We start from the raw sequence: 72,089 nt of genomic DNA on the forward strand, positions 1-72,089 counted from the left end.
ATCTGCGATCGCAATTTGGGCAGTGTGCTATGTAGCACACAAAAAGCCACACGCAAAATAAGGAATCGCAAAATGTGAGATTACTTATTTTGCGATTGCATTTAAGGAATTGCAAATTGCGATTCCTTAAATGCAATGTAGGAAGCACCCAAGTTGTGCGAATTGTGGCTTACGGAATCGCAAAATACCACCCACTGCAGGTTGGTGGTAAATTGCGATTTCTTTGAAAAATTCACTTTTTGGCATTTTTCAAAGTGCCATGTGGGTCACATAGATGCCCTTAAGGCATGTATGTGTGCCATATGTGCATACATGTTAATTTCAGGGGTGTAACAGGGTGTCCAATTGACACCCTTGCAACCCGGAAATTGCATTCTCAATTTGTGATTCTCTATAGAGAATCGCAAATTGAGAATTTCTTTTGATTAATTCCTATGGGCCTTCTAGCCCATAGAAATGAATGAGAAGGTATTCCTTATTTGCGAATCTCAATTTGCGATTCGCAAATAAGGAATAATTGGGATTCGCAAAAAAAATTGCTAATCCTACCTACATTTCATTTTGCGATTCTCTAATTGCGATCCCCCCAATTTGAGAATCGCAAAACAAACATTACCTACATATGGCCCTTAGATACTTAACTCTGTTCGACCGTATACCTGAGTTTACTACCTCCCACCCTGCCCCTACCCCGCCCCTCCTCACCGCCAGCAGCACTCCCTCGAAGAGCCGCCACTTATCGGGCTATAAAACATATTTAAAAAATTGGACAATAATAAACAGATCATCATAAAATTCGCTTATAAAGGAAGCGTTTTGATCGTCATTGACATGGGGTTTTAAGAGACAAAATTCAGAGAGAATATTTGGCACACACTTCAGTTCACGAACCTGAATCTAATCCCACTAAAGAATTTCAAAAAGTACTAGAAAGAACACTTGGAAGAGATGAGAGCTTACTTTGCGTCAATTAAAAACTCCAGGGGCCTCATTTATGAGAAATGACACATCGCTGCGTGAAAACAGCGATGCGTCACTTCTCAGTGCGCACTCCTTGCGACATTCCTGATGTGTCATATTTAATGTATGACGCATCATGTCGCAAGGAGTTACAGATACGTCAGTATTTTTGACGTATCTGTAAGCGCAAAAGTGACGCATTGCTGGAGTGTGTCACAAAAGTGACGCAACTCCAGCAATGCGTCCTTTCACATGGTGCAAGCCCCATGTGAAAGGGCCTGCGTCAGTCTTACGCCTGCTGTGAGGCAGGCGCAAGATTTTGACGCAACGGCGTCCTAAAAGTGAAGCAGTGAAATCTTATAGATTTCACTGCGTCACTTCTACGACCCTTCCTTGCATCAATACGCCCCCCTTGCATACATTATACCTGGTGCAGGTATAATGTGGCGCAGGGGTTTACACTTTGTAAATATGGCGCAACAAGGCGCATTTTTTACGCCACTGGTGCGTCACAAAAAGTGACGCACCGGCGGCGTAAAAGTGACGCACAGACTCATAAATGAGGCCCCAGGACATTTTGGACACAAGACATCCAAGACTTCAAGTCTAATGTATTTTGCCAAATATTCAGAGAATATTCAGAGACTTCAAGGCCCCAATGATGTACTGTGCTCCTTACACAAACGATTGTAGGAAACTAGACACTTAACTAAAGCCACGCAGAAAAAGACTACAATTCCCAGAATGCATGGCGGAAGTTGAAACTCCTGGACTGCAACAGGGCGTCCATCAGAACATGTAATCACCACGTCATTATCTATATATCTGTGCAGTTTTATAATAAGTGCAGAGCGCGCCACAAACACGGAAGCAGTGTGCCCGGGGGCCTCTGGGAGCTGCAGCGCGGGCATCCCTGGTGGCATCCCCTCTCAAACCCATCAGCCTGTCTCCATCACTCAGCAGATCAGAGGCCTATAAAATGCTTTCCAGGGCCCAGACAGTCATTATTAATTCCATCTCCTAAATGAACCGGCGCTTGGCTCGACGCCCGGCTCCGGGAGCTGACCGCGGCCTGTTGTTTCATTGTAATTATGTTTATATGGAAAGTTAATTTTTGTTTTCATAAACTGATTTGAGACTTCTGGAAGCTATTTGAGGTAATTGCCAGTGCCCACAGAGGCCTTCAAGACGTCTGCTTGCTTTTGTTTACAGCAGAGCCCCCCCCTAACCTTGCCTTACCTTCTTTCTTTAAAATTTCCCAGACACTAGTGCTTGTCATTTGGCACACAAACACCCCCGCCCTTTTTACTGTAATATTTCTATTTGGTGTATGGATTACGGAGTTTAACAGGTAAGTAAACATATAGATAAATAAAACAAATTTTGTTGCGTGCACTGCATCGCATTTGCTGATGAAGTGCGCGCAACAAAATTCGTTTTATTTATTTATATGTTTACTTATCAGTTAAACTCCGTAATCCAAACCTACCCCTGCACCGTAAAATACACCTGTACCCCAAAACCCAAACCTAGCCCTGAACCCTTAAAATACCCCTGTACCCCAAAACCGAAACCTACCCCTGAACCCTAAAAATACCCCTGTACCCCAAAACCCAAACCTAGCCCTGAACCCTAAAAATACCCCTGTACCCCAAAACCCAAACCTAGCACTGAACCCTAAAAATACTTCTGTACCCCAAAACCCAAACCTACCCCTGAACCCTAAAATACCCCTATATCCCAAAATCCAAACCTAGCCCTGAATCCTAAAAATACCCCAGTACCCAATACCCAAACCTAGCCCTGAACCCTAAAATTACCCTTGTACCCCAAACCCAAACATAGCCCTGAACCCTAAAAATACCCCTGTACCCCAAAACCCAAACCTAGCCCTGAACCCTAAAAATACCCCTGTACCCCAAAACCCAAACCTAGCCCTGAACCCTATACATACCCCTATACCCCAAAACCCAAACCTACCCCTGAACCCTAAAAATACTCCTGTACCCAATTCCCAAACCTAGCCCTGAACCCTAAAAATACCCCATAACCCCAAAACCCAAACCTAGCCCTGAACCCTAAAAATACCCCTGTACCCCAAAACCCATACCTATCCCTAAACCCTAAAAAATACTCCTGAACCCCAAAACCCAAACCTAGCCCTGAACCCTTAAAATACCCAAACACCCCAAAACATATACCTCAGTACCCCAAAACATATACCCCTATACCCATACTTACCTTATCCAAACATTAAAAAAAACATGCTTTTACCATTCATACATTTACAACGAATTTCGTTGTAAATGTATGCATGGTAAAACCATATAAAATGTAATGCCATGCGTTATAATGGCATTCCGGAGTCATGGTACTTTCGTAATGAAAGTATGCGGAGTCGTGGTATGCGGAAAGAAAGTTGCGGAATAATGGGTGTTTACCACGGGAAACAATCATTCAAGACTCACACAAATCTAATTATTAAACGGTCGCCGATGGCCCTCAAGCGGGGGCACACGCGAATGAGCGTGTCACATTACACACATTCTATTTCATACCCGGACAACGTCGGGACGGGCTGCTAGTATATATATATATATATATATATATATATATATATAGCTGCTGGTTGGAAAGTTTCAGGCTGGTTCATAAATCTGGGACCGCGAAAGATGAGGTCCCAAAGCAGATTTTCGCCTTGCGATTTACCATAGTGATATTAGACATAACTACACCCCGAACCGCTGAACGGAATTACACCAAATTTGCCAGAAAGGTAGATCTTGGTGCAGTAAGACCTCTTATTGTAATTTGGTGTAAATCCATTCAGTAGTTTTTGAGCTATTAAAGAAAAAAGATTTATGTATATCTAGGGACACAAATACTCTGCGGATCTGACAGATCTCATGGTGAAATCTGATTGGCTGCCAACGCTTCAACCAGGAAGTGTTGGCAGCTATCTTGGGACTCGGAATAGGGCCTGAGTCCAAAAAAATGCTAAAAAATACAAATAAAACAGAAGGGGGCAGGGTAGGGATATTGTGACCCCCTAGGCCTAGTGGTGGGGCCACACAGGGAGACGGCTTGGGTTCAAACATTTTTTTTTCTTTCAATTTTATTGCAAATTCTCAGAGGATCCCCAAATCCATGAAAAATAAATGAAGTACAGTCTCCCATGCTAGACTTTTTTATGTCCCCCGGGTTGGTCAGGTCCTGGTGGGGATTTCTAAATATAATTGTTGGGGGGGTCTGCGTGCCCTCCTTTGTCTGATTTTGGCACAGTGGACAACATCTCCCTTGTTCCAGCCTTTAGGACCCATCCCAGGGCCGCAATTTGAAAAGGGATAGGGGCAGCACGACCCCTTCCTGGAGACAATAATTGCCTTGGGGACCACTCATCCCCCAGGGCTGACTTCTACTATGTCCTGGGGTGCCCACCCCAGGGACATAGAGGTTTCCCAGCCCCCATTGTTGCGGGCAGGGAAACCTGTGTTTGCTCTCACTTGGAGGTAGCATCTTCAAAGCTTCTGTCAAGCGAGAGCAAACCAAAAGTCTATTCCCATTTGGTGGAAAGTTGAAAAATGTTCTCGCCAGATGGGACTGAACTTCAGATATGTTTCCCTGCCTACACTGATGTGGGCAGGAAAACAGATCGCAATATTGGCCAAACACGCAGGGATCAGCAATTTAGCTGCTCCTTCTGGGCGGGAGCAATCTCAGCTCCCACTGGATGTAGGGAGCCAGTTGGGGCTGCAAGGGCCATGGGGATCCCCCCACTTTCTCCAAAGAGAATATGATGGGTGCCCTGGGTGGGTACCAGGCTATCCACTTTTTCTTGGTCAGATCCTGAACTTTCCCATAAAAAAGCTACTTTTTGCCGAGTTTGTGCATGGAAAGATTTGGGGTGGCCCATCAAGTGGAGGCCGAGAAAAAGAGGGGGTCCTAAAGCCATTTTCCCTATTAATATTTCCTTAAGATCTTTACACACAACAACCCAAACGGCTGAATGGATTTACACAAAATGTGGCAGAAAGCTAGCTCTTGGTCCAGAAAGAGTGCTTTTTTTGTGATGTGGTGTAAATCTGTTCAGTGCTTTTTGAGAAAATAAAGTTCAAACAATCTGTATATTTCATGCCTCGCATGAACCGCAGGCTGCCAGATCTCTTGGAGGGATGTGATTGGCTGCCACCATATCAAAAATGATAAGGTGGCAGCCATCTTAGGTGTTGGGACTCAGTCCAGAGTCCTAACAAAAGACATTAAAAAAAGACATAAAGGCACAGTGTATGGATACCCTGACCCATTAGGACAGTTGGGGTGCCAGCCTGGGGCCAAAACTATTTTTTTTTATTTTGTAATGAATTTGCAGAGGATCTACGATTCTGCAGTAAACTTTTAGAAAAAAAGGTGCTATCTTTTTTAAAGCATTTGCCAGGCTAGACCTTTTGCTCTATTGCCAAGAATGCAGCATCCTCTAGTGGATTGTTCTATGGATGCTCTTTATGTGACCTGAAGATGTATAAAATATATATTAGGACCACTTGTGATTGTTTTTATGATCGCATTTTAGGGTTAAACAATGGTAAAAGAATGATATCTGCCTATTGAAAAGACAGAGTCGCAGACATGTTTTTTAATAAAACTTTATTAAATATGTTTTTAAGTAATACATGAATAAACATTGATTTGTTTGTATTAGTAAAATATACATTTGATGAAAATGGATTTTGGAGAAATATCTGCTTTATGTATAGGCCATTTATTAGTTGGTTGCCTGGGTGGCTTTTCTTACCTGGCGTCGTGTGGCGGCCTGTTGTGGGGGTGGGGGGGTTAGGTGCATAGCAAGTTGGGTTTGGCTGCAGGGCGTGGCCCTGTGGACAAACCCCTGCAGCGCAGTATTGAATTACATGTGCGACGGAGGTGGCTGCCCACTAGGGATTGGATCAGGGCCTGCAGCCAATCCACCATCCTGCACAGCTGAAGGTGGTGCATGGCAGGGGCTTGGCTTTTAAATATGCTAATAAAATATTACATTACATTGAAAAATCCTACAAATTCATTTGTATAAAAAAAGGTTTAAGTGGCTTTACAGTTATTCCTTGTAGTAATATAAAAATATTTGGCTGGACATGGCCAAGCCACATGTGCAACCTTCCTCGGTGAATCTTCAGCTGTGCGCATGTGAGATTGCCCTCAATGCTGCCTCTAGTCTGCACCAAACCCCTCCCCCATAGCTGGTCAACTCGTCCAAGGGAATGCAACCACCCACTGCAGAAACACACACCCTACTAATATTTATTTTTGGTCCCGCAGTGCTCCCATGGGAGTGCTATGGGACCACATGGGGCTGTGCTGGGTCCTGGGTTCTTCGTGCTGCATGAACATTTTCTTTTTATTTTGAGCCCTTTGGGTCCTCTAGGAACCTCCCACAAGCGCATCTATTGCAAAAATAACAAAGTGATGGAAGGAACGCTTTAATTAATCTCCGCCACTGGCAATCGCTCGGGGCAGCATTCCAAGCCAATATTTTTCCCCACTGTGCCATTCTAGACAGAGACCCGCCTTATGCAAATCAGTATGGTCCTGCTCCAATAGGAACAGACAAGCCCAAACTGCCAGAATAGATCCCCTCCAGATGGTTACTCAAGCAACTCCAGAGTGATTTCGACCAACTTATTGCTATCAGTGAAGTATAGCTTGAGTGCTATAACACAGTGAGTTCAAGAGCAACAACGTGATGTCCCCACCTGTGCCTGTAACATCAGCCGTCCCACAAGGATCTTCCCTATCCCCAACATTGTTTAACCTAGTCATGGAGCCACTCACCACCTTGTTACAAGCATCTAATGTACACTTTCACATGTACGCCGACGACACCCAACTCTATCTCAAATTACAAACCCCCTGAAGACATCAAACTTCTGAATTCAATGCTCAGAAACACCCAATCATGGCTGGCCGATAATCACCTCAAACTCAATGCTCTGAAAACTGAGTTCCTTCTGATCTCACCTCCTGCGAAAATCTCCACCACTCAAACTTGGCTTAAGCACCTAACTGCACTCAATGTCCAACCCACCATTGTGGACTCCGCAAAATCCTTAGGCATAACACTTGACGCCAATCTCAACATGCAGCAGCATATCAGCAAGGCAACTAAGGGAGCTAATTTCCAAATCAATACTTTGAGGAAACTTAAACCCTTCCTCCCAGCTAAGGACTTCCAAAATGCAGTACAAGCCCTAGTCATCCCTCACATAGACTACGGAAGCGTCGCTCTCTGCGGACTCCCCCTATCAACAACCGCACCCCTAAGAGCCTCTTTGAATGCTGCAGCGAGACTTATCACTGGATCAAAAAAACACTTGCATATTTCCCCTGACCTAAAATCCCTGAACTGGCTGCCTTTTGAAGCCAGAATACAGCTGAAAATTGCCTGCATGACACACATGGCTGTACACCACAACTCACCCAGCTACCTCACTCAAAAAGCTGACAATATCAGGGGGCTCAAGAACCACTAGAACCACAAAAAATTTCCTTCTGAAACCTCAAAGATTCCGGAAGGAAAAAACGTATAAACGCTCCTTTTCAGGAATGGCACCCAGGATCTGGAATGCACTCCCTCCCGAAACCAGGCTTATCTCCTCCACTGCATTTTTTAAGAAAGAAGTAAAAGCTATCCTCATGGCTAAATTCATTTGAACTCTTACTTTGGATCTATCGAAGACTCTGCACCTATTTTGTACTATTTGTTTATCTGATTGTCTATTTGTACTATTTGTTTTATCTGATTGACTATGCTCCTTCATGTACCTACCCTATTTTGCTACTCACTTATTACCTACAACTATTTTGTACTCAAAAGTCTGTTTAATCACTCTCTTGTTTACCTTACCCCTTGTTTTTGTAAAGCGCTCAGATATCTGCAAAGATCTTGTTCGCGCTATATAAAACTTTCAAAATAAATAAATAAATAAATTAAATAAATACCTGTTGCACTCAAGGCATCTACTGTAAAAACAACAAGGTAATGGAACGAATGCTTGAATTAATCACAGCCACTGGCAGTTGATCTGGGTCGCATTCTAGACTATAATTTTTCACCCACTGTGCCCTTCTAGACAGAGACCCACCATATGCAAATCCTTCTTGGTCTTGCTCCAATAGGAGCAGGGTCGAGACAGATTTGCATAAGGCTGGGTTCAAACTGAGGTGGCATGCTGTGCAAAGTAATAATGGACTAGGATGTGACCCACACGTAGCTAAGCATGGGTGTGATTAATTTTAGTATTTAACACAATACTTGTGTTTTAAACTTCGATGTGACACTGTCAGTACGGCAGGTATGCACAGACGTGGGTCCTGTGTTCACTGTACCACTGGAACCAAGCTACACCAAACAGAAGAGCCCAAACAGGGTAAAATCAGGGTTTGCTTTTGTTCCAATTCATGGTGGACCTGACCTGGCAATTCGGGCTGGACTTGAAGCAGGGACTGACTTCCATACTAAGGTGGCAAAGTGTGCAAAATAATGACTGACTGAGATGTGGACCTGGTAATTACATGTGGCTGCCATTAATTCAAGCATTCCACCCATAACTTTTTTGTTTTCTCCCACATGCCCTGCCCCCTTGCTCATTTTTTTTAAAACTTTTTTTTTTAACTCATGACGCAGAGAAAACCCTGAGTCTTGAAAATGGTGGGCACGATACTACTGTTGATGTTGCGGACTGTCAATCAGATTGTTCGATCCCACCCAGTTATTAATAATTTTGAACCTTAATTGAACCTTCATTTCTCTAAAATGGATGAACGGATTTATATGAAAGCACAAAGGGCACATTTATGAGTAAAGATCTAGCTTTGGTTTAAATAATTATATTTTTTTGGGACGGCATTTTTTCTTTCTTTGATAACTGTGGCTCAATTTGACAAATGTGCATGAAACTTCCTAAAAAGAATGTTCATTCGCCTCAGATCCTTCACAGAAAGTTTCAATTCATTCTGTTAAGAAGGGGTGACAAAATCAAGAAGTATGATAACCTACGTTTATTCCCTTAAGAAACATTGCTCTAAGATACAGAAAAACTTTGATCTAATGGAATTACATAAAGAAGTTTTAACTTTACTCTGAAAGCCTGCTTTTTGTGATTTTATGTAAATTAGGGTGGGAGTAACTCTCAGAATTCAGTGTAGAGTTGTCATGCCAAATGACCCAAACATTCTGCGAGATCATACATAATTACGCAAGAAGAGTAACTCTGCGTTTGGTGCTATTTCTTAACGCAAAAAAAGCGCTGTTGCGTCCAAAATGGGCACATGAATGCATTTTGCACAAACAAATATTGGTAAATGCAATAAAACACACGAATAACAAGTGCTGACGGCCACTTGTGCTTAATAAATGTGCTCTTGGGTAGGATTTTCACCCAACTGACGCCTGGCATTTAGTGATACTTTCTTTTCCCAAAATGCCCCTCTCGCATCCAAAATGGGTGCGAGAAAGCATTTTGCGCTAAGCAATAATTCTAAATGTTCTTTTGGGGTAGAATTTCCCCCCTAACTTACGTCCGTCATTTAGCGCTATTTTTTTAGAGCTAACAGCAGCAAAATACACTTAGCGAGCTTGAGCGGACCCTCACGGCCACTAAATCTGCTCTTGCGGTACCGTTGTTTTACCTCCAAATTTCACCTAATTATGTGAACAAGCCTAACCGTGTTATTATCGGTAATTGCACATGGAAGAATAATGCAGAATTACTGGAATTACTCTGATCACTCCAATGTAATTAACATTACTCCTGGGCCTAATGTAAATCCATTCAGACATTTTCTAAAAATCAGTGTTTAAAAAGGGGATGTATGACATTACAACGCATACTTTTACATCGCATGCTTTTACAACGCATAGTGTTGAGGAGTGCTGGATAATGAATAGTTTAATTTACTATTCCAACTCCAGTGCCCGTGGATAATAGAGAAGATGTTGGATAGTAAATTAAATCTATTCCCTATCCTAGAGCGCCCCCCTGCCCAATGCGTTGTAATGGTCTGCGTTGTAAAAGTTGCGATGTAAAAGCACTGTGTGGTAAAAGTTGCGTTGTAAAGGATGTTTCCCTTAAAAAAGGGCTTGCAGAGGGCATGATGGGGTTAACTCTGCTAGAAAGTTGGAGATATCTGGACCGTTGTTGTCTAGGTGGGCTTTGATTGGCCCATACACAGTGGACAGCTGGATCCTGATTGGCTGGCTTTAGAATGTATTGTGATAGCCACCACTGAACTCTCGGACTTGGTCCCAGAGTCCTGAATAAACAAGAAAGACGACATAAGAGGGACTAAGTGGGTACCTTTCTGATCCCCAGGGCCATGTGGGGAGTCATGTTATAGATACTGCGGTACCAATTCCTGGTAGCGTTGTACCTAACGTGGCAGCCCTCAGTGGTACTATGGTACCGGTGTTACAGTACCTATGTACTGATGACATTTTTTTTAAAACAATGCAAAGCCTCTATTCATAGGCCACACTTTGCGCCCATCTGTCATTGTGCAGGCCGCACCCTGGGTGGAAAGGAAGGTAGCTTCCTGCATTGCTCAAGTTGCTGAGCCACCCCATCACTGTGCACAACTGAAGGCTGTGTGCAGCAGGGGGGATTGGATACTCCGGGGTCATTGAGTACCTGCGGAGTGCTGAGCGCAGCCCCTATGCTGCATGGCCTATGCCCAGCAGGCGGTTGGCCACCCAATAGGGTTTGGGTGCAGGTCCTAGCCAGAGTCCTATTCCTGTACCCAAACTTGTGCTAAGCATGGCCTTTGACTGTGGGCAGTTGCCTACCCTTTCATGGTTGGGTACCTGCGGGGAGTTGGGGGCCTTTGTCCATCCTCACAATATGGATGGACTTTTGCCATGCACAGCAGGGGTGTGGGCGCCTTTTGTCCAATTCCCTGCTGCACACTGCTGACGGCTGTGTGCAGCAGGGTTGGACACCTGTGAAGGTCCTGTTGCTGGGCCTGACGGTAGGTTGGACATGGGCAGAGGGTTGGCTGAAGGACAGGCCCTACAGCTAGCACCGTGCTGCACACGGCTGAAGGCCACGGAGGTGGGCCACAGGTAAGGCATATGCTCAACTTTGAATATCATTTTTTTAAATACAAAAGTGACTGGAAAAAAACAAAGACTAAGATGATGTTATGGTTCCTTTTAGTAATGTGATGCAAGCCTATGTTTAAAAGAAAACAGAAATTCACTGTACAAAAAAGAAGTGATATGCTAGCATTTTAGGCAAGTAATGAAATGGGGTATGAACTAATAATTTAAAAATGAAAAACTACCGAAATTCAGCAGTTATAGTTTAGTGAACTATTACTCGTGTCCCCTTCATGCCCTACTTATGACCTCACATATTATATCACTGATGACCTGTTAAAGTACAGTGCTTAATTTGTGCCAGTGCTTTCCGGTGCTCGGCACCGGCACTTATTTGTAAACACCTGCACCTATTAATGAAAATCCACCACATAGTGGCGTTGTGTGAGTAATTTGTAAGCAAGGTTCATTAGTGGGACATTTAACTGTTTAATTTAGCTTTAAAAAATGATAAAACTCAGCTTAAACCTGAAGTTTAAAGTGACATGTGCATGCACCAACAGAAGCGGGCACGAGCTACAATATGGGCCCTGGAACTTAATATTTTGCAAATTAAGTACTGTCATTGATGACATCACTGATGTCACCTCAAATTAACTCTATGGTGTCGCTGGCTGGTGTTAGAATGTTGTACCCATAGAGCAAGTGGACGAGGTTATTGGGATGGTAATCAAATTGCTGCAAAAGCTAAGACTTTCAATTTTATTTACCTCTCTGTTAAAGACGCTGCTGGTCTGTAAAGATGAAATATCTGCCAGGTGATGCTATAAACCGATTTTCAAATCTTAGACCGGTCTAGCTCAGAGGTCGAACTACATAACATAAATAATGTGTATTTGTAAAGCACACGTTCGGAGGCATCTTGGCGCTGAATAACAGATGTTTATTGTTACCCAACTCAGTGGTACTCATTTTATCACCCTCAAATGGATGAAAGGCTGAGTGGACCCACCGGGATTTGTACCTGTGACCATGAGGTCGAACACAGGCCTCTGCAGTGGATGCACGAGTCCACTGAGCCACCAGACCAGGTCAAAAGAGGGGCGTGGCTTATGCAAAGCACACTTGATAAGCAAGGGTACATTTATCTAAATTATTTGAGCTTCACTGGAGAATTGGCATGAAGAGCCCTCTGGAACCGCTCAGACCTTGAATTAGAATGTTTGTCGGCACTTAAGAGGCACTTAAGTTGGCACTTCTCTGGCATGAAGCCTGTCTTCTTATCTCTCACGTGCTTCAACCAGCGCGCATATGAGACCTTAAGGCATTCACTGCAGCACACTTGTTTTTTCCATGTTCTTTTAAGAGGAAATGACTGACATGGACCCAGTACGCTCATCTTTTGTTACCAGCCAGCCTTGTCTTGTAACAGGAGGTCCTTCCACAGCTAGATAGTGGGCAAGGAGGATTCGTTGATGATTGAATATTGATGATTATTTGAAAAATCGATGATCCTGTAGCTCGTTACAGCGATGCTAGCCCAGGGATTGACTCCTCTGCGTCCTTTCAGCAGAGAGAGTGTGTGATTTAATCCCCGGATGCGTGGAAAGTGCAGACTGTGCGTCAGCTCCTCTTGGAGGGCGTCAGCGTGCGTCAGTGTGCGCATCGTGCGTCAGCAGCGGATGTCTCCACGCTGTCCCTTCTGTGCTCATTAATAACCTTCAGTGATCGGGGGTTCGTCTCCATTAGTGAAGTCTGAAGCTCGGGATGCCCTAATCGAATAAACACATGGCAGGGAATGCCAGGGACGAAGTGTGTCCCTACTTCTGTTCTTAGTCTGGGTCACATGCTCAGGGGGTTCTAGGGCCTAATTTGTAAAATAATAGGTGCCAGCGCCCTGAAGCAGGAGGCCCAAGGAGCTTGCATCACCCATTGCCCCTGTCATTGCTGCCAACGATGGGAACAAAACAACTACTAACCCTCTCTCTCGCTTGCAAGTGCGACAGTCCAGATTATCCCAGGTCCCCAAAGATAAAGCAATGGCTGGGGAGGCAGGTATTAGTATTTTTTTAAAATATATATTGTATTGATAAACAATCACTGTTCTGCTCATCTTTAAATTAGATGAGCAGCCGCACCATGTGGTAGACTGCCATAAGTGCAGTGTTGACAACTAAGGGCCGGTGCCGAGCACCGCCTCAAATTAAGCACTGAATTGCTCTACCCTGGATGGTGGATGCTGGCCAGGGACACTCTGGGCGAGGTGTTCTGGTCCTTTATGGACTGCCTCAGCAGCCTCTGAATACCTGCTGTGACGCATCAATCATGTCGCAAGGTGGGCGCACGGAAGTGACGCATCGCTGCTTTCACTCAGCGAAACGTCACTTCTCATAAATGAGGTCCCAGGGATTCATCAACAAGGGGCATAGTTTACTCCAGCGCCTTGAGACCCTCTCAGGTGATTTGCCGCTTAATCCTTGTTGATTGATTAAGAGGCTCCAAGTGGCATCACTGACGATGAATGCCTGGTGCCTTCCTTCTGCCTCAAACCTGCTCTGCCTCATTTCATCCATCACTTACGAGATGGATCATAACTCAGAGCAGGAAATTCCAGAAGCATGCTAGAAATGCAAGCCCCTCCCACTCCTGTCCTATCCAAGCCACCTCTGAAGGTGGGTCTAGTCAGAAAGGGAGGGCGATCAGGTCTGCCCCGGAGGGGTAGGACTGGTGGAATGATGTAATCAGGGATTTACCTCTGTGCCCCTCGTTGTCCTAATTATTAATCAGAATTCCCGAATGATGCCTGAAAGGCCCACACACAGCCACATCTGCTGCTGGCCTTTAATGTGCAAACACAAGCTTTATGGACAAATCCACCTGAGAACATCAACATGAGTTTTTTTGTTATAATTTTATATAGCGCAAACTCGATCTAAAGGAGCGCTTTACATGAGCGACAGTTACATTACACATTCATTTTTGGAAGGCACCAGGAGATTAATCGATTTGTCCAGATTCACAAGATGTTGAGTGGACGCCGAGACTCGAACCCGGTTTCCTAGTTTCAAAGTCGACAGCTCTTGCCTTTAGGCCACACCCTTTCCCCATTCTTACAACAGTCTTCCAGGTAACCTATAGTGGTGTACCAGTAACGGAAGAGGACATTGTCGCTGCTTTACAGATTTCAGCAAAAGCTATCCTCTGCAATTCAACCCAAAAATGTGGCCGCCCTGTGTGGAATGACAATGGGCCCGATTCACAGAACTAACTTAAGACAAAATCCTAAACTTACTACTTTTGGTATTCACAGAAGTTAGAATGTTGTCTTAAGTTTGACTTAAGACATACTTAAGACAAAATCCTAACTTAAGTCTGTCTTAAGTCTGTCTTAAGACAAACTTAAGAAAAAATCCTAACTTCTGTGAATACCAAAAGTAGTAAGTTCAGGATTTTGTCTTAAGTTAGTTCTGTGAATCAGGCCCAGAGAATCCCTGCAGGGTGTGGAAGCTCAGCCAGAGAGAAAGCATGTTCATGGTAGAAAGAATAAGCATTCTGACTCTGTAGGGCCCTGTCCCACTAATCCGAAGCCAACATATAATCGGTCAAACTTCTGGAAAGAATTCTGCCAATTCTAACAGTGGCCCTGAGGCCTCTGGACTTGACAGATTTGAAAAGTTCCTCCTTGGGAGAAGTGAGGTAAGAGGGACAAATTAGTCAAGGCTACTTCCTGAACAATACATGCCACCTTAAGCAAGAACTACCCCATGAACAATACATGCCACCCTAGGCAAGAATCCAGAGTTAGACTCAAAGATTGCCCCCTCATCCAAAGTTTAACAAAATGTAACTCAGCACAAAAAAGCTTCCTACTCATCAATCTTGCAAGCAGATGTGAAATCCAGGTGGAAGGCTATCTTTAATATTAAAAACCACCTGATGTTCAATGATACCAAAGACTCGACCCTAAAAAGCTTCAAGAAGCAAGGGACACAGAACCCAAGGCAAGGAGTTGCAAATACAACACAGGTCAGATGTGTGCATTCAGAACTAGGAACACTACAATGACAGGAACAAAGAGGCAGGATAAACAAGAGACAGAAAAAAATGCAAAGAATTAGAACAGAATAGAATCAAGAAACAATAGAAACAGAAATCAAAGAGCAAGCAAGGGAATCCAGCAGAAGGAAACTCAGTAGCACGGTCAGTTGCGAGCCACTGCACAGTGAGCTCACAGGATTGAAATAGCTTAAAGCTCAGGAAGGGAGAAGAGGTGCAGGGAGAGGATCAGGTGCAAGGAGTAAACCAGGTGCAAGTAATCAGGGAACACCAATGACGGGAAGGCTGTACTGAGACTTGGTGATGAAAAGACCAGGAGAACCAAGAGGGACAAGACAGGACACAGGAAAGCCTGGAATGGAGTATAAACCAGACACAAAAGAGACAAAAGTACAAAAGGCAGGTGTAAAAAGAAGGCAAAACACAGAACAAAAATCTACACCAGGACATGATCAAGGCAGGGTTTGGAGACAGAAAGGACAACAGGAACCATGATGCATCAGAATGTGGTGCAGTTACCTGGAATGGAATATGAGATGGTTCTGGCAATGCAATGTATAGAGGTGAATATAGTTTTTTCCTGTGATACAGGCAGGACCCCAGAGGGCCTGCATGAGTGCCACCTAATGGCTGAATTGGGTAACAGCTCACACCAGATGTCTGATTCTAGCTCGGGCATTGTACCATGGGAACTGGCAAGCCCAAATACAGCAGAGCCAAGCAAGCTAGGCCCTGCCCCATGGCTATATATTGCAGATTTTATCAGACAAAAGCTGGCTGTTAAAATGCAGTAGAGATGAGCATCTTCATACGATTTAGAAGTGCGCTTTTTTGTTTGGTTAAGCTCAGAATTAGGTCATTAATGTGGGCAGGAGGTACTCCTACCATCTCAATATACCCACTCTGGTTAGGTCAAAACACGGGTCTGAGGGAATCTCTCCTCAATCCCTGGTGCTATGGCACAAGCAGCAGGCAGTCACCAGGGAAGTGTGTGCTAAGTTCAAACAGTACAAAAAATGTCAAAGAAAAGAACACAACACACTAAAAATCCCAAACCAATTTACAACAATATACAAAAATGCAATGAGGAAAAATGCACCAAGGTTTAGAGGAAATATATATGATTTTTTAAAGGTTTTAAAGCACAAAGCACCCTGAAACAATTAAGCACTATGAAAAGTTCACGGTGGACCAGTACCGGACGCAATTTCAGGCAGACAGTCATCGAGCGAAGGTGGGATATACCAAGAGAATTGTCCGGTAAAAGGTTTTACATTCAGATTTAATGCCCAATGTAGGTGGCTCATTACCGGTCGGTAAACCCGAAATTCGGTAAATTTCAGGCTTACCGACCGGTATTGAGCCATTTCCAATGTAGGTGATGATTCGATAAATACAGAATTGGTATTTACCGATTCTGTATTTACCGAATCGGGTATGTAGGAAGCACGTTTAAGAGTGCTTATGTGCTTTAAGGATTCGTTATTTACCACCAACTACAAGTTGGTGGTAAATATCGAAAACCTTTGAAAAAGCAATTTTGTGCATTTTCAACAGTGCCATGTGGCAGATATACATGCCCTTAGGGCATACATGTGTGCCACATGTGCACACATGCACGATTCAGGGGTGCAACAGGGTGTATATGTGACACCCTGTCACCCTTGAATGTGATCCCCCTATTACCGATTCAGTATTTACTAAATCAGTAATAGTGAATGGCTTCCCATTCATTCCTTTGGGCCTCCAAGCCCATAGGAATGAATGGGGATTACCGAATCGGTAAATACCGAATATTACAGAATCTGGTATATTTACAGAATTTTTAGCTACATACAATTTACAGATTCTGAAATACCGAATTGGTACAATTCAGCATTTTAGAATCGGTAAATAGTATTTATCTACATATGGCCCTTAGTCTCTAACTGCAAGTGAATCTGCTTCTCTTCCGTCCTGCAGCCCCTATCTCCCAAGGGAAGGCTACTGGCCATCAGTTCTCTCTCAAGCCAGGTCTCCTGCAAGGTCGAGTCTTCTTTATTCAACTCGACCCTCTTGAAGCCAGAAGTATTTCTGCCTCTTCTGTATCTGAAGCAGGTCCCCAGAAGGCCAACCAGTTGACCCCTTGGTTGCTGTTCCAGTCCTTGGGTGCCAGCAGGATCCAGGAGTCCTTGAGTCTTTGTGTGAGTCATCTTCTTCAGCAGGAGCCAGGTGTCAGAATCTTTCTTCTAGCAGGGTTTTCTTCTTCAGATGGAGTCTTCCCAGTTCCAGGAATGTTCTCAGGTGGTGGTGGTTGAAGCACAATGTTTATCATGTGCACTGGCCAGTGATTAGAGAAAATCTACTACCCAATCCTAATTATTTTCTCTCAGTCCCTCCACCTCCTTTTGCAGCACTTCTTTGCCTTACTGTAAAACTACCAAGGATTCCCTGCTTCAACATAGTTGGACCCAGCTGCCACTGGGAAGGCCTGTCTTCAGCTTCTTGGCCACTCCTCTACTTGAGTGGGTCAAAACTGATTTTGGATCAACAAAGTGGGTTGCTGAACTGTTCCTTAGATAGGAAAGTGTGTGTATCTGGCGTGACCGGAGGTGAAGATGTAACACCTTTGGGCATCCATTTTGTTGGAAGTATTTGCCTCACACACCCATACAGGTGTCATGCTTCATCATTGGCGTTGCTCCTCGTCGGGGAGGCGGTGCAATCCCCGACGGGCTCACCTCAAAGAGGGGCTCTTTGGCGGAGATCTTTTAAATCCAACTGCCTTTTGGTGAAGTGCGGGTGTGCGGGTGGTGCAGTATGTAGCCTGGGTGGTGATTTAAAATGAAGTAGAGGGTACCGGAAACTACTTTATTTTGGGGGTCCCCTACTGCAAGTAAAAACGTGGATCTAATATTCTAGGTGCCAGCAGGTTAGGTATAGTGGCCCTAGATTAGATTTGTAACGAAATTGGTCAACATGTTTCTCGCATGGGCAAGGTACCCGCGATTCATCAGGACCTATAGTGGGTAAGAGCAAGGTCTACAAACATTAAACAACATGCTGGTGTCATGTGCCTAATACCGAAATTGTAGAATACTTAATGTTACCTCTGTAGCTTTGTCCTATGCCTAAATGGGAAATAAGAGTACAGGGTTAATAGCATTCAATGATCGCCAGAATAGATACAAGGTGCTAGACCAAATAAACACACAGTGTCATGCTAGTGATAGTGTATTTATACTAGCTTCAAGTCGACGTGACTGTATTGTGACAACATGAATTAATACTGTCACACCAACCTATTATAAGTGAAGGGCAAAGTTTTAAAACTAGAAATATAAAAACAGCAGCAGTCTATCAGGAGAGGCACCCTCCTTCTCGTTTGATCAATAGGTCCAATGTGTGATGAAGTTGTGCCCACTAGGTGTGCATAGTGCATATTGCCGTAATAAAAGGATGGAAACCTGACTCACCTAATGGTCAGGGACTAAATGCCACAACAGTGCTCGGCGGGTTGGTACTGCAGGATGGGGCCCATTAGGTATGGCTGGGGGTGTAAAAGGAAGGCGTGTACAGAGTCAGAACACGACTTCGACCAAGATAATCAAAGTCCTATGAGGATTCAGGTTCAGAACCCCCGGTATTATCATACTAGCAAAGATACGATAAACGAGTCCCAAAAGCGTCCCTCGTATATCCTCCTTACCTCTCCGTCACCGCGTACTAGTTTCCTCACCTACCCATCGCCGCCGAGCTCGGATAGATGCTGGAGCTCGGTGGCGGTCGCCATTTCTAGGTGAAAGCGTCACTGTTCGGTGCGTAACTCCGCCCCCAACGTCAGGTGCCTAACTCCGCCCCCAATGTCAGGTCAGGTGGTAGTGTAGGTAACTGTGGCGGCCATTACAGAAAGGAGGTCGAAGTCTTTTAAAACCTGATATCGGGCCAAGTTAGGTAGTGGCTGTTTTGTAGGAGGGGGTATGCCCTACTCGCATATACCTAGGGAGCTGTGATATATTGTTTGAATATAAGAACACGTTGTTCGCCCCTTGTGAAAAATAATATATTAGCGCATTGTATTGGTCACGGCTAAAGTTTGCTGAAAATAAGTCAGAAGGCTGAGGGTGGGTTAACGCGCAAGATGTTGATCTCAGCTAGTCGCGTTAGGTGCAGAATAAATACATGTGTCAGGGATTCCAGCACTGCAATATTATAATGCGTGCCACGGAATGTCTTCATGCAAGCCCCGACTGTCTGACGATAATCGATGGATCCACCTCTGTTCTTTGTGAAACAAGGCTTGTTTTGGGCAATTGGGGCTAGATTCAAGTACAAGCCATTTAAGAGAGTCAGTTGTGTGGTTAGCTTCCACATAATGTTTGCACATCTTGGTATTGGTCTTTCTACAGCGGAAATTACTGCGGTGTTCAGTGATGCGGGTTTTGATCGGACGTGTCGTCATTCCTATGTATTGTAGTCCGCATGGGCAGGTAAGCATGTAGATACAGTGTGAGGTATTACAATTAGTATGTCCCCTGAGCTCCCAATTGAAGGTGCCAGTGAGTTGTATTGTCTTATGTACAGACGTGTAAGCACAAGCTGTGCAAGAGCCACAAGGATAATGACCCTTCACAGGGGGCAAATGCCATAGTGTCTGTTGAGACCCCTTCTTGGTGACTTTGGGTCTCGTGCTGATCAGGATGTCTTTAATATTCTGCGATCTTCTGAACACAACTCTTGGTTATTCAAAGGTTAGGTCACCTGTGTTCAGGATAGCCCGGTGGCGTTTGATCACACTTTTGACTTTAGTTGACGCGGGGGTGAATGTTGTGACACAGGTTATAGGTTGTTTCTCTACAGGTACCAGCTCCCGTTGTTCGAGGAGAGCCTCTCGGTGGTTATTTCTAGCTCGTTTTTGTGCTGTAGAGACATCTCTCACAGGGTATCCTCTATCCAGTAGATTCCTGGAAAGGATTGCTGATTCTTTCTTGTAATCAGTTAAATCACTACAATTTCGCCGGATTCGGAGAAATTGCCCAAAGGGGAGGTTGGTGCGTAGAGCTTTGGGGTGGTGGCTGGTGTAATGGAGCAGGCTATTGCGGTCGGTGGGTTTTCTGTACATCGTGGTACTGAGAGACCCATCTTTCAATTTTATTGTCAGATCAAGGAAGGCAATTTCAGTGGGTGACACAGACATCGTGAAGCGTAGGTATGGGTTAAGAGTGTTGACCCATTCAAAAAAGGCCTCATGTGAGGTCGGTGGTCCTGTCCACAGGATCAGGATGTCATCAATAAATCGCCTCCACATCTTGATGTTATTGAGGAAGGGATTAGACTGGTGTTGTATGTGTCTGCCTTCAAAATCAGCCATGTAAAGGCATGCCACCGATTGAAACTGATTTTGTCATCTACTTTGGCTAGAGCCTGATTGTCTAGGAGGGCTCTTGGGATGAAAAGGAAAATCTCTTTCTTGCATCTCCAAGTCAAAAGAGGTAGCGTTAAAGCTTCATTTTGTTCTGCCAATTGCTCTTGTCCAATGCCAGAGAACGAATACCTGCTAAATGGCCCGGCTGTTAAAACCCTTTCCTGTACTAAGAAGAAGGCCATTGCTCTCTCTGCCAGGGTTGTTAACTGTCCCAGCCAAGGATGTGTCTTCCAGCACTGGTGGTTGAAGAGTCACAGAACTGTTTTTTAAACCAGTTTTGGCTCAGGCAGCCTAAAGTACGTTTTTACATAGTTACTTTCCTGCTTAATTTCTCAAAAAGAAAATACCATTAAGTGGGATGTTAAATAGTCTGCAGGAAAAACATGTGAAGCATTTTTCTAGCCCTTCAGATGTAAGTCCTAACTAGGCCTAATGAGAAGAGGTTTTACCAGGCCTATAAAGTTAAATAACTTTTGGGTTGTATTTCAGTATGAGGGCTCACTAACCTCAAAACGCAATGTTTCCTATTTTTATGTGCTAGCACCCTGCCGTCTGGGTTTACAAGGCACGCTTTAGTGGTGAATTATGTTAAAATAGGCATTTCATACATGGCAAAGGTATTTTTTCATAGCACGAGTCACGCTGTGAATTTAAGCTGTAGTCAAACCAGAGACCAGTGGTGCTCCTGGTAGAAATGATATGGGTAAATATACACTGACCCCACTTAAGACTTTTAACCTCCCATGCCAGTGGTGCACTTTAGGCACAATTTACAGCGGACTTAAAAGGAGGATAAGTAGTTCACGGTACAGCACATGTTTTGGAGCACGGGTACTCATAGTACAGCCCGCGGGCCGCCAGCGGCCCGGCAAGCCTTCCTTGGCTGCCCGCGGACCTTGCAGACATTATACCTGTGTTTTAAAACATTTTTTTTAAAGAGTTTCAGCAAACACCGCCGCAGCAACGCAGACTCCAAGACACTCTGCTGTATGGGGGCCGGGCAATTCACAACAAAGCCTCATTAACAAGTAAATGGTCTTTTAAAGACCTGTGAAGTACTCAGGTGCTGCTGTGTGTGTGCCCGGGAAGATGGGGTGAGGTGACAGAGGGTAACAGACAGAGGGTGACAGACAGAGGGAGACAGACAGAGGGAGATAGAGGGAGGAAGACAGAGGGAGAGAGGCAGAGGGAGACAGGGAGGGAGACAGAGGGAGGGAAACAGAGGGAGGGAGACAGGGAGGGAGAGAGACAGAGGGAGGCAGAGAGACAGAGGGAGGGAGACAGGGACAGACAGAGGGAGACAGAGAGACACAGAGGGAGACCGAGAGAGAGGAAGGCAGAGAGAGAAGGACACAGAGAGGGAGACAGACGTAGGCAGAGAGAGAGGGAGAGAGAGAGAGGGAGGGAGACAGAGGGAGGGAGACAGAGGGAAGGAGACAGAGGGAGACAGAGGTTGACAGACAGAGGGAGACATACAGACGGAGGGGGCGACAGAGGGAGGGAGACAGACACAGGAAGGGAGACAGATAGAGGGAGACAGACGGAGGAATACAGACAGAGGGTGACAGACAGAGACAGATGGAGGGAGGGAGAGGTAGGGAGACAGAGAGAGAGAGAAACAGAGGGAGACAGAGAGAGGGAGACAGAGAGAGAGGAAGACAGAGAGAGGGAGACAGAGAGAGAGGGAGACAGAGGGAGGGAGACAGAAGGAGGCAGAGGGAGACAGAGGGAAGTTGTCCGGAGGACACCGGGGGAGGGAAAGGGAAACAGAGAGAGAGAGACAGAGACAGAGGGAGACAGATGGAGAGAGCAGGAGAAAGGGAGGGAATGGGAGAGAGATGGAGGGAGGGAAAGGGAGGGAGGGAGACAGAGAGAGAGAGGGAGACAGAGGGAGGGAGAAGGAGACAGACATAAGGAGACAGATAGAGGGAGGGAGACAGAGGGAAGGAGACAAAGAGAGGGAGACAGAGGGAGACAGAGAGAGAGGGGAGAGAGAGAGAGAGGTGAAGTAGTGTGGCTCGCTGGTTAGAGGCGGCAGACCCGAGAGCAGAGGACGGCCCGGGACCACGGTTCGATTCCCGGCACGGCAGGTTTCTGGACCAGGGTCAGCGGACTCGATAATTCTCTTGCCTCGGTGCCCACTCTGATCAGCGATCACACTCGGCAACTCTGGGCATTAGCTTGCCTCATCTTCACTAACGGCCCCACCAGACCGCCGGGGATGCCTGGTCTCCCCCTGGAGATACCCATTAAGGGACCAACTCTCAGGGAAGCCAGGAAGGGTTTCGCAGCGGTCGAAGCGCCTTGGGACCCTACGGGTAAGTAGTGCGCTATATAAATGCCTATACACATACAGAGGGAGGGAGGCCGACAGAGGGAGACAGAGGGAGGGAAACAGAGGGAGGGATACAGAGGGAGGGAGACAGAGGGAGAGAGAGAGGGAGACAGAGGGAGGGAGACAGAGGGAGACAGGGGGAGACAGAAGGAGGGAGACAGAGGGAGGAGGGCGGCAGAGGGAGGGAGACAGAGGGAGGAGGGCGGCAGAGGGAGGGAGACAGAGGGAGAGAGAGAGGGAGACAGATAGAGATACACAGACGGTGACAGATAGAGGGAGACAGAAGGAGGGAGCCAGAAGGAGAGAGAGGGAGGGAGAGAGAGGGAGGGAGACAGAAAGAGGGAGGCAGAGGGAGACACAGAGAGAGAGGGAGAGAGGGAGATAGAGAAGGGATAGAGAGAGAGAGAGAGAGAGGGATACAGAGAGAGAAAGAGAGGGAGGGAGAGAGAGAGAGAGAGAGAGAGAGAGAGAGAGAAAGAGAGAGAGAGAGAGAGAGAGAGAAGAGAAAGAGAGAGAGAGAGAGAGAGAGAAGAGAAAGAGAGAGAGAGAGAGGAAGAGAGAGAGAGAGAGAGAGAGAGAGAGGAAGAGAGAGAGAGAGAGAGAGAGAGAGAGAGTGGACAAAGGCGTCTGCTGCAGGGACCTGTGTTCAACCTCATGGTCACAGGTTTTTTTTCTCTATTCCCTCCCCCACTGACCCCGCCCCCACCGGTGCAGCCCTCGGCCACAAACCACACTGTAAATTTGGTCCCAGAGAGAAATTTTGTGAGTACCCATGTTTTAGACGATAAGCACATGCGCATGTTACTGTTTACAAGTGGTAAAAGTGCAGAGTCCAAAAGTCAGTAAAAAATAGGGTCCAGACAATGTAAATATTCTGGGGTGACCCTGCAGAAAAGGTGGATTTGCTACAGTTATTTAAAAATAATCTTGCCACGAATTTAATAACACTATAGGATACATATACAAATAACATGAGACACTGACACGTCTTGGGTAACTTATGGAAATGTCATCATGGCATAGGTGTATTTTTTAATGCTTCATGTTCAAAAAAATATTACTATCAATACAGTGATATAATCAGCGAAACACAATTATGACACTCATAAATTATGAAAAAAAGGTATTCTTTTTAAAGCGTCATATTTGTTCATTGCATTTGCTGTCTGATTTACAAGCTGAAACTGTTGAAGGCTCGGCTCAGGCTTGTGTTTGTCAGAGCTGAGCCACACTCCAGCTCGACTCTCTCTTGGATTTTTATAGCTTGCCCTTCTGCACTTTATATTGAATTTGTAAGAGGTAACACACAACACTAAAGTTGTGTCCTGGCACAAAGAGCAAGAATGGCACCCAAAGAGAGAGTGTATGCCACAGTGTGTCTGCAAGGATACACTTTTACACCATTTTTTTTAAAACATTGCAATGTTATTGAACTTTACAAAGTTTGAGAAGTTTGGCAAAATATTTTAGCAGTTGAAGACTTCCAGTGGAATTAAGTTTGTGTGTGTAAGGGAGGGGAAGGGGAGGGGTGGGGACTTTCAGCGAGAGAACTCTCCCAAAAAGCTTTTTTATTAAAAAAAATCAGTTGAAGATGCGTCTTATGTAGCCATTTTTTTTGGTGACTGATGTTGGGCTGAGTTACTAAACTCGCCAAACTTCAGTAACAGGGTAAGGTGCAGAGCTTCCCAGCGGCCAGAAAGTTTGAAACACCACCCACACCTGAGAACTGACCGAACGCACAGTTACTGCGCTGCAGCACTGCACAGGATTGCACAAAACACCATAGGCCTTATTTATGAAGGCCTTGCGTCAGTTTTGCGCCGCCGGTGCGTCACGTTTTGTGACGCACCAGCGGTGTAAAAAATGTGCCTCGTTGCGCCATATTTAAAAAGTGACGCATCTAGGTAGATGGGTCACTTTTTAAACCCCTGCGCCACATTATACCTGCGTCAGGTATAATGTATGCAGAGGGGGCGTTCCCCCGCAAAAAGCCTCGTAATAGTGACGCAGTGAAATCTATGAGATTTCACTGCGTCACTTTTAGGATGCTGTTGCGTCAAAATCTTGCGCCTGCCTCACAGCAGGCGTAAGACTGACGCAAGCCCTTTCACATGGGGCTTTCCCCATGTGAAAGGACGCATTGCTGGAGTTGCGTCACTTTTGTGACACACTCCAGCAATGCGTCACTTTTGCGCTTACAGATACGCCAGAAATACTGACGTACCTGTGACTCCTTGCAACATGATGCGTCATACATTAAATATGACGCATCAGGAATGTCGCAAGGAGTGCGCAGTGAAAAGTGACGCATCGCTGTTTTCAAGCAGCGATGCGTCACTTTTCATAAATGAGGCCCCACGAACCCACGAGCTCTTGTCAGGATTGTCAGTGTGAAAGTGTAAGTCTTGCACTGTGAAGCCAAGCATTTGTAAGCCAAGGGAGTCAGTTCCACAGATAATAACCCATTTCACATGGTGCACTACTGAATGGCTCGTGTTTCCCTGCAGCCCTCTTTACTGCACCTTGCAGCAAATGTGTTGGACTTGTTTCGGAAGGACTCTGACAAACTCTTGCATGCAGCAGCACCATAAAGCAAACACTGACAAAACCAGCACGTCTGGTCTAGGCAAGCTAGTGGGATGGATACATTTATTTTGCATTTTTACTTCCACTTTTGTATTTTTACTGTCTCTATATGCCACAGCATTAAAAAGAAATAAAAGAAAACATGCAGTTACCTAATCATGTTCGCCAAATACCTGCAATAACATTTTAGAAACTTCAAAAATGTGCTTCTTTATTAGAGATGTTTTTTTAAAAAAACCTTCTTGCTGTGCCATGCATGTTTTATTATTTGTGAAGGAGAAAAGAATAAAACACCACCCCAACATCAACTTAAATTGGAGTCAGCTACAATGTTACAATCACTTAAACACTTTATAACAACAATTCTAAAATAAGCATTGACAAAGCCAACAAGGCGTATCTTTTGTTTAGGTCTCGCCTGAGACAGCGTATGCGCTACTCTGTAAGACATTTAGTTAGTGGGTTTTCTAAGTGCTACCAGAGGCTTTTGCTGGCCTCAAGCTTGCTATTACTCGCGTGTGCACATGCGCAGCCGCTATCTGTCTTTCCTCCGTCATGGATACAGCGATCTCCCAAGCGCCTTGCTCTGCCCCTCCCCCACCACAGATGCGTCCCTTTGAACACTTTAGCTTTCACAGCCGCGCTACTTTCACGGCCGAGCAGCCAATGCTTGTTCTATTAAGGCTCACCGAGACGTTGAGCCGACGCTGGGACTCAAACCTTGTCCACCAATTCCAGACTCAGAAGCGGTGTCTGAAACCCTACGAGTACTCCCTGCCCATCTTCATCTGATGTATCATATACCTGCCAACACCTGTCCATTAAACAAGGAAGCTCCACTTTTATGTATTAAATTGCCGCAATCGTTCAGTTTGGTTCTCTGAAATACTAAAGTTAAAGCTCCTACGTCACCAACTAGTAAATTAGTATCGGCTTTGGTAACAAAAAGTGTCTCTGGCAAATTGGTAATCATGCATCGATGGTTCCCATCCACTAGCCTTACCCCTTTCCCAAGGGTTTTATTCATAACTGCTGAAAATGAGAAAGTCATCTTGAAAACTCTTCAACTGCTCCTTTTCCTCTGACGACTACCTTGATGCGTGGGACCAGATGGCGATCCGCTTCCGGACCGAGGGCGGCTGAACCTGGATGGCTAGGCGGCTCCTCCTTCACCCAAACCTTGGCTGGGGAGGAGAAATCCCGCACCTGTCGCTTTTTCCATCGCAGCTCTGTCTTCTCCTCTTTCATCCTCTGCGGAACACTAACAGCCACAACAATCTATCCCGGCAGGGAAACAGTGTGCTCAAGTGATGACAGCAGGTGGCAAATAAGTTAATACTTCCGCTTCTGGGTTGTTGCTTCCGGACTACCGTGTCACTTTAACTGTGCTGGTTGGATTTGCTGTTTTTGATCGCAGCTGCCATGTGGGTTGGCTGTCATTTCTCCTTCCCACAAATAACTGCCTGTTGACCGTCTTGCTAAACGTACTTAATTTTAAAAAGTGGCTCAGGTGACCAACTTTCAAAAATTCAGACTTGTATCATAAATTACGTTATGCTTAGACAGATTGGTATATTTTTCCTTTCGTCATTGTATTTCCTTATTCTTGATTCAAAATAGTGTGCCGCATTGTTTAATACCATTATATGACAAACGCTACAAACAACATTGAGCTGCTCAATGTGGGGAGGGAGCTCTGCTGCCGTCCATATTTCTGCACTCATGTCCATCTACACCCGTTTACGACCATGCGTCTTATCCAGTGATCAAAGTGGGCGGGATTGGAAGGGCAGAGCGTGCCCCTACTTCTTTTATTAAAAAGATTCAGTTCCACTACTTATTCTTTTCAAAACTGTGTCCCAGGACGGCACAAATAGCAAAGTCATTCAGATAAGGCTCTGCTTGCTTTCGTGGACGTTCGGGGATGGGCAGAGAAGGAAAACACTCTGTCTCTTCCTTACTGCCCAGCAAAGACAAGGACAATGACCTCTTCTTTTCTGTGCTGGCAGCTGCCCCCTCTCTTCCTTTCATTCCCTCTCTTTTTGTCTTGCTCCTCACTTACTGAAAACCGTGACTTGAAGAAACGGTTCACAACCTCTCTTTCCTTCTTTCATTTAGTTGCTTCCATGTGAAATGGATCCAAAAAAGAAAAACATTCTTGCGGGGAATGCCCTTTTTCTGACATTTTTCTCCAAAGTGCAGCATCAGGATGGAGAGAAATAAAAGGTTTTAAATATGAAAAATAAATACATAACTAAAAAAAAGCAAGACAGAGTATATTGGTGTGCTTAATCTGCTAGCATTTGTGACCCGATCTCACCCTTAGACTATGTATGACTCTCATTGATTATCCCCCTCTCTGGCATTAGGGTCTGGTTAATCATGCTAGGTTTAAGCTTCCTGTAGCTTTAATTTTCGTAGTTGTCTTCTGAGCCATCTTGTTTGCGATTTCATCTTTTTTTGTTTTGAAGATGGTTTACATTTGCTTGGGATTGCAATCCTTTTGTTAATTGTTTTAAAAAATGTAGGCACCACTTGTGTGTGGGCAGTGATATCAACGAGCAGTATCGTTAAGCAACATTTATTAGTGTGTATTCCAGTCCTCACTACATAACACCACAAGCAGCCCGCGCACACCACTCGCGTGGTCATCTGACTGATTGCTGCACTGTCATTTCCAGTGTGGCACAGAGAGCCCAAACCCAGCAGATGTTGCATGCTGTCCCCCATCTGCAGCTGCCTTTGTTGGTTTGGTAACATTAGGGGAGGGAGGGCTAATATCAGTCTATCCCATGTGATTCCAGGTAATGACAGCTTTAGCTTTGGTGCCGGTTCACAAATGCAAGGTGTGCAAATAACAGCAGGTAACATCAGCTAGAGAGAGTGATAAACTCTGTTTTCCCATGAACAGAGGACAGTAAAGCTGAACTGTTATTGCTCAGTATTAGGCCTTGCTTATAATGCAGGTAAACATAGATACCTTGATTTAACACACTATTCGCAATACATCCCTATTGCAAGAATAACAGCAAGTGACTTATGCCTGAGATTGTCTTGTGATACGGGGATAGAGAACCATTTAAAAAACTAACTGCCTCGTTTTAGAAGCTCTGCAAAAACACATGGGTAACAGTCCAGCCTGATGTTTATTGCAGTGCAAGCCTGGTTCTTAATTCTTTTCTAATTGGTAAAAAAAAAAACAGCATTGGCATAGCCAATAGGTCTCGCCTTTTGGACTTTATAAATGTTTAGCCATGCAACAGTTTATGTTGTTGCACCAAGGATATTGTGCTGCATAACTAAATACTTATAAGGTCACAAAAGCGAGACCTACAGGCAATGCCAATGCTTGTTAACTAATTGGCTTTACCAATGCTGATTCCTCAGGCTTTGCAGCATCGGCAGAAAGCATTTATTGACAATGCTCTGCTGCACTGGCCACCGCAAAAAAAAAAAAAACAGAAACAGAAAAAAATAAAATTTGACGTGCAAAAAAGCTTTTTTTTCTTCTTTTTTTAAAAAGGAGATTCCCGGCAGCAATTTGCAGCCTGTCTGTCTCCAAAAACTGAAAATACAAATTCTGCAAGGAGTGGAGGGCAGCAAAGGAGTGGGTGAGGGGGATCCAATGGGGAAATGGGGAGTGGGCAAGACAGCAAAGGGCTCTTGAGACTAGGCAGGGGGTGGCCCAAAAACAATAATTAAAAAGCCAGTGTGAGGGTAGGGCAAGCAGTGTAAGAGCACCTTGTGTGGTGGGAGGGGGGCGGGTGTTTTTGGAAGAGGCAAACATGATGTGAGGAGGGGAGCTAAAAACCATGCATTCTTATGGAATGCTTCTGAAAGAAAAAGATAAAAAGTATTCCCCTCAATGTGAGAAGTGGAAGGCTACAAACCATTCCATGAAAGGGATGGTAAAGAGACTAGGTCTAGAGGGAGCTCCAACTAGAGAAGGGGAAGGGCAACCACAAGATGGGCAAGGAAAGCAAGCAAAAAAAAAAGCAAAAGAATATAAGAGTGACCGCAAAGGCAATAAACGCTAAGAAGCAGGTTGGCTAAACCCCAGGGCAACCTTTTGGAATAGTCCACTTTAAGCTTTCACGTGCTGGACAGCTGAACGTTTTCTGGTAGGCAAGACCTTAAAAGGTGATGAAAAATAAATCACCCACTAGCTGGACAACCAAATGCTGGTATTTAAAGTTAATATAAAAAATAGACACAGACTAAAACTAGTCCAATCTTCTCTTAACCTTAGATCAAACCACCTTCGCCTTCTACTCCCCCCCAGATTCCGCCTTGCGAGAAAGGGTGGTAGAGCTTTTGCAGTGGTAGTATCACAACTGTGGAACTCCCTACCCATCAGCTTCTGTCTCATTGACATCGAATCTCAATTCAGGGGCAAATTAAAGACCTTCTTATTTTATGGCTGCTAAGTTTTTTCCCTTGATTCGCAATCCTCAGCGCCGGGACACCCCCGTTGGTGGTAGCCGTGCGCTCAACAAATGTCAATAATAATAAATACAATAACATTTTTTTTTAGCCAGATGTGTCATGAAAGAGGAATGAACTATTCTAGGTGGATGTGAGCAATGTGTACAGGCTTTGTGCAGTTCCTCACAGTAAAGGGAAAGCGTTGATAAAATGGGCTAACCCTTTGCCAAATGCAGTGATGAAGAAGCTAACTGTGAATGGCAGCTGAACAGGCCAATGGATGAAGCTGGCTGGCCAAAAGTCCCCCAGTGTATGTGTATAATGACGTTTGTAAGAAGAACAATGGCCTAGCTAGACAGATAAAGCAGTCTCAAAGGCCAGACCTAATAGTAGTATGCAATGCTGCTGACAACAAAATCATCATATTGGTTGTAAAGAATCAAATGTGACATAAAAAGGTACCGCAGGTAGGAATATGCCACATTTCAGTCAGCATAAAAGCTAAATATCCTTCACCACAAGGTAACATGGTGGAGGGAATTCTACCACTGGGTTCTCCTTTGATTTTGGCAGTTCCTCCACAAACTAGACGGCTTTTTTCCTGTACTCTCAAACTCTATATACCTTTTTCCTCCTCTATCCTTCTGCTATCACTCCAAATCCAAATAACTGACTAACCTATCCACCACTTAAAAATGTACTTGCATGTTTCACTATACTAATTCAACACTAATCCTCTATGGGTCCTGGAGTAGCGTGCTACTCACTGAAAAAGCGCGTTGACGCCTCGTCAGGGGTAGTAAGCGCTATATAAATGCAAATACAATACAATACAATATGTAACCCTAGGTTTCCATGTGTCTCCATTCCTTTATCTGCCAAGAGACGGGAATCTTAATGGCGCTCAGATCAAAATAAGTTTGGTCCCTGAAAATTCTTTTGTTCCTTGACCGCTCTGACAATCCAGCTTGGCCCCTGCTGTCCCGCTGATGAGGGAAATACGTTTTTGAGGGATGTTAGCTCTGCCTGTCAGTCACATTTAATTTGACCCCGCATTTACGTCATAGCATTTTTGTGGGAACCACTGCTAAAATTAAAGAGATCTACATTCTTCAACACTTTTTGATAGTTGAACAATTATTGCATGATTCAGGGCACGTTATTGCATTTCCTTGTGCTTGACATTGATAATATGTGTAATGTGAAAAAAGCGTAAATATGTGTAACTTTAATTATAATATGCTCATTTGTTTGCATCATTCATCACCAAATACCCCCACCACTTATCTCTGTACCCAGGACATTTTATTGTCAGAATCTCATTCTATAGGATATGAACCTCAACTGTGAAAAAGGCAGAACTGATGCTACAATGAAACCAGAGTAGACTACTGCCACCACTACAGGAGGGAACCAGATTGCAATAAATGTCCTCAAAATGGCATTGTTGGTGTTGGTATTGGAAATGAGGAGCTGATAGGACAAGATATAATTCAGTCTGCAGCTCCAAAACTCCTTGCACCAGAGCCGGCCAAGGTCAAGGACCGCTTCAGGGTTGCAAATAAAAGAATAATATTTTCCAGTAATTTCGAAGGACCTCATTTAAAATAGGCCAGAGAGGGGATCTGAGTCAGCAGTACAGTGTGAGTTTGTTCTGCATGGAAATGCTCAAAAATCGGTCTGTTGAACTCTGCATGCACTCCATAACAAAGCAAAAACCAAGACCTATTTTAAGTTCTCGCCTACAGGGAGCTTTCAGCTGTCTGGTACACAACAGCTGTTTTTAGCTGACTGTTTTCGAAGGCCTAATATGTGCAATTCCAATATTTAGAGTGGGAAGTGAGCTAATTTTGCAAAATTTGCTTTTGCATAATTCTATGAAATTTCAGCAAAATTTCATGCAATTACATGAAATGCAAATCTGTTATTTAGCTCTATATTTCAGCATGAAATGCATCCTTGAGTCAACATTTGGAACAAAAAAATATTTAACAAAAGCACCCTGAACAACAAACTCTCATGTTTTGCTGTTTGCGTGCATTTGCTGTAAAATTTACTGAAAACAGAATGATTCGCAGTAAATGTTTGTGGTGATTGGTGCATAATTACACATTAGATGCGTAATGCGAAATTTTCCAAATTACATGATTATGCCAGTGCAATTTAATTTTCAACCAGGCCAAAGGCCTAATCTGGAGTGGACTTTGTGTCAGCTCATTGGTTATCATGGGTTGGCTTTCTTGTCAATCTCATTTACTTTCTTCATAGTTGATGGCTTTCCTACCTCATGATCTATTTTCTCATCAGACATTTCCTGAGAGCAAGAGAGGGAAATACAGACAAACAGGAAAGAAGGTGGAAGAGAAAGATGGAAAACCATCAAAAAGGTGTACAAAAGGAACCTGCAAGAGTGAGATAAAGATGCAGGGAGTGTCTGGCAGTGGAAAAAAGAGGACTGAGGTACATTCAGGACTGTGTAGTCTTGAAATTCAAAGCATTGACATTTCACTGCACCAGCCGTGGGCTTCTTAGCAGAGCTTTGGCCTGAGGCAATTATTATTTTACAAATTAAGCACTGTCAGAACCCTTACTAACAGGTTCATAATTAGGGGGAAGTCACCAACAGTAAACATGTTTGGATTTTTTTTTGAAGACACAAAGAATTGGTTGACTAGAGTGTAATGCATTTTAATTTGGCATCTAGAAATTATGCATGTCCATCTTGTTAATGGTATAAAATACATGATACACCAGAAGAACAGTCAGAATGTAATCATATAGAAAATCTGTATTAAGTGGTAAGAATTCCTGACTTTCTTGATATCTTGAGTTGAGCATTGATGACATGAGTATGAGCATTGATGAGATGAGTATGAACATTGATGAGATGAGTATGAGCATTATTGAGAAGAGTATGAGCATTGATGAGATGAGTATGCGCATTGATGAGAAGAGTATGAGCATTGATGAGATGAGTATGAGCATTGATGAGTTGAGTATGAACATTGATGAGATGAGTATGAGCATTGATGAGATGATTATAAACATTGATGAGTTGAGTATGAGCATTGATGAGATGAGTATCACCAATAATTAGAAGAGTATGAGCATTCATGCGATGAGCATCCCGCAAGTAAAACATTGGATTAGTGAGGCGTTAGATTGTATTGCACCTTTGAGGACTCGCACAGTTACCCACTCCAAGCCATCTGCAGAATCGTTTAGTTATGAACTTCTATTACTAAAGAAGACTTATAAATGCCTAGAGCATCTGTGGCACAGGAATTATAGCAGGGTAGACAAGCATTAGAAATGCAATAGGTCTCGCAGCATTAGAGTTAGTGCTTTTAGAATTGTTTATGGTTTTTTTTGTAGGTGAGTGAGGGTGAGGGGTTGAGGGTGGGTGAGGGGTTGAGGGTGGGTGAGGGTGAGGGGTTGAGGGTGAGTGAGGGTGAGGGTGAGTGAGGGTGAGTGAGGGTGAGGGTGAGTGAGGGTGAGTGAGGGTGAGTGAGGGGTTGAGGGTGAGTGAGGGGTTGAGGGTGAGTGAGGGTGAGTGAGGGGTTGAGGGTGAGTGAGGGTGAGGGGTTGAGGGTGGGTGAGGGGTTGAGGGTGAGTGAGGGTGAGTGAGGGGTTGAGGGTGAGTGAGGGTGAGTGAGGGGTTGAGGGTGAGTGAGGGTGAGGGGTTGAGGGTGGGTGAGGGGTTGAGGGTGGGTGAGGGTGAGGGGTTGAGGGTGAGTGAGGGTGAGGGTGAGTGAGGGTGAGTGAGGGGTTGAGGGTGAGGGTGAGTGAGGGTGAGGGTGAGTGAGGGTGAGTGAGGGTGAGTGAGGGGTTGAGGGTGAGTGAGGGTGAGTGAGGGGTTGAGGGTGAGTGAGGGTGAGTGAGGGGTTGAGGGTGAGTGAGGGTGAGTGAGGGGTTGAGGGTGAGTGAGGGTGAGGGGTTGAGGGTGAGTGAGGGTGAGGGGTTGAGGGTGGGTGAGGGTGAGTGAGGGGTTGAGGGTGAGTGAGGGTGAGGGGTTGAGGGTGGGTGAGGGGTTGAGGGTGGGTGAGGGTGAGGGGTTGAGGGTGAGTGAGGGTGAGGGTGAGTGAGGGTGAGTGAGGGTGAGTGAGGGGTTGAGGGTGAGTGAGGGTGAGGGTGAGTGAGGGTGAGTGAGGGTGAGTGAGGGTGAGTGAGGGGTTGAGGGTGAGTGAGGGTGAGTGAGGGGTTGAGGGTGAGTGAGGGGTTGAGGGTGAGTGAGGGTGAGTGAGGGGTTGAGGGTGAGTGAGGGTGAGGGGTTGAAGGTGGGTGAGGGGTTGAGGGTGGGTGAGGGTGAGGGGTTGAGGGTGAGTGAGGGTGAGTGAGGGTGAGTGAGGGGTTGAGGGTGAGGGTGAGTGAGGGTGAGGGTGAGTGAGGGTGAGGGTGAGTGAGGGTGAGTGAGGGTGAGTGAGGGTGAGTGAGGGTGGGTGAGGGTGGGTGAGTGTGGGTGAGTGTGGGTGAGGGATTGAGGGTGAGGGGTAACAGTAAATCATTCATTCCTCACACACAAATAGAGGACATTCCGTTTAACGATCCTTCCAACAATCTATTCACCTGGAGCATTTTTACAAGACGACTCCTGAGAAGAAAGCTGCCGGAACAAATGAACGGCTGTGGACCGTCATTGAGAGACTCCCTTTTCCGCGTTGGTTTTTGTTTGGTCCTGATGGTTACGTGAGCGTCATCATGTGGCCATTATCATCAGCGTGGCAACAGTCGGTAAACTGAAGGGGTGAGCTCAACCTGTATGCTTTTTATGCCAGGCCCACCCCGCCAGTACCCACTCTAAGTTCCTGGTTGTGACGTCACGCAGCACAGGATGCGCAGTGCAGCGATTGGGTTTTAGGCGTGGAAAGTGGGCGGGACTTCGGGTTGTCACCGTAGACGTCAGCGGTTTTTGCGGAAGTGTATGATGATGGCGATGGAGTTAGGCAGACAGCAGCAGGAAGGTGCATTTGGCTCGTTACCTGTCGACCCACTTTCCCGGTTCACGTGCCCAGTCTGCCTGGAGGTCTTCGAGAACCCCGTGAGAGTCAAGTGCGGACATGTGTGAGTGTGACACCCGTGGACCGAAGCTCGAAAAGGACATAATGTGTCAGGGAAGCAAATTGGAAAACTGGCAGGGCCAGTGAGTGGGTCAGCGAGTCGTGGCTCCGAAGCTCACCCCTTCCCAAGATGGCGCGGGGAAAAAAAAAGGATCGGCCAATACACACATCATGTCAGTATGCCGATACCATGCTAATATGCCGATAGGAATTACGAAATAAATAGGATTCTATCTTATAATATAAAAATAATCAATGAGCCCAATCCTTAACATATACATGACGAGAGAAATGTTTGGCCAGTACTACAAAACGCATTTCGGTAGGAACTACTCCCCTCCAAGATGGCGCGTTCAAAACGCCGGGGAACACATACATAATACGAAGGCGCGGACTTGTGGCAAAGCTGATGCCAATTATCCAATTGAATCCCCTTTAAAAACAGCGCGTCCTGCCGAAGACCTCTGAGAGAGGAAAAAGACGAGGCAGACGCGTGCAACCGGAGCTAGCGGGTAAACAAACACGGACGGTATCTTCTACGCGGGCAGTGAAGGCGGGAGGCTGTCAGAGGGAGCCTGGCTGACGAGCTGGGAGAGAGGGTGAGAGAGACGGCAGGATGGGAGAGAGGGTGAGAGAGACGGGAAGATGGTAGGGGGGTGAGGGAGACGGCAGGGTGGGAGGAGAAAGGGTGAGAGAGAGATACCAGGATGGGAGAGAGAGAAGGTGAGTACAAGACGGAGGGGAGGGGGAGGAGAAATGCGACACGGCGGAAGGGGGCGGAGCGGGTAAACAAACACGGACGTGCACGCGCCCGTGACTTTTAAGGTCAATGCGCATGCGCATAAGCTTAATGCGCATGCGCATTGACCTTAAAAGTCACGGGCACTGCAAGGAATCGCCACGATTCCTTGCAGTGCAGATAAAGAGCGGATAACTCGCAATACTCTCGCCTTGCTCGATGCGCATGCGCATCGACAGGCGAGACCTAATAAAAACAACTATTACAAGACATGGAAAATATATTAGGAACAGATTAGGCTTTCGCAGAATCAGCAATACCGTCATAAGATAGAGCATTCTCAGAATTCTTTCCGCCTCAGTTATATTGAAATCTTTGTCTTCTTTGGAGCCTGTCTCTCACCATATCACTCAATCAATGGAAAACTGCAGTAACCAGGCGCTCTACAAATTGTCTTATTTTTATTATTATTATTAGTATGAGCATTGATAAGATGAGCATAATGAGATGAGTATGCACACTGATGAGATGAGTATGAGCATTGATGAGATGAGTATGAGCATTGATGAGATGAGTATGAGCATCGATGAGATGAGTATGAGCATTGATGAGATGAGTATGAGCATTGATGACATTAGTATGAGCATCGATGAGATGAGTATGAGCATTGATGAGATGAGTACGAGCATTAATGAGAAGAGAATGAGCATTCATGATGAGAGTAGGCGCACTGATGAGATGAGTATGAGAATTGAGGAGATGGGTATGAGCATTGCAGAGATTAGTATGAGCATTAATGAGAAGAGTATGAGCATTGATGTGATGAGTATGAACATTGATGAGTTGAGTATAAATAGTAGAGCATGCACATTGATGAGATGAGTATGAGCATCAATGAGATGAGTATGAGCATTGATGAGATGAGTATGAGCATTGATGAAATGAGAATGAGCAATAATGAGAAGAGTATGAGCATTGATGAGATGAATATGAGCATTGATTAAATGAGAATGAGCATCAATGAGATGAGTATGAGCATTGATGAAATGAGTCTGAGCAATAATGAGAAGAGTATGAGCATTGATGAGATGAATATGAGCATTGATTAAATGAGAATGAGCATCAATGAGATGAGTATGAGCATTGATGAGATGAGTATGAGCATCAATGAGAAGAGTATGAGCATTGATGAGATGAATATGAGCATTGATTAAATGAGAATGAGCATCGATGAGATGAGTATGAGCATTGATGAGATGAGTATGAGCATCGATGAGATGAGTATGAGCATTGATGAGATGAATATGAGCATTGATTAAATGAGACTGAGCATCGATGATATGAGTATGAGCATTCATGAAATGAGTATGAGCATCGATGAGATGAGTATGAGCATTGATGAGATGAGTATAAGCATTGATTAAATGAGAATGAGCATCGATGAGATGAGTATGAGCATTGATGAAATGAGTATGATCAAAAATGAGAAGAGTATGAGCAGTGATGAGATGAATATGAGCATCAACAAGATGAGAATGAGTAATAAGGAGAAGAGTATGAGCATTAAGGAGATGAGTATAAGCATTAATGAGAGAGTATGAGCATTGATGAGTATGAGCACTGATGAGATGAGTATGAGCATTGATGAGACGAGTATAAGCATTAATGAGAAGAGTATGAGCATTATTGAGAAGAGTATGAGCATTGATGAGATGAGTATGAGCATTGATGAGACGAGTATGAACACTGATGACATGAGTATGAGAATGAATGAAATGACTATGAGCATTAATGAGAAGAGAATGAGCATTCATAAGGATAGAAGGAGCATTGATAAGATGAGTATGAGCATTGAGGAGATTAGTATGAGCATTAATGAGAATAGTATGAGCATTAATGAGATGAGTATGAGCATTGATGAGTTGATACTGGTGCAGTCTCCCAGACATAGGTAGGGCTCTGATGATGAAGCATGCCACTGGTGGCATTGATCTTTTTATATAATAGAGGGGATTCCAGGACCCTGCTCTTAACCACCAAAATCTTCAAGGGGTGATTAACATATGTACGCCCTCTCACTTCGATGGGGTCTCCCAGATGTAGTCAGACTCAAAAACTTGCTAAATTGTTTCCTAGGCAATGCCTTTGGGGTGCAGGGCCACCACACTTCCTGGATCAAGGCTACAGTTGTCTCCCTGTATCTCTCTTCAGCCTCAGACACAGATGGAAGGGTGCAGCTTACTTCTCACCTTCCACTCAACATCCCTTGGAAATGCTGTGGGGTCCATGACCATAAGTACATTTGTAACTCCTTCACTGGCTGTGGCCTGACATATTTCTGGCTCACCCTGCATGCATTTCATTTTATTTACTGGGCTAGGAACTGGTGGTCCCTCTCATCCCGTTAGCCTTACGTGGATTCTGCATTTTGCTCCAAACTCAACTTTTCTCTGCCTTTACTGCACTGTAGCACTCACCATAGCTTTCTCATGGGTCATGATAACCATTCATACTTGTTGACTCATTCTTACTCCCTCACGATGTGTCCTGCACCCCGAAATGTCTCCTATTTCACAGTGGTGTAACAATATCCCCTGCGGAAGGGCGGTGGCAAGCTCCAGGGGCCCCCTCCTGCACTGTGCACAGGCAGGCCTCTGGCCTGTAACCTCCTGACTGGGTCTGTAGCGTGGGTGGTCCCCTCAAGTTTAGTTACAGCACTTCAAATATCACATGTATCTTGAGTGGTTCATGTATGTTGAGTTGGTTGGTCTCAGTTTGTTCATCTCTCTGAATGGATGTTTCCTTCGGGACTGACACACACTTTCGCCTCCCATTGCAAGTGTGGGTAACTCTACACAAAGTCCCATGGGGGCAGTATTTTTTCCTTTCCCTGCACCAATACTCAGAAATCCATTCCCTCATGGGCCAAATCTAATCTAAGCCGAGTGTACTGGTTCAGGGGAGACCTGGCCTGACAGTTTAGGCTGGGCTGTTCCAACTGGTGCAGGCTCAAGACAGATATCCAAATGGCTGTGTCCTTGGGGGCGTGGCTTAGGCGCCGATCGGCATGGATGCGTGAGCTGTGAGCTCCGCGTCTGCCTCGTCATTAATCCTGTTTCCAATGCCGCACCTGAGCACCAGCGCTTCCCAGGGGGTCCTCCCCTTGGCCTAGAAAGTGGTGGTGCCCCCCTTGTGGCTTTTGGCGGGTGTCCTGGCCGGCGCTGCCAACAGGACCTCGGACCGGAACGGAAGGGCAGCGGCCATACTGGGAGGCCTTGCTTTCTGGAGTGCGCCACGGACTAGAGTGGCGATCCCGGCCGGCTGGAAGTGCTGTGTAGTGGCCTGGAAGGCCGTGATAACTTGGGGGTTCGAACGCAGCAGCGGAGCTCGGCCGGAGGACGCCACGCCATGCCGCTGGCTTTTGAAGTGCTGAGGAGTGCACCGGCCCGAGGTGGGGAGCGGACCTTGATGCCCTGCGGGCTGTGAGTGGGGGCGCCGCCATGGCCGCCCCGGCCCAGGCGCACAAGGAAGTGTAAAACATTGCCGCGGACACCTTTGGCATCACAGACGGAGAAGGAATGGCTGGCGGCCCTTAAGGCAGTCTCGGACATCTCAAGAACGGTCGCCCAGGTATCGCCTGCGGACACTGGATCAGGGAAGGGTTCCGATGACCCGGATTCCGAGGGCACGGATGCTGGGAGTGTCACTCTTCCGCATGTCACTCCCCGAACAGTGGAGGAACTGTTCGATGACTGAACTTTGCTCATTGCTCATTACATGCAGTAAGGGGGTGCATTGCAGAATCAGTTTTGGCCAGTGGGGGGGGTGCATTCTTTGTGAGCATGGCTGCATAGCTCCGGGGCCGGGGTCCTGTACATTTCTTTGCATATCGGAGGGAGTGGGGGGGACCCCCAGGGGAGGGGGGCTCAGACAGCTCATCCGCAGAGGTAAGGCGCAGTTGAGGGTAGCAGCTGCTGTCCTGCTTGCATTGGCGTATGGAGTCCCCCCTCCACCCTCACACTAGGTGTGAGCCTCTGGTGGCTGCCAGGGGGATTGTTGAGTCGGGGTTTGGATGGGTGCCTGTTGTTTAGAGCCTGTTCTGGGGTGGGGTGGAGGGAGGGGTGAGATGTTTGTTTCGGGGGTTGTTGAAATCGTTGCACTGTTGGGGTGGGGGGGTTGTAGTAATAATAATAATAATAATACTGATGCTTGTAAAGCGCGAACAGCTACCTCACAAGGAGGTGTCCCGGCGCTAGTAGAGAGCTTACAGCTTAAGACAGAAGCTATGACAAATGTCTAGGTTTTTTGCATGAAAAGCCAGGTCTTCAGGAGTTTCTTAAAACTTGCTTCTGTCGAGGTGGATTGAATGGCCAGAGGCAGGGCGTTCCACAGTTTCGCTGTACCGGCAGAAAAGGATCTACCCCCAAGTCTGGCCTTCCTAACTCTTGGTATAGTTAGCTGAAGCAGGGAGTTGGAGCGTAAATGTCTGTCCTGATGGTAGCGGGTGAGTCTAAGTTTTAAATAGTTAGGGCAGGTACCTTTTAATGCTCTAAACGCCAGGGTAAGAACTTTAAATTTAATTCTGCTCGCCACTGGAAGCCAGTGCAGTTCGCGAAGGTGCGGAGAGACATGATGTTTAAATGGAATCGGTTTTATAAGTCTCGCAGCCGCATTCTGCACGATCTGCAGGCGCTGCACCAGATACTTGGGGAGACCAAGGTAGAGGCCGTTCGAGTAGTCCAGTCTTGAGGTAACTGTTGCGTGGACTACCGTTTTACGGCACTCAGGAGGTAGGAGAGATAGAAATTTGCGAAGGTTCCTAAGTTTGTGAAGGCAACCTGTGGAGACCTGCTGAACATGCGAGGAGAAAGAGAGATTCTCGTCCCATCTTACTCCCAAGTTCTTCGCATTAGATCCAGGGGCTGGAGCTGGTCCCATTTCCGGGGGCCACCATAAGTCTGGAGTAGGACGCGTATTTTTTCCAAAGAATAGCACTTCCGTTTTGGATGCATTCAGCTTAAGTTTATTAGTGTTCATCCAATTGGCTATGTCTTTAAGGCAGCCCTTAATTTTACTGAAAGCAATCTCAGATACTTCAACAAAGGGGAAAACCAATTGAGTATTATCGGCATATGAGATTGCCTTGACCCCCCATTTGGCGATCAAGGTAAAAAGTGGGGCTAAGTAAATATTAAAAAGTAACGGGCTGAGTGCAGACCCCTGGGGGACCCCCCACCAGAGCCGTTTTGGTTTGGAGGAGAAAGTGCCCAATGCAACTTTCTGGGAGCGATCTGTTAAGTAGGATTGAAGCCAGTTCAGTGCTCTATCCTCCAGACCTGTATCTCTTAACCTTAACAGCAATCTTCCATGGTCTACTGAATCAAAAGCGGCCGATAGATCCAGGAGCACCAGCATAGTTGACGCCCCTTCGTCTAAAGACCATCTAATTGACTCAGCAACCTCAATAAGGGCCGTCTCGGTGCTGAAACCAGTTCTGAAACCCGATTGTGTTTCATGAAGGATACCGTTATTCTCTATGAAACTGTTCAATTGGCGTTGAATCAGTTTCTCGAGCATTTTTCCGGGGGCTGCTAGCAGGGAAATGGGGCGTAGGTTGGTCAAGTCGTCTGGGGCACCATTTGGCTTTTTTTTTAGAGGGAGGAGGGTGGCATGTTTCCAGCAGTCAGGGAACGTACCAGTTTCAATGGATGTGTTCCAGATATGGAGGAGAGGTGTAGCAATAGCTGACGACATCACTTTCCAGAGTTTTGGTGGGCAAGGGTCGTCTGGGCCTCCCGATTTGCATTTGCTTAGCTCACTCATGGCCTCATCACGGGAGATGTGATGGAATTGGGCTAGAAGGGAAGGGGGCGAGTCTTTTATATTGAAGTCCTCCATTACAGTGGGCGTGGGGTTTGAAAAGGTCTCATAGACCTGGATAATTTTTTTATCAAAAAAGTCCGAGATATCTTCGCAGAGTCTCTCTGATGGAATTATCTCAGTGTCAATGGCTCTTGGTTTAAAAAAGGATTGAACAATCTTAAAGACTTCTTTACTAGATTGCTCAGCTTGTTGAATGGAGGTTGCAAAGAATAATTTTTGGGCTTTTTTTATAGATTGGTGTAAACGTCGGAGGGCTTTTTTGTAGCAGTTTTTTGCTGCTTCACAATAATTTGCCCTCCAGAGGCGCTCCAACTTTTTGCAATTTCTTTTTTTCTCCATCAACTCTACGGAAAACCAAGGAGCGGTAGGGGATTCTCTGCGAGATGTGGCAGTTTTAGCAGGAGCGATAGATTCCACAGTGTTGCCTATCCAGCGGTTTAGCAGCACTGCATCGGAGTTCACATCCGATGTCAGTGTGGGGAGGGCCACTGCAAGAGCCGGACATAAGGTGTCAGCAGATAATTTATCCCAGTTTCTACATATGTAGGAACGTTTGCCTGTTTTCTGGGAATGGGGAGGAAGGGAAATAAAAAAAGATATTAAATAATGGTCCGTCCAGACCAGGGGTAGGGGAGGAAGGGCGGTAGAATCCAACACGTTGGAGAAAATTAGGTCCAGTATATGGCCGGCACGGTGCGTGGGTCCTGAAACAATTTGGGTTAGGTTGGCGGCTTGTAGCGTAGAGAGAAGTTGAATAGTCTGGGGGCAATCAGGCCTATCAGCGTGAACATTGAAGTCACCGAGGACCATATAGTGAGGTTGAGCTAGGGAGCTTTGGGTTATTAAGTCCCAAAGTTCACTGGTGCGTGTCGAGGGGCAGTCCGGAGGTCTATATATGAGCAGGCCGGCTAGGGATAATTGCGGATTGATTTGAAAGCAGAAATGTAGCCCCTCTATACCAGGAATAGTGGTGGGAGCAGAGGATGTCAGTGTAAATTTTTCTTTAAAGATAATCGCCACTCCACCACCTCTTCTATCTTCTTCTCTATTTGCAAAGCTTATTTTAAACCCCGGTGGTATTGCAAGAGGGATAGAGGCTATACTGTCCAAGTTTAGCCAGGTTTCCGTGAGAAACAAAGCATCCTACTCAGAGTCCATTATTAATAGGTTTATATCATCCACATGTTTAGGGAGAGATCTACAGTTCAGTGGAGCTGCCTTAAACGGAATCGTAGGGGAACTGGTCATTATTGGTCGGCGTATTATATTATAGTACCAGAGTGGATTTTGCAAGGAGTATTCATTCCTATGTCTGACCATGGGGATCCCACCTGAGATGAAGGGCATGACCTGGAACGTTTGGGGGTTGCACACAATGTTTAGACGCTCTAAAATCCATGCACATTTGATCAGAAGGGGGGTTCAGATTGCCTTTTTGCAGGAGACCCATTTGGACCGCACTGAGGGGCAGGCACTCCAGCGTTGGTGGCGGGGTCAGCTGTTCTACACCACATATTCGGCATTTGCACGGGGGACCTTGATTTGGGAGTGGGCGGGAGTCCCGTTTCAACCCATCACACAAGTAATTTGACTCAGAGGGGAGGTTTGTGGTGGTCAAAGGGCGTTTGGATGGGAGAGCTGTGCTTTTATGCAGTGTTTATGCCCCCAACATTGAACAGGCTGCTTTCTTCTCTCGTTTGTCTGGGAAACTTGCATCCTAACTGACGGGCTCTGTTTTGATGGGTGGGGATTTTAACACAGTCACGGATTTATACTCGGATCGTTCTAATCCTCCGTTGCCCCAAGCCCTGATTCAGAGGGCTGCGAAGGGCCGACGGGATTGGCAGCTCACATGGGGACTGATAGACTCCTGGCGGGAACAGCATTTAAGAGACCATGATTATTCCTACTATTCGGTCCCGCATGATCTTCATGTGCGTCTTGATGGTTTTTGTTTTTTTATGCTCGCCAGGACGATCTCCGACCACAACCCATGTTTGTTAATACTGCAATGGGTCAGGGATTGCCCAACGATCCCTGCTTGGTGACTGAACCCCCTGACTCTGGAGGATCCTGTCTTTCATGCGGAGATAGGAAAGGGGATAGACCGATATTTCCAAGAGAATACGGGGACGGCTTCTAGTCGCGCCCTTGAGTGGGATTCTTTTAAGGTGGAGGTTCGGGGGCTGTGTATTTCTTCCACGGCAGGGGTGCGCAGGAAACTCTTACGTGATATTGAGAAGGAGGAGCTCCGCATCCGTGACGCCGAGAGGGCCCATCACTCCGATTCGACCGCCCGAGCACAGGTGATGGCAGCGCGGGAGGGGGCTGCTGTGCAGGTTGAGAGGATGCGTTGCTTTGACCACAGAGAATACCTGGTGAGGGCACATGCGGAGCAGACAAGGTGGGCTCCCTCCTGGCATGGTTACCTAATCCAGCACCCAGGGGTCCCCATTCGGGCTCTTACTACCGCGGAGGGTACCATGGCATATCCGCAGAAAGGGATCAATGACCAGTTTTATCTATATTATACTTCTCTTTATGACAGCACCATGAGGGAGCATTCGGAGCACCTGGATGAATTTTTAACGGAGGCGCATCTCCCGCGACTAGAGACAGTCCAGGGCGAGGAGCTGGGGCGGGACATCTCGATTGGGGAAATACGCGCTGCGATTAAGCACATGGCTCACCGGAAAACACCGGGAGCAGACGGTTTACTGGTGGAATTTTATTCCGCATATGTGGATGTCTTGGCCCCTCAGTTGCAGGTGGTCTACCAGGAAGTTTGGACGCTGGGGAGGCTACCAGCTTCAGCCCGGGAGGCTATAATAGTCCCTTCGTTGAAACGTGGTGGGGATGTGCAATCTCGCTCGGCCTACCGGCCTCTTTCCATGCTTACGGTGGATTATAAGGTTTTGAGTAGGATCCTGGCCACTCACTTACTGTCCCACATGGAGCATTTGGTCCACCCGGACCAGGCGGGCTTTATTCCCAAACCTAGCACAGCAACTAATGTGCGGCAGCTCCTTCGGGTGTTGGGGGGCGAGCATAGAGCGACCCTGGAGGCAGTGGTTCTATCGGTGGATATCACCAAGGCCTTTGATAGTGTGGAGTGGCCGTACCTGTTCAGCACGTTGCAGGAGTTTGGTCTGGAGGACCGATTTGTGAAGTGGACTGAACTGTTGTAAATGTCTGCTACGGCTCGCGTAAAGACAGGGACGATGATCTCGTCGGCCTACCGGGTGAAGAGGGGCACCCGACAGGGTTGCTCTCTCTCCCCATTGTTGTTCGGCTTGGCTATGGAACCGCTGGCCTCCCATGCCCAGTCGGGGATATGGTTTGCGGGCCTGTCAGTTTGTGGTGAGGAGCATTGTATCTCGCTTTATGCCAATGATTTGGTGCTGTTCCTCCGTGACTCTGAAGTGGCTCTCGAGGGGGCCAGATCCTTGCTTCGGGCACTTGCCTGAGTATCTGGGCTGCGGGTGAACTGGGTGAAGACGTGTCTGTTCCCGGTGGCCCGCGGGATGTGGCACCGGTCTCTGCACCTGATGTTAGGTGGGAGCCTCGCTGCCTGTCCTATTTGGGCACTCATATTTACCACTCCACCACTGATATGCTGGAGGGTAACGTAGGCAGAGCCGTTCGGGCGTTGAGGGGCAGTATCCGGTTTTGGCAGGCATTGCCGCTCTCAGTGGCAGGTAGGGTGGCTCTGCTGAAGATGATGGCTCTCCCTCGACTCTTGTACTTTTTCCGCACTCTGCCTATTTGGATTCCTGGCTCGGGTTTTAGACAACTGCGCTCCATGGCCACAGGCTTTATTTGGGGAACTGGTAGGAGACGAGCCGCCTTGTCCACCTTGATGCGATCACGAGAGGAGGGGGGCCTGGCGGTCCCTGACTTTGAGTGGTACTATCTCGCAGCCCAGATGCAGTGTCTCACTCAAGCGGTGGCCCGGGAGTTTCGGGGCCCGAGGGGCCACTGGGACAAATGTTTCCCAGGTATGTTTTATCGTTTATAGTTCTCCAGCAACCGCTCCGATTGGATCACCTCACTGTTGAGGAGCGTACATTGCAGCTCTGCTGGAATCGAGGGGCTTGCCGCGCGGGGATCATATACCCGTATGCTCCGAAGATTCCGCTAGGCATGTGTACGGCTTTTCCGCACGGTGGGGATTGGTCCTCCTTGGCCGTTTGGGAGGAGCTTGGGGTGCATGTGGTGGGTGATCTCTACGAAGGTGGAGTTCTTCTCTCCTTTCAGGAGTTGCTTCTTCGATATGGCCTACCACGGGGGTATTATTTGTTACATGCGGCCCTCCCAGCAGGGATTCAGCATTACTGGGGTATGGGCCGATCGGAGCCTGGTACTTCCCTAGGTTGCCAGTACGTGGTGATGGCAGCGGGTACGGTTAAGGCCATCACGTGCCTGTACCGGCGCTTGTCGGCTGAGCAGCTGCAGCCCCTACTTGCTCTGAAGGGTAAGTGGGAGGCTGACCTCGGGAAGGAAATTCCAGAGGCAACATGGCCCCAGCTGCTGCGCCAAGCCTGGAAGCATTTTGGAGGCACAACGGCCTAGGTGTGGCGCCGACGGAGCCGATTTCTGTCATATGTTTTGGGAGTGTACCATCCTAGGCAGCTATTGGGAGGAAGTTGTGGCGTGGTGTAATCAAATTACTGAGCGAACGACAACACCTGACATGGGCTCGTGCCTGCTACTTTGGTTCCCGCATAGGGCACGGACAAAGACTACCAGTAAGTTTTTAGATTTGGACCTGATACTCGCTAAAAGGGAGCTAGCCGTGCACTAGAAGTCCACAACGGGCCCCAGTTTGACTCGCTGGAAGGCGGCTCTCCTGGGGTGGGCACGCAGCGAAGGTACACTGAGACAGGCTAGATGCTCGCGTAGCGATAAGGCATTGGAAGCGGCAGAGACCTGAGAGGCGTTGGTGGTCTTTCTCCAAGCCTCTACTGAGGCAACGGGGGAGGACACAGCTCCAGTGGCGGGGGTAGGAGTTGCGACTGGTTGAATGTGCTGTTGCCATGGGCAGTCCCGGGACCCAGGGTTTATGGGTTAGCCGTCTGAAGTACTTTAGTTCATTGCTGGTCTTTGGGTGGTCACTTCTGTTGACATCACAGGGTTTTTTTCTTTTTTAAGTCATCATAGCATACACTTGGTTGAGTAATCCGAGTTTTCTTAGCACACTGGCGAGGGAAGAGGTGGGGGGGCAGGAGGGTGGAGGGTGGCGATGCAAGTTAATATGTCATTATCCTCTATTTTTCTTATACGTTGCATTCATGCTGATGTCTGCTTGTATCTTTTGTGGTATAGTCTTGTTTTGGAAATCAATAAAATACATTAAAAAAAATGGCTGTGTCCAAACTGAGGGGACATGGTGTGCAAAATAAGGATGGACTGGGATGCCGCCCGAATAATTACCATTGCTATGATTAATTCAGGAATTCCATCCATCACTTTTTTGTACATTTGAGTGTGGCACCCGAGGTGGGACGGGTATGCCTTCACATGGGTCCCCTGCACACTGGGCCACTGGAACCAAACACTGGAAACCAACAGATGACCCTAGGGAGGGCTAAACCAGTCTGGTGTTGCTTGTGTTCTGGTTCAGGGAGGACCTGGCCTGGCATTTCGCATTAGACAAGTGCTACTGGCGCAGGGTCATGACTGATTGGCACTTGGCTGGGTCCAATCCGAGGCGTTATGGCGAGCAAAATAACGATGGACTGTGATGCGGCTGCAAGTTACTGCCAGTGGCTAAGGTAATTTCAAACATTCCATCCATCCCTTTTTTCTCGCCCTGGGCAGAGCTGGTGTAGTGCCTCTACGCGTAGCTCCACGGAGGTTGGAAAATTTTCCATGGAGCTACGCATAGCTCCGCTTTCCTCCCTCCCCTCTCCCAATGCTTTAAATAGGTATAATTAAGGCACTTACCTGCATGTCTGCAGCATCCCGTGCCTTGCCACTCTCCTTCCTGCTCCTTTTGCGTCCTCAATGTCCTTCTTAAAAAAAACACCATGTTGGTAGGCTTGCGCGTGCAACAATGTAGTGGTTTTTTTTTTACAAATGATGCATGGTAACTTGGCAAATAATATGAACCATCACTGTCAAAACTGATTCTAGCAGTAATACAAATGGGGAGATTTACTAAGATTATGCATTTTGTTTGCGACGCAAAAGAGACGCAGATCGGAGCAACATCATTTTTTCCCAATTTTACTTTATAGCGCTAAACTTGTTTAGCACTGGAAATAAAGGAAAAGTAACGAGTAGCAATGCATAGCACTGCTTTGCATTACTTTGCGCCATGGGGGCGTACCAAGGGTGGAGCATGGGCATTCCCATGCAACCACCCAAGGCTTGTCACGCTAAACCCAATTTACTAAATAAAGTGCATTGGGGTTAGATGTGAGAAAACTGCGCCTTTTTCAAGTAGGCGCACATAAGTATAAATGCTTTCATTTATCCTTCCTTTTCTGACTTTGCCTACATGCAGCACGCATACAAAGTGGTGAAGAACCGGGATTTAAACCCAGCGGCGCCAGGGGCACGCCCAAAGTCTTCGGATTCTCCTGTCTTGGCAAACAGAGACACAGGATACTTCTTGGTGGCGTCAAAGATCAAATTTATTGGCTGCAGCCAGTAACAGAGGTCCTAGAAGTACAACACGGTGTATGTTCTCAGGAGACTGCTCAACTTTACAAAGCAGGTCGTCCCTTTTTATGTCAGAAATTGTGCTTCAGGCAAACATTCCTTACTTACAGTTTGACCAATCCCATGTATACATGATCAAAGTATTGCATGATGACAAACCCACATTTCCATTGCCCAGCCCATAATAAATCATTAAACAAACCCAACATCGTTCCTTAGACAAGGCCGGACAAACCAATAATAAAAAGGCCCTCAGCCCACATCATAAATAGACCATAAAGATGGAAACGGAAACAGATGAGAAGCAAGATAAAGGGGTGTGTGCGCGTACAATAAACTCAACAATGTCCTGCTCTTTGATCCTAATCTTGATCGGCTAAAGGGCAAGAACTGGTTTGGCAGGTTTGGCATCAGGCAACAGGGTCAGTTTGCTCAGGTCAAACAAGAGTCAGCACAAACTAAAGCTAAGGTGTATGTGTCCTAAAGACTGTTTGGCCACAGTCATCAGCCTATGTGAGGGCAATCCACAAAATGGCTGCCATGCACAAAATAGAACCCAAGGGTTTCAGAACGAAATCGTCAAATACACAGTGAATCCATCGGTTTAACATGACGAAAACACTCATGCTTGCTGAGCTCACTGTTTACGGTTCATTGTTACCAAAATCATAACGGAACCATAACCTTTTTGACCCAGGTTCAGAATTCACGGAACCTCAGACCCTCCTTTTGCCCTTACATAGGCAATAACCTAAACTCACATCAATCTGAATCCAGGTCTATATCCATCAGATCATCAAGATGTTGCTGTAGCATCATCCTAGTTCTTAGTAACTCTCTCTGGATAGGTCTCCTCGCACACGAAGTAGCACAAAGGATACATATAACAGGAGCACATTGTATGCAAAGACAGAACAGGAAAAGGATAGCTAAGATCATCCCAATGACTATCAGAATCTTCCATCCCTACGTGGATAACAATCCCCAAAACCATCCCATTAACGACCATTCTCCCTCGTCTATATGCACAGACTCGGAGATCTTATGTAGCTTGGAAAAGGCTTGGTACACTGTCGGAGAGTTGTCTGGAATGAAAACGCAGCAGCTCGATTGAATCAATTTACATACCCCTCCTCTATCTGCAAGTATGACATCTAGCGCAACTCTGTTCTGAAGAGTCATAAGGCGATCCGACTGGAGCTCAGCAGTCAAGTTACTAAGGGCACCGGCAGTTTCGACTATGGTGGACTCAACCACTCTCGTCAATTGTCGAATGTTCCTGCTGTTGACCATAGGTCCCCAAAACGACAGAAAACCCTTCAAGAAATTTCCCAATTCTTTTCCTGCGGTATCTTCCTTACTGAAGACACCTCTAGCAACTCTCGTCTTGTGGTAATCTGCCCCAGCTGTAAATGTGGGCGGCAACAGGAACGAGGCAAAACATGTGCCCGAAAAGTCAGGGGGCAACCATGTGTACCTTCTATCGTAACAGACAAAATGGGTACCCTTAGCTGTTAGAAACGATGGGGAAGTCTGGGACGCAAAAACATACGTCTCAGTGCAAACACTCTTCCCTAACTGAGCTCTCGGATTCTTGCCATTACCTTGCAGGCAGTAATGACCCTGATGGGGTACAATCCAAATCGGAGAGGATCTTTTCGCTCGCTGGTTAACACTCAGACTAACTCCGTATCCAGTAACGTTCCATCCAATATACACTAGCATCTCATCTCTCGGGATAGTCTCATAGGAATCTATTCCTCTAATCATATCTACTAATCCCTTAACTAGAGCACTATTCTTTGGATTATCTTTCACAGAACGTAGGGGGTAGACTTCACAAGCATAGATGAACATTGTTCTGTATGCCCACACCGAACCATTGTAGCTGAATGGCAGGAACAGGTAAGGAATACCTTTATTGGTAGAATGGGGCATAAGGTCGCACACCCAACAATTAGTCGTGTTCACTACTAGCTGGTGTTGGTGCAAAAGCTGAACAAAGGAATTGTTAGTAAATTCCAGTCTTCTAACAGTTTCATGTTCGGGCAGAGGGTGAAAAGAATGTGAAGAAACAGTAGGAGGAGGCATAGGTTGTATAGTGGGCACAAACGTCACTTGAAAAGAAGATGTCACATATCCAATTAAAAACATCATTAAGCTAAACAACATAAACAAACACAATATTAAAAAACGTTTTCTGCTCATTAATTTACATATTTTGCTCTTAAAGCTTATTCTTTCAACAGGTCTCTCCATCTCGAAAAACTCACTCTCTAATTGCTGCTCGCGGCGGTAGGGTGTTCTGTGCTAAGGAATGCGTCTGTCAGTCCAGGGCAACTCCCTTAGACCAAACAGAACCGTCGACCTAACGTCTTCGGCTTGCACTCCAAAGACTTGACACCGCGACCCTACAGCTGAACCCGGATGGCGGTTCGAAAAACAAAAATCAAAATAGTTCTTCGGAGGAGAGCTAACCTTAAAAATCAGAAAAAAAGAATTTCACTTTATTTGTCCAGCGACTCTCGGCCACAAATTATAACGCTCTTTGCCAGGCAATGTCTGTTTACGGAATAATAACTCAGGTTCAACAGTGTTCAAATGATTCAATGGAGGCACAGCTTCTTGAAGAAGATCGTCACTTTCTTGCTCAGTGTTCGTACCAATCAAACGGGCATCACTAAAAGGCAGAAAACGAGGCACGGTCTCAATTTCAGAATCAGGAAGTCCTTTCTGGACCCACCGGTCGTTCGGCAGAGGCAAAGGGGCTCTCTTACAATGTACGCCGTGGATCCAGTTCTTTTTACCGTGCACTCGTACTGCGGAACGGGTGGACACCAGAACTAAATACAGGCCGTTCCAGCGGGGCTGCTCGTTCTTGGTCCGCTGGAAATTTTTCACAAGGACCCATGTACCAGGTTCGATGGCGTGTCCTGGAGCTTCAGAAGCTTGTGGCAGTGTATTGTGAACCTGTTGATGCAAAACAGGCAATTTAGCCGTCAATTCGTACAGGTAGTCAAGCAATACAGGGTGTTCTATCTTACTAAACTTTGTCGGCCGCGGCAGTCCCCAAACATTTGCCGGGCAACCAAAAACTACCTCATACGGACTCAGACCCATTCGTGAATGCACAGTCATTCTAGTGGACAAAAGGGCTAGTGGCAAGGCATCTGGCCATTGTAAACCAGAGCTCGCTTGAATTTTAGCTAATTTCAGCTTAAGAGTGCCATTATAGCACTCGACTAGACCAGCTGACTGGGGATGATTTGCAGCGTGGAACTTCTGCTTATTACCTAATCCATCACATACTCTCTTCATCACTTGACCCACAAATTCACTCCCATTGTCATTCCAGATCATTCTCTGCAAACCAAACCTAGGGAAGAATTCCTTAATAAGGGCTTTCGCTGTGGACAAGGCAGTGTTATCTTTCAAAGGGTAGGCTTCCACCCATCTAGAAAAAGAGCAAACAACCATTAAGACATATTTCAGGTTGTTGCACCTCTCCATGTGGATAAAATCTAGCTGCAAAGCCTCGAACGGATACGTTGGAGGAGCAAAATGACCACCTGGAGTTGGAGTTCCCTTACCAGGATTGTACATCAAACACACTATACAGTTCTTAACCAGATTCTCTGCACACTTAGGAATACCAGCATTCTGCCATACTGGAGCAAACAACTTGCAAATCCCTTTCACACTGATATGTGCCAATCCATGAGCCATCGTAACCACTGGAAGTACATACGCATCGGCTAACAACCATCTCTGATGCTCTGACAATTCAATCCAACAGCCATTTGAATTCAATTTACCCTTGCTTTCTCTCCATTCATTCAACTTTTTCTTTGTAGCCTCAGCTTGGATGGATTTCACACTCTCAATCGTATCTTCACACATACTTCTATCCGGAACCCATCTCGCCGGACCCGCAACATACATTCGACTCATCACATCTCTCGCAGTTTCTTTCGCGACTTCATCTGCAAACGCATTACCACGACCAACATCATCAGTAACTTTCTTATGCGCACTGCATTTCACAATCGCGGCTTGCAACGGCAAAGTAAGAGATTCAAGAAGTTCATTCACCAACTGACCATGCTGAATCTTAGTTCCATGCGAAGTCAGGAACCCATGCTCTTTCCACAAACGTCCAAAACTATGACCCACACCAAACGCATACTGGCTATCGGTATACACAGTCACTCGTTTTCCTTTCGCCAACACACACGCTCTTATTAATGCAATCAACTCCGCTGCTTGCGCTGAATTATGTGGGATACGTGCAGCTTCAACAATTATATGCAAAGTCGTAACAGCATATGCCGCAGTCGTATCACCATTCCGAAGCTTGAGGCACAAACCATCAACCCATAAGGTACCATCACACTCTGGAAGAGGAGTATCCCTAAGGTCTATCCTCCCTTTCGTTTCTTCCTCTGTCCTAAGGAAGCAATCATGCTGTTCAATAACATCTGTCTCAACTGAAATCGGCAACAACTTAGCTGGATTCAACGTGTTGCATCTCTTTATATGCACATGACTCGCTAACAGTGTCAATTCGTAACCCGACAACCGAGCACTAGTTAAGTGCTGTGTCTTGGTACGATTCAACAAGGTATTCACTGCATGTGGAACCATCACAATCAGTGTATTGTCCATCACCAAACCAGCAGACTGTCGAATCGAAACAGCCGCTGCTGCTGTAGCTCTCAGACAACTCAGTAACGCTCTAGCTACCGGATCCAAAGTCGACGAAAAATACGCACATGGACGCTGCTTATCGCCAAAAGTGTTGAGTCAAGACTGACAATGCACATCCCTCTCTCTTGTGGACATACAATGTAAAAAACTTACTGTAGTCGGGAGTACCCAACACAGGAGCCGAACACAACGCATCACGCAATTCTGAAAAACTCTCCTGACATTCGTCAGTCCAAGGAATTGGATTAGGAGTATCCTTAACCGTAAGAGCTATCAAAGGCTTCGCAAGCAACAAAAAATTAGGGATCCACTGTCTACAGTACGACGTAATATCCATGAAAGCATGTACTTCTCTCTGTGCCGTAGGTAGGCACACTCATTTTCGCAATCGCTTGAATTCTTTCTGGGGTCAGTTTCCTTCCCACCTTCGAAAAGAGGTGACCTAAATAGGTAACTTCTTGTCGACAATATTGCAACTTCGAAAGAGACACCTTATGATGGAAATCAGACAAGTGATGTAACAACGAAAAAGTAGCCTCTCTATAAATCTCTTCATTGTCAGCAGCAACTAACAGATCGTCAACATACTGAATAAGAGCAGCACCATCAGGTAAAACAAGCAAATCAAGTTGTGTCTTCAAAGCCTGACTATAGATCGATGGTCTCTCACAATAGCCTTGGGGACCGCGCTTAAACCGGAAACTTCGGCCTCCTAAAGAGAACCCAAAGATATCTCTACTCTACACGGCAATCGGGATGCTGAAGAAAGCATTCTTCAAGTCAATCACCGAAAACCACGTGGCTGTAGCCGGAATCAAAGTCAGTAAAGCGGTGATATCAGGTACAACAGGAAATTGTGGAACTACAATCTTATTCACCTCGCGAAGATCGATCACAAACCTATATACAGGAGGCTGTGAAGAATCAGTTCGATTCAGAACAGGCAAAACAGGACTATTGCACACATTACCTCTCGTTTCCTCAATCACACCTTTCTCAATCAGATCATAGATGATCGCCAAAAGTGCTCTTTCATCATCACTGGAAATTCGATATTGCGGAATACGAGGCAATCTAGCATTCGCTTTCAACGTCACAACATATGGCAGAATCTCTAAGAGACCCACATCATTAGGACCAGTAGCCCAAAGAGAATCAGGGAGAGAAGACAATTCAGGTGGAAGTCGATCTTTAGATAAATACATCGGAGAGATCAATCTCTTACCCAAGGTAAGATGTACTCCTGAAGGAGAACAATGTAGCGTCGCATACAATCTCTTCAACAAGTCCAATCCCAACAAGTTCTCACCACAACCTGTCGTCAGAATGAGGGGTGCTTCAAATTCACAAGGTCCAACAGAAATAGACAACGGACTAAAAATCGGATTCGTAACCGGGGCGCCAGAAAAACCTACTGAAACATTCGTTAAGCCAGACAAAGGTGTGCCAGGGAGTTTAGAGTGCATAATAGAACTCTTTGCAGCACCAGTATCCAACAGAAAAGGCTCTGACACACCTGATGTAATCACTTCAACATAAGGTCCACTCTGATCTACTGGAACTGAAACAACTCCCTCTCTTTGTCTATGGCTGTCCTAGCAATCATTACCGTTGGCGTTCTCACCTTCAACATAGTAATCGTCCGCATAGTACTGTGCCGTCCTACCAGACGCACCATTCTGCTGATCAAAAGTATTTATAGAATTCTGTGGAGGCAAAGAACGTGCATTCTGAGAAAACACACCACGTCCTCTACCTCTAGGAGCTTGCTGAACACCTCAACCTCTCACACCAGAAGCACCATTCGTGCGCTGTAACAGAACCGGACAACTACTCTTGAAATGACCCTCTTCTTTGCAATACGCACACTGATTAGGGCCTACGGGGAAACGCTGTTGAGAAGACTCGAACCTTTGTGAGTTTCTCTGATATTGCTGAGGTTGCTGATAATCGCGCTGATTACTACGAGGCAGATAAGCTTGCTGTAGAAGAACTTTAGTCTTTAATTCCTTAGTCTTCCTATCCGCTTTCTCTATCTCATCCTTATTTCTATTCTCATAGTGCTGGGCAGTAGCCAAGATCTGCGCTAACGTAGAAACAGCACAAGCACTTTCAGAATCCTTCAACTTACTGAACAATTCGGGAAGCAAATTATGAACAAATTTGTCAACGAACAACCGTTGACCACCTTCCGTACTCATGTCCTGACCACTATGGTCAATAAAAGTCTCTTCGAACCTAGTGAAAAAGTCAGACACATTTCCGTCTTTCTTCTGCTTGAACGCAGACAATTTATCCCAATTAACGCGCACAGCAGGCATCAAAGTCTTCATATAATCAATAATCCTACCAGGGAGATCAGCAATCACATCCTCAGGTTTAGCACCACCTACTTGTCTATTATCTGCAGCTCTAAGATTATTCCATGTATCACCTAATTCTTGTGCATGATCTGTATGACGAATCAATCCCCATATAGGCTGTGGAACAACATTCCTAAACAATATGTCTATATCGGCTAGATTCATAATACATGAATCTGCAGTCTGAGATAATTCCTTATAATACCCTGCAGGATTTTTACGCAGATCAGGCAAAGTCTGCTTAAGGACTAAAACTTCAGCACGCTTCCATGGAACATGTACCCAGACACGCTGAAAGTGTGGTGGAATAGCTGGATTAGCAGCTGCATCACCTGGCCTCCAAACTGGGGGAACCTCTTGCATCGGATATTGTCGCGCCTTTCTCCTAACTGAAGAATCAGGCTCAAACAGTCGCTGAGAAGGAGATTCACTCCTAAATGACAACAACGTCGCAACTGCTTTCTCAACCTCAAGACCCACAAGAGTCCCTTTCGCAAACTCAGACCGTATACGGTACAACTCAGGCGGAGCTTGTCCTAAATCACCATTTTCCCATTCTTCACGTAGGAAAGAACACATCATATCGAAAACATATCTCTGTTTCAGTGCTTCCCATTGTCGGAAAACATCCATAACACACTTGAGATCGTAGTGCAAAGGATACGTAACCCATTTACGCGCTAAGTGATCCAACACTGTCTGTTCATCAGGACCAGGCAATTGGCTACGCAATTGCTTACGCTCTGCAACAGGAGACATACCCAATGAATCAAGAAGAGGAGAAAAGAGACCAGCAACAGTATCGGTCATTCTCTGTCGAACAGAAGGAGAAGTTCACAAAAGAACAGGAGACAAAGCAGAATGAGAAGAAATTAAAGTAGGAACAGTAACAGGAGGAGTAAACAATACAGGCGTAGGAGTAGCAGACGAAGGAGGTAGCAAAGTTGGCGACCCTTAAGAAGGCTGCGCCAAAGGAATAGGGGCCAACGGAAAAGGAGCCGGCTGTTGAGGAACCACAGTTGGCAAAACAACCGGAGGTTGCACAACTATAGGTTGTGGAGGTGTTGTAGCACTCTGCACATAAGGGGGTGGCGAACTCAATAAATGCGACATTAAAGGATCTTTTTCAAGATCTTTCTTTTCTTCTTGCTGTTGAGGCGGCAAAGCTGGATAGCATTTGTCTACCGCCAATTTACGTTGCCTAAGCATCTGTTCGCTTTCTTGTTCTTCTTCGTTAGCCCTAAACTGTATAGCAGCTTGCACCATTGACATACCTCGTTCGCATTTATTTCGCTTCGCTAACTTAATTTCTTTCTGTTTGGCTTCTTTTCGCCATAAGCGGAAAGAGTCAAACAACGCCGGCCGGGCTTTCTTCTTGAACAGTTTAACTTCGAGATTATCTAAAATCTCAGTTTCAAAGCTACCATAACGGGGCCACTGTAGGACACCGTCTTTCCTGGTATATTTGATCCATACTTCATTATACGGGATGGGGCCCACTCCATGTTTTACGTAGAGCTCATAGGTCGGAGTTCCAATCGGAGGAACCGGACACGAATCCTCCAATCGGGAATCCCTAATACAACCACAACAAAATATCTTTCCAAGTCTGCTAAAACCAGGCATCTTCGCTCACTAGTCTAGCTTCAAACTTCAAGGGAATATCAAAAACGATAGTCTCGTGAATACACGAGTCCCTCGGCTTTGGGGCCTGCAGGTACCAAATCAAAGAATATCGATGGGATACCAAAACAAACTAAGGACTGGAAGGCGCTCCACTTATACTTAACTGAAATGTTGATGGAGTCACCAGAAGACCCGTCTATCGTCTCACGCTACAAATCATCCAATGGCTCCAAGACAGGACGACAGTCAGTACAGCAGTCCTTCGTAGCCGTCGGAAAGCAGGGAACCTCGCAGCAAAGACTTTCGGACCACGACGACATACAGGGGTCGATGAAGTGGCAGGCCTTCCTCCAGAATTTTCACAGGAAGCTCCTCACGATCATCAGGCTTGGACCGGTACCGCTGAAGTCGCCCCACGTTGGAAGCGCCAACTGAAGAACCGGGATTTAAATCCAGCGGCGCCAGGGGCACGCCCAAAGTCTTCGGATTCTCCTGTCTTGGCAATCAGAGATACGGGATACTTCTTGGTGGCGTCAATGATCAAATTTATTGGCTGCAGCCAGTAACAGAGGTCCTAGAAGTCCAACACGGTGTATGTTCTCAGGAGACTGCTCAACTTTACAAAGCAGGTCGTCCCTTTTTATGTCAGAAATTGTGCTTCAGGCAAACATTCCTTATTTACAGTTTGACCAATCCCATGTATACACGACCAAAGCATTGCATGATGACAAACCCACATTTCCGTTGTCCAGCCCATAATAAATCATTAAACAAACCCGACATTCTTCCTTAGACAAGGCCGGACAAACCAATAATAAAAAGGCCTGGAGCCCACATCATAAATAGACCATAAAGATGGAAACAGATGAGAAGCAAGATAAAGGGGTGTGTGCGTGTAAAATAAACTCAACAATGTCCTGCTCTTTGATCCTAATCTTGATCAGCTAAAGGGCAAGAACTGGTTTGGCAGGTTTGGCTTCAGGCCACAGGGTCAGTTCGCTCAGGTCAAACAAGTCAGCACAAACTCAAGCTAAGGTGTATGTGTCCTAAAGACTGTTTGGCCACAGTCATCAGCCTATGTGAGGGCAATCCACAAAATGGCTGCCATGCACAAAATGGAACCCAAGGGTTTCAGAACGAAATCGTCAAATACACAGTGAATCCATCGGTGTAACATGACGAAAACACTCATGCTTGCTGAGCTCACTGTTTACGGTTCGTTGTTACCAAAATCGTAATGGAACCATAACCTTTTTGACCCAGGTTCAGAATTCACGGAACCTCAGTGGAAAAAACTTTGCATGTGTCTGGGTTTCTTATTTTGTAAAGGAAGGATATCCTTCCTTTACAAAACATATGCTAGTATAATGCACACACGATAGCGCAATGGTGCTAAGGTGTGTGTGTGGCGCACAGGAGCTGTAATCCATGCCGGTACAAGGGAAAGGGGAGGAGAGAGCCCTATCTTTGAAGATATGGCGCTCTTACTGCTCCGTCGCTGTCGCGCAGCGCAGTCTTGCGGGGGGCTGCGCTTCATGTTTTTTTTGTAAATCTCCCCCTTAGTGTCTCACTACAGAGATTACCGTCTTGTGAAACCGGGCACTCTGCTATCACATCTACATGCTTAGATTCTAGCTGTAATACCTCTTGCCTCGTTGCAGAGATTACCCTTCTCTGGAGCCCTTTCTGACAGATTGCCGCTGCCTCATTGACAGCCATTGTTAGCTCAACAATCCCTTTTCAACTGAAGTGAATAATCTCTCTGATTTTCAGATTGATTCCTGTCTGAGTTTTTATCATAATTTATAGAGTGGAGGCAGCCCTGGCGCTAATCTGAATAGCTCGCATCATTGATAGATTGCAGCATCTGTAATAAAACACATTTTAAAGGGCGTGGCCTAGCTGATCTCATGAGCGAGGGCCCTGCATCTGTCTGACAGATGCACCCTGACCTATCTATTAGTTTCAATTGATAACACCTTTATCCTGGTCCCTTGTTTTCCTTTATTGATGTTACGTTCGCATTGAGAAACAGTTCTGGAAAAAGAAAGGAATTTTAGTCTGGGAGTGGGAAGGTGGCACAAAGGGGGTGGAGCCTGGACGTCCTGAGTCATGAGGGGCAGAGTCAGTGACAGACTATACTCTGCCAAAAAATTATGTCAAATTTTTCAAACTCTGCCCCAGAGAACATAATTTTTTTCCAAAATGCTCTAGTAAAGCCCACCTGGCCTACTTTATTAATCACAAACACACCTTATGTGACGGTAGTTTATGGAGTACTAAAGCTTGCTGCAGAGACCAATGTGTACCCAGCAGGTCTCAAGAAATTATACTGGTGAGATAGCTCAGATGGTTAATGCACTTACTGTAGGGATTTCTGTGTAGTCTGTTTCTCACAGGTTCTAATTATTATAAAACAGCTAAGAGGGTTGACCTGCATGCTGAAGAACACAGGGGCATATTTACAAGGGGATTGCGCCACCGAACATTACTTTTTTCGATGTTCCGGTGGCACAGTTATCTGCACCATATTTACAAAGTGGTGTTAAGCCACTTTGCATGGCTTAACACCGCTTTGTAAATGTGGTGTCCTTTTACGCGGGTATCTGCATGAAAAGGGTGTGCAATGGCTGTTGCTGTGGGCGTTCCACCACAGCACACTTTGCTTTTTGACGTTGCACCAGATTGACAAGAATCTGTAAATCTGCTGCACCGCCAAAGACTAACGCCGTTGAAAAGCAGGCGTTAGAATGGTGAAATGAGGAGAAATACTTTTACTTTGTCCTCATTTTTGCTCTTTCTACGTGTGCTGCACATGCATTGTGCAGCACACATAGAAAGAGCAAATCACCTTTAACCCCTTGTGTGCTGGTGACGACTCCCGTCCGTCATGGCACACAGTGCTCGTGTGCTGAAGACAGCCGGGACCCGTCACGATCACGCCCGCAATCGGAATGTGCCGCACAGGAGTGGAATTCCGGCCGCGGGCAAGGGGTTAAAGATTGTTTATGTTTAGGAATATGTCCCTTCCTGTACATAAACAATCATTCCCTGCAACACAAACACCCTTGCACTATTGTGCAAGGGTATCTGTGTTGGGGCGAGGCAGCTATTTTTAGCATCAGCGCAAGAGAAAACACGGGGGAGTGCTGTTTTCCTGTGAATACGGCGCGTCCCTGTATTTTCTAGATGAAGTAGCACAGTACTACAAAGTGTGCCGCAGGTCTGTGCTGCGCTATTTCCTTGTAAATATACCTCACAGTGACTGACTCGTAGGCCACACGTTTGCGTCCATGTAAGATTGCTTTGAGGTGGTCAATGTCACAGAGATCATAGTGTAACAACAGGTGACAAGTTCCAGCTTAGTAAAACAGCTTACCTTTTTGTGCTCCTCATGCAAATATTGCCATACAATACACAAGGGATATGCTTGAATCCTTGCACACTTTAACTCAACTTTATAGTCCTCTTTGGTTGATAAAATTAGTAGGAATGGGTTAGGCAGCAACATGAAATACATCCTGGTGTATTTCATTGCAATTAAACAGGGTGGATCTAATGAGTCATCTTTTGTCATGAAAAATAAGAGGTACTACCAGAGGGCACTCTCAGTCCAAAAAACCTAAATATTCTGCTTCCAGCAAGGTACTTACATTAATGCATGACCCCGGCCCAGGAGAATGGAAGCACTATACACCAGCCTACGTTATAACTTTTGTTTTCTTTTAAAGCACAGAAAGTTTCAGTGATTGCCCAAAATCTAAATGTTGAGTTGAAAACAGGATTCGAACTTGGCGCCTCATGCTTCAAGATTACCAGCTCTAGCCACTAGAACAATGTTACATTTTATTTGCATGAAATATGGAAAACCTGTATTTCCAGGTTGTTTACAAATAAAGAGCTGCTTCTAATCCCTTCCAGGCGTTCGACGGCCCCGGCGTGTGCGGAGGACGGTTGGGGGCCGTCCGAACCCCGCCCACTCATTATTCCACCAGCACCGGGGCGGAATTCGCGTCGCGGTCAATAGGTCAAAGGCCTATAATGTGAACTGAAGACCAGTTCTAAAACACAATTCAGATGAGCAGAACAAAAGAGGTACACATTTTATTGCAAGACTTGTAGGCTTATTTTCTGCTGAGTGCAGCCTTTTAGGCTTTACACATGCTATTTTGAACAGGGAGTGAGAAGTGTGCACCTTAGTAAATGGTGTTCCTGTGTATCAGATCATACAAGGCTGGACTCCGAGGAGGTTTGTTGTGTCCCGTAGTGGCATAGCTGGGGAGGCGGGGAGGGGTGGAGGGGAGGTCCTCCCCAGTCAGCACTGCTTTTTGGGGCGGCGGGAGTCGTGTCTGTCATGCACCACCACCACTCGACCCCCGAGAACAAGTCGTCCGTCGGCCTCCCCCCGTTCTTACCTGCACCCGGGCAGCAAACTTAGGGGGCACTCTAGGTGGCAATGCGCCTAGCTAAGTCACTGCTTCTCAGCTGCCCAAGGGAAGGGTGACCCCTGCCAGCAGTCGCCATGGTGCAACCTTGTGAAAAGAGTCAAGTGCCTCCTTTAAAAGGTCCCAGTCAAGATGCTAAAGTCACAAGGGGCAGAAACCTCCTTCCCAATCATGTAAGTGTTGACATAAGATGAAGATTAATGCATAATTAACAAGAAATACACCACTCTCTCCCGGGGAAGGGGAAAGAGCAAAGCAGAGCCATCTAGCAGGAGATCAAAAGGAAGATTTCTACTTTAAAGAGCAAAATCAAGGACACAGTTGTATCAAGAAGACGATACATTGGATGACAAGTAAGAGAACAAATACTTTGTGAAAACTTCCATCATTCATAAAGGTATCATTTGGTATCATTCGGAAAAATCTTAACTTCATCTTAAATTGATGACATCACTCAGGATTCCCAGAACAGACCACCATCTTGGGAAGGCTGGTTCATAAGGCTTGTCCATGCCCCTGTCGTACCATACGACTTTGTAGTAATGTATAGATATTGTTCTATGATTAAAAGAAATATATACAATTATTCAACATTAATATTTTACGTTAAAATTGTTTAACTATTTTTTTTAATGTTCAATAAACCTATCCCATTCCCTATACTTCCCCATGCGAAGATCTTCACCCCGATAGGTCACTACTAAGTGTGCGTAACATCAAATAGGGGCAAAAAATCACTACTAGTTGTAACCTTACAGTCATATTTGATGTTTTTAGTGCTCCATCCCATATATCAGTGGGTGGGTAAGTCTACACTTCTGTGTACCTTTACACTCCTAAACTGTGAATTTCCTGAAGTAGTAAAGTTACTCAGAAGTGTGGAAGTAAACCTACTTGTGCAGGCTCACTCATGTGTTAATTAATCTATGTGAATAGCTCCCAATATTTGTCTATTCACGGTTAACAGGTGCCAGGAATACATTGGATGTGGATGAAGGATTGTGCCACATCAGCTGACTCTGCTTTTGAGGATAACAGTCAGTATCCTCCAAGGACCAACCATCTGCACACAGACACTGCACTCAGCATAGAGTAAACACTCATACCATTGTCAGCACATGGGAAATGCTCAGCCCACAGCAAATGTTGATACAGCCCAACAAAGAAGAAACATTCTGAACAGGGGACACATTAACATTGCTCCTAGCAAACAGGAAATGCTCCTCACAAAGGAAATACTCATACTGCCCAAAACACAGGAGACACACTGAAGCTTCTCTAAGCAAGAGGAGAATTCTCAGCACACAGAAAATGCAGACACTGCTGCCTGGAAATAGTGCCAGTGTTCTCGGAACACAGGAAATGCTGAAACTGCTCTCTGGAAAATGCGTAGGGGTAAAAATTACTATTCCTACTCCAAAGAGTGCAACGGTAGGGAAAGCGTTGGATAGCGAAGAGATAAAAATTACTATTCACACTCCAGTGAGTGCAGCAGTAGGGAAAGCGTTGGATAGTGTAGGGGTTAAATTTACTATTCCAACTCCAGTGAGTGCAACAGTAGGGAAAGCGATGGATAGCGTAGGGGTAAAAATTACTATTCCAACTCCAGAGAGTGCAACAATAGGGAAAGCGTTGGATAGCGTAGGGGTAAAAATTACTATTCCCACTCCAGTGAGTGCAACAGTAGGGAAAGCGTTGGAAAGCGTAGGGGTAAAAATTACTATTCCCACTCCAGTGAGTGCAACAGTAGGGAAAGCGTTGGATAGCGTAGGGGTAAAAATTAATATTCCAACTACAGTGAGTGCAATAGTAGGTCAAGTAAATACTTCCTATTTAAATATAAATAATACAAATAGTAACACCAATTACAAATTAATTAAAATATTCTCACTCCAGAGAGTGCAACAGTAGGGAAAGCGTTAGGATAGCATAGAGGTAAAAATTACTATTCTCACTCCAGAGAGTGCAAAAGTAGGGAAAGCGTTGGATAGGGTAGTGGTAAAAATTACTATTCCCACTCCAGCGAGTGCAACAGTAGGGAAAACATTGGATAGCGTAGAGGTAAAAATTACTATTACCACTCCAGAGAGTGCAACAGTAGGGAAAGCGTTGGATAGCGTAGAGGTAAAAATTACTATTCCCACTCCAGTGAGTGCAACAGTAGGGAAAGCGTTGGATTTACTATTACTATTACCAATCCAGAGAGTGCAACAGTAGGGAAAGCGTTGGATAGCGTAGAGGTAAAAATTACTATTCCAACTCCAGTGAGTGTAACAGTAGGGTAAGGTTTGGATAGCGTAGGGGTAAAAATTACTATTCCAACTCCAGAGAGTGCAAGAGCAGGGAAAACATTGGATAGCGTAGGAGTAAAAATTACTATTCCCACTCCAGAGAGTGCAACAGTAGGGAAAGCGTTGGATAGCGTAGGGGTAAAAATTACTATTCCCACTCCAGTGAGTGCAACAGTAGGGAAAGCGTTGGATAGCGTAGTGGTAAAAATTACTATTCCCACTCCAGTGAGTGCAACAGTAGGGAAAGCGTTGGATAGCGTAGTGGTAAAAATTACTATTCCCACTCCAGTGGTTGTGCAACAGTAGGGAAAGCGTTGGATAGCGTAGAGGTAAAAATTAATATTCCAACTACAGTGAGTGCAATAGTAGGGCAAGTAAATACTTCTTATTTAAATATAAATAATACAAATAGTAACACCAATTACAAATTAATTGAAATATTTTACAATTGTGTAAAATATATTAAATATTCGATTTAAAATACAAATAAAAATTATTTAATAATAAAAATAACCTACTAATACTAAATATTTACCTATTAATAATAAAATAATTAACAATTTAAAAGTATTTTGAAAAATTAACTCAATACATTTTTTATTCAAAAATGTAATTACTTACAATTAAATTACTTCACAATTTATTCCCCTAAAAACACACAACCCACTACAGAAATTAATATAATAAAAGTAACATAATTATCGATTAATCAATTACAATAAATTACAAAAATGAATAATTAATTTACAATTAATTCTAAATAAATACCAATAATTAAAATAACATATTTAAATAATTATAATTAAATTACTTCCCACCCTATTCCCCTATAAACCCACCACCCGCTACATAAAAAAACGTAATAACATTAACATATTTATCAATTAATCAATTAAAATGAATTACCAATTATATTTTAATTAATTGCCAATTAATAATTACTTAACAATTAATTCTAAATAAATACCCAACAATTAAATTACATATTTAATTAATTATAACATAATTACTTCCTACCCTATTCCCCTATAAACCCACAACCCGCTACATAAAACAAATTAATTACATTAACATATTCATCAATTAATCAAGGAAAATTCATTACTAATTATAGTTTAATTAATAGCCAATTTTTAATTAATTAACAAATAATTCTAAATAAATACCAATAACTAAAATAACATATTTAATTTATTATAATTAAATTACTTCCCACCCTATTACCCTATAAATCCACAACCCACTACAGAAAATAAATTACAAAAAATAAAATATTTATCAATTAATCAATTAAAATTAATTAGCAATTATATTTTAATTAATTACCAATAATAATACTTTAACAATTAATTCTAACTAAATTCCAATAAATAAAATAACATATTTAATTAAGTATAATTAAATTACTTCCTACCCTATTCCCCTATAAACCCACAACCCGCTGCAGAATTATATTAAACAAAAACTAAACATTATTATTAACTTACCTTAAATTCCATATTTTTGTTGTCTATATTCTGTCTAGTCAATATTATGTCCATTCTATATTTTTGATTCGATAATATTGCTACTCCAGTCGATATTCATTTTTTCTAGTCGAATTTTTTGTAGTCTATATTATGTCTAGTCGATATTATGTCTATTCTATATTTTTTACTCGCACCCTGCTTATATAGAAAATGCTGATATTTCGCTCATCACACAGGAAACATTCAGGATAAGGAATGCTGACACTGCTCTTTGCACACAGTAAATGCTCCAACAAAAAGGAAACGCTGATACCGCCCTCAACACACAGGAAAACCAAGGCTGCTCTTAGCAGGAAAGGAATGTTCAGCACACAGGAAATGTTGATCCTGCTCTCAGCACAGGTGAAGCATTGTTACTTGTGTCAGCACAGAGGAGACGCACAGTATTCAGTAAACTTTCATAGAGCCTTCAACACACATGAAATGCTATCACTGTTCTCAGCACAAAGTAAAAGGTCAACACGTTGACATTGTGCACAACACACAGAAGTGCTGACTTCACTCTAAGCAAAATTGTATGTTTAGTGCACAGGCAGTAATGGCATTGTTCTTTGGAAAGGCTGACACTGTTCTCTGTATATAAAAAACACTCACATTGGATGCAGCAAATAAGAAATTCTAACACTGCTCTAAGCAAGAATGAAATGCTCAGCACACAGAAAACTATGATTCTGCACTCAACACACAGGAAACTTTGACACTGTTCTCAGCACACTCACACAGATAATGCTAATGACCTCTTCTCACAGGAATGGATGGCACTGCTCACAGCAATGCTCGGCACACAGGAAATGCTGACACTACTGGCTGGAAATGCTGAAACTGCTTTTAGTAGTCAGGAAACGTTCAAAACACAGGAAACACTCACAATCCTCAGAACACAGGAAATGCTCAGCACACAACAAAGGCAGACACTACTCTGGTCACGCAGGAAATGCTCAGTATATTGGAAATGCTGATACTGCCTTGACCATGTATCAGTAGCTTTTGGCAAGTTACTGGATCATGGTTGGACCGTTAAACCAGCGCGCTCGGGCCAATCCCTGCGCTGCTCTCATAGCATGAGAGAAGAGCAGGGATTGCACAGGGAGCCTCTGCTGTTGTCCAAGTGTCTGCTAGGATCAGGAAGTGGAGGAAGACTAGGGCACGAAGCAGCCGGCAGCTTCAGGTAAATCCTTTTCTTATTTTGAATTATTATTTTTATTATTAACCCCCTACACCTGCTCCTCCTTTTTTATTCATGGCTCCACCTCTGCTTCTACAATAATGTCCTCTTCCACATCTTCCAATGTATCCCTTTCTAAATCAGCTGTGACATTATTTTCTCTTTGGATGAACTCCATTTTAGAATTGAATTCCAAAAGCTTTGTTGTACATCTAGACAGACATGCCCTTGTATTCTTTATCTTGTGTCCAGAGAGAATATCTACTAGCGGACGATGTTCCATCCTCCGTTTCAACACTCCATATCCAGGCCCACATCTCTCTCCCAACCACTGGATATCATTCTACGTCCTTCAACGTTCTGCATGAAGATTCATACCATACACTCACTCTTGACTCTCAATTGGCTCAAGATGGAGCCCAAATCATATGAACTAGTGTCTAGTGTGACATAACTCAAATGTTTCTCAACAAAAGTTGTGGTAATACTTTTAAGTACAACCTGGTGCAGCAAAAGCAGGGCGATGGCAAGATTCAGGATGCAACACACACAAATAGTACCTATCCTTCAAATGTTACTTTGTGTGCTACTCAGCTTGACATACTGTGACAACAAGGACTTCAATTCTTGGCAGAGGATGGCTCTTAGCCCATATAACCTAATTTAAACTCCTGAGATCCACGCACATGCTCAATTCCGCTGATTATTTATTTTCAATTTACTTCTAGTTCACATGAACACTGTACAGAAAATTACAGAGGTTTTGTTTGGCTGGTTTGCATTCTTTCCTTTATTTCAAGGCATATTATTTGTGATTCTACCCAACCTTTCTTTCAAGCACACTTTTGTATTATTACATCCACTTATCTTATCTTATCGTATCTTATCTTATAACATTCTCTACAATCTAACAAACCTGTTCTTTTCCCCAGGTCTTAGTACCATGTTGAAATTAGCTTGGTGCCACCACACAAATAAGCTCATTTACACCTCATTCATAATAACTCTATCTTTGAAAGTAATATCAACCCAAAAGTAATCTAATAAGTTAATTTTGCTGCCTTCAAAAGCCAAATTATTTATATTTGGTGGAAGCAAAACTTTTTGTTATTAGTCTTTATCATAGTTTTTATTGGAAATTAATGTGCTCCTCACCCCTGAATCTACCAGTAAGCTAATCTCTTTATCATCAATCCATAATCTTGGGACCTTTGTACTTCCTTACTAGTCCTTCCTCAGTAGACATGACACTATCAATCGCCAATACTAAACTGCCCATTCCATAACACACATAGGCATAGATGCATCAAGGTAAAATCTGTTCGCAAAGGGTCAGATTCTCAGAATCTGACCCTTTGCGACGAGTATTTTTGCATTTGGGACGCATCATTCCAAATGCAAAAATCGCAAATTAAGAAATCGCAAAATTGCGATTACTTGCATTTAAGGAATCTCAAACTGAGATTCCTTAAATGCATTAAAGTTTAAAACATAGCGATTTCGCTAATAGGGCTTGCAAATTACCATGAAGTTGAACGCTATTTTTTTTGTAATTTCTTCATGCATTGCATTTTGCTATTCCTTAATAGCGAATTGTTATTTTTTGCTATTAAGGAATCGCAAAATGGGTTCTTGATGCATCTGGGGGAGTATCTCTTTCTCTACTGTCTCCAGTGTCTTCGTTTAATACACATCCAACTGCAATATTTCACGCACTTCAGTACACTTTACTATATTGAACAATCATCCACATTTCCTACAATTCTGACCTATTGCTGGACAGGTCCTGGAATGAGTTATGTATGTAGAATCTACACTTCAAACACACCCCTCTCGTATCTTGTTGATTACTTGTTTTGGCCTAGCACTATGGTCGCCTTTTATTTGTGAGCAGAAGATTGCCTCCTATCCCCGTCCCCTTGTGCTAGTGCATTGACATGGAAAGTTATGCCTGAAGTGGGAACTCCAGCGTGTAACTGTTTGCCATCCACGTGTATTGTATCTTCTGGACGAAACAAGTACTTTGTACAAGGTGGGATTTCCACACGCTAAGGGCCTTTGCTTAGAATTGTGTCTAGCCACTAACCCCTCCCCAAATCAAGTGTGAAGCGAATCATTCAAATTCACAACTGCTGGCTAACACTTTACGCACAGTGACTAGAGCCTTGACAAGCTCATCTTTGTAAACTTGAGAAGAATTTGTGTCCCCACACCTCCAGATTTTTTTGCCTCTCAAAACACTTCTCAAGTTGCTTCATCGCCATTTGAAACTAATTTAGTTCTGCATCACCTTCTCGAGTTACTTATGGTTGTAGAAGATCATACCCCTACTGCTGTCCATTAACTAAATAATAGTGCAAATACCTTTTTTCTTTCTGGTCTGGATCTTGAACCCTCAATAGCACCTGCATAACTGTAGAAAGAACGTATCAAGTTTTCCCATTTCTTGGGAGGATTATCAGGATCCTCCAGATAGGGTGAAGAAGGTGTTACATTGTGTATATTAGAGAGGGAGAAAAGTAAGAGAAAATAAAAAAGAATCTCACAGCAGAGTCAGAATTACAAATAGTAAAACAGTAAAATGTGCTACTCACACTATACAGTCCAGCTTGTATGTTCATGTGAGATGAGGAAGTGTGCAAATCAGTGATTAACACATGAAGCACCTTCCAATCGGTAGAGTGTAAATCATGTATCTGTTAAAGCAAAAAGTCCATCGGGTATATCAATTCCGCGAGTATCTGTGAGGATTCTAACATCTAGGTGGCACTCATAAAGACTTCATAGGGTCATGCCTTTAGACCAGTTTTATGTTGGCTTTGTTCGCCCTAAGTTGGCAGGGTATGCCCAGACGTGGGTCCCCTGCTCACTTTACCACTGGATTCAAGCTAGCCTGGCTGATGAGAGCTGTTAGCCCGAAACCGGTCCCAGGATGCTTGATTCCGGTCCAGGGAAGACATGGCTTGGCAGTTAGGGCTGGAATGTTCCCATGAGTCACAGGGTCTAGACTGATTTGCGTATAGCTGTGTCTGAACTGGGGAAGCAGAGTGAGAAAAAGAATGATGATGGACTCAACGCAGATCTGTGACAGCGCTCTTTCCATCATCTGTTTGTGTTTGCCTTTTTAGACCAGTTCATGTCAGAGCAATCTCAACCAGACTGCATGGCTTGCTCCACATAACACCCCAGTCTTAGTTTCCACACCATCATCCTGATGCATCATGGTTCATGTGGTTTCTTCTGTCACCAAACCTTTGCTAGATCATGTCCAATAGGTGGATCTCTGTTCAGTGTTATGTTTCTTGGCTCCTGTTGAAATTCTGACCCGCTCAGACATGCTCTCTGGACTTTTCTCACTCTCAGCTATTGCAAGTTACTCTGTTTCACTTCTGGTGTTGTCTGGCTTTCCTAGACTTTCCCATTACAAGTCCTTGTGCAGCTTTCGCTCCATTGGTGGTTTGCATGATTCCCAGCGCCTGCTGAAATTCTCGCACCTGGCTCTGTCAATGCACCTGTGCCCATCCGTTGAACTCCTAGGGGCTTGTTTGCAAGCGCTTAGAGCCATTGGTGCATCACTTTTAATATGGAAAAAGTGACATGTCGGTGGCGCAAGGGTCTTGTAAATAAGCCCCCTAGATTATTTTGCCCTTTGAGCTCAGGGTACTTTGTTTTCAAACCATGGCTTCTTACTTCTTGCTTTCATCTTACTCCTGGCTTCTGTGTGCTTTGGCTTTCTTTATTACTTGTAGTTTTCAAGTACCTCTTTGGTACTTTAGCTTCTCTGTTTTGGTTCCTTTTTGTCAGTCCCTCTGTCCCTCTTGTACACCGAGGCTTCTTCTTCAGTCTGCATACTTTTACCACTGTTCACTATTTATGCAGACTCCTTGTCTTGTGATGCAGTGTCCCTACTGTAGTCTACATACTCCTTTTCTGCCTTTGTTTGTAAAGACTCCAGTCATGTTCTTGTTTGCATGCAGACTCATTGCCTTGTGGTGCACTGTCCCTAGTTCAGTCTACATACACTGCTCCTGGCCTTCTTTGTATATACTCCAGTCCTGCCCTTGTTTCTAGGCAGATTCTTTGACTTGCATTGCACTGTTACTAGTTGAGTCTACATTAACAGTTCCTGCCCTTCTTTATATATACACCCCAGGGCTGTCCTTGTTTGTAGGCAGATTCCTTCTCTTGCAGTGCTCTGTCCCTAGTTCAATCTACATATGCCCTTCCTGCCCTTGTGTGTATGCACTCCATTCCATTGGATGCAGATTCCTTCTCTTCTTTTCCACTGTTCCTAGTTCAGCCTGAATAGTTCCAATCCTGACCTTTCTGTGTGCTGATTCCTAGCCTTGGATTGCAGTCTTCCTAGTTCAGCGTGGATAGTCGCTGATTTGTCCTTGTTCGGGTTCAGACTAGTTATCTTGTATTTCAGCGTCCCATGAACTGTGTGCTTCCTGTTCAGTCCTGTTCTTGTTCACTTCTGTTCCTTTTTCTTAAAAGCCACTCCTGTTTTTCCCTGGGCCCTGTTTGTGTATTCAGTTCCTCTTGCTCCGTTCCATTTGTTCTCTCTAATATTGATGTAGAAATCTTAGTTTCGAATTCTTACCAAAAGGTGCCCGTGATTTCTGAGGCGTGCGGCCTCTGGCACAGAGGCTCAGTCAGTTCTCTTATTGTTTAAAAGCTGCAGCGTCTTCCAAATCCCTGGACGATTAACTGCTTTTTCCTTCAGGCAGATCTTTGACCCCTCAGACAATTCATTTTTCACAAAGAATATAAACACTCTTTTGTGATAGTTTGTCTAGTATTGCTATGGATTTTCTTATTGCCCACCTGTGATTTGTTGTACCGTATATGCTTTGTCTTTAAAAGTGTTTTTCTTTGCAGGCTTTACCCAGTTGGTTACAGTGTCACAATCCCAGTCCATTCCAACCTGTTTCAGCCTCCAGCTTCTGTTTTGTTCTTTTCCTTTCATTTCTAGGCCTCATCTAAGCAGCACATGATGGTGTCTCTTTAAAGACATGCTGTATCTACTCTTTGGACTTCCATCATGCCCCTTGGTTTTCATTGGTGCCTTTGTGTGTCTTTTAAAATCCATGGACCTCATTTATGAAAAGTGACGCATCGCTGCGTGAAAACAGCGATGCGTCTCTTTTCACTGCGCACTCCTAACGACATTCCTGATGCGTCATATTTAATGTATGACGCATCATGTCGCAAGGAGTTACAGATACGTCAGTATTTCTGACGTATCTGTAAGCGCAAAAGTGACGCATTGCTGGAGTGTGTCACAAAAGTGACACAACTCCAGCAATGCGTCCTTTCACATGGGGAAAGACCCATGTGAAAGGGCTTGCGTCAGTCTTACGCCTGCTGTTAGGCGCCCAACAGCGTCCTAAAAGTGACGCAGTGAAATCTCATAGATTTCACTGCGTCACTATTACAAGGCTTTTTGCGGGGGAACGCCACCTCTGCATACATTATACCTGACGCAGGTATAATGTGGCGCAGGGGTTTAAAAAGTGACGCATCTACCTAGATGCGTCACTTTTTAAATATGGCGCAACGAGGCGCATTTTTTACATCGCTGGTGCGTCACAAAAAGTGACGCACCGGCGGTGCAAAACTGACGCAAGGCCATCATAAATAAGGCCCCATGTCTTTTAGGTGGTGAAATGTTCCCTATTGTCCCGCCTTTTCTGTTTTCGTTCTTCCTCATGTCGATCGGCTCTTTCACATTTCTTCTTTCTCCTGTGTGAATTTATGTTGTT

Source organism: Lissotriton vulgaris, chromosome 11 (genome assembly GCF_964263255.1).
Source record: "Lissotriton vulgaris chromosome 11, aLisVul1.2, whole genome shotgun sequence".
In the NCBI taxonomy this organism is placed as follows: Eukaryota; Metazoa; Chordata; class Amphibia; order Caudata; family Salamandridae; genus Lissotriton; species Lissotriton vulgaris.